The sequence below is a fragment of the Coffea arabica genome, chromosome 9c, assembly GCF_036785885.1.
Source record: "Coffea arabica cultivar ET-39 chromosome 9c, Coffea Arabica ET-39 HiFi, whole genome shotgun sequence".
Lineage (NCBI taxonomy): Eukaryota > Viridiplantae > Streptophyta > Magnoliopsida > Gentianales > Rubiaceae > Coffea > Coffea arabica.
In genome coordinates, this window is record NC_092326.1 from 2,650,374 (window position 1) to 2,711,321 (window position 60,948).

General features: G+C 32.4%; 1 protein-coding gene and 1 pseudogene across 1 annotated transcript; both read right to left on the reverse strand.

The window, feature by feature from the left end:
- Positions 1–44,756: 44,756 nt before the first annotated feature.
- LOC113707847 (oxoglutarate-dependent flavonoid 7-O-demethylase 1-like) lies at positions 44,757–50,691 on the reverse strand. The gene is made up of 4 exons (XM_072064194.1): positions 50,439–50,691; positions 49,661–49,912; positions 46,110–46,434; positions 44,757–45,144 (listed from the first exon to the last, which is right to left on the reverse strand). Exons 1-4 carry the CDS (start codon positions 50,672–50,674, stop codon positions 44,887–44,889), a joined length of 1,071 nt encoding a protein of 356 aa, XP_071920295.1. The 5' UTR covers positions 50,675–50,691; the 3' UTR covers positions 44,757–44,886.
- A 3,159-nt stretch (positions 50,692–53,850) lies between these two features.
- LOC113707848 (oxoglutarate-dependent flavonoid 7-O-demethylase 1-like) lies at positions 53,851–59,725 on the reverse strand (annotated as a pseudogene).
- Positions 59,726–60,948: the final 1,223 nt, after the last annotated feature.

Here is a 60,948-nt window from a genome sequence, read left to right on the forward strand (position 1 = left end):
TTAACAATAAAAATTTTTTTTACTGAAAGTCTCAAATATCCATGACATACATATGAGGGATATTTTACCATATTTTTATCTAACTATAAGCTCAAATTTCGTTACCGAAAATAAAAGACACGAAAACCTACACAAATGTCAAATTTAGTAAATCAAATAATGAGAGAGTTACAATCTCTAAAAATTATTTTTTATTTTGATAATTACAATCTCTAAAAATTCTTGAATCAAAGAAATTAATCCCCTAATTCTTCTCTTCGAAAGCACTCCTAATTAAAGCATAATAAAATCAAGTTTTTTTTTAACTTTTTAATGTAGTAGTTATATTTACTAAAAATTTAGTAAACCATTCTATGTGTGTGTGTGTATCAATAAATTCGGAAAATAACCTAATATTCTATGTCATTGTAATTAGTACAAACAGTTTCAGGAAAAAGAGAAAATATGAAAAGAAATAAATAAAAGATTGAATATAGATGAAACTTTGAAAACAAATAGTTCTAGTTGATAATAATTCTTCCTTTAAGTTCATAATATTGTGTTCAATGATAGGATGCATAAATGCTGTTAAATTTGTGAATATTTTTCCTCGATATTTGCCAAATATTATATTATTGAATGGATTCTATTCATATTTAATAGTTGGTATTGATTGTAGGAATTTGGCAAGAAATGAGTAAAAAGTGGTTAAATGAAGATTTTTGGCCTGTTCCATGTGGTCTGAAGAGGTCGAGAGTTGGCGCAGGTGGCAGTTTCCTAGTTCAAATTAAACTCTTGAGAAGCGGGTTTCCTTTCCAAGATAATTGGTTTTCATTATGTATTTGAAGGGAGTGGTGGAGGTGGCTTACTTAGAGACTCCGCTGGGCAGTTATTGGTTGCATTCTCGGCGTACCTGGGGGAGGCTGCTAGTCTTCATGCTGAAGTGTTGGCCATGCTCAAGGGTGTTCAAGTGTGTTTAGGTAAGGGGCTTCTTCCCAGGATAGTGCAATCGGATTCGAAGTTGTTAGTTGACATACTCCAGCGGCGATGCCTTTGTCCTTGGTCTGTTAGGAGAGAGGTGGAGCAAATCTGGCACCTGGTGGAGGGGTTCAATTTGAGCATTGTTACAGAGAGGCGAATAAGGTAGCTGATATTTTATCCAATGTAGGGGTCTCTCATCCACAAGAGCAGCTTCGAGTTTACTCTGCTGAGCGGACTCTTCCCTCGGTGGCCCAGGGCGAGTGTCGTTTAAATAGACTAGGGGTGCCTTCGATTAGGCGTGTTAGGGTAGGTCGTGCGTAGGCTGTCGGCCGTTATTCCATGTAATTGTCTTTCTGGTTGAATAAATGGTATTATCTTAAAAAAAAAAAAAAAGGACAATGCTTTAGTAACAATAGTTTTAGTAATGAAACAGTTTTTACCTAATATAACAGGTTGTTGCACTTTTAGCGACCATTTGATTACTTGTTAAACCTATCCACCTAAATAGGATAATACCTAAAAATATGGAAGTAAGTTTTCCATCTAAAATAGTAAGTTAACCTTAATATATTAGTAATTTTTATACCTCAAAAGGTAAATTCGAATAAATATTAGACTTACTTTTTAAATAAATAAATTACTACTTTATATCCCGAACTTACTTTTTAGAGAGTAAGTTTAGTTCAAGTAACAGTAAGTTTTTATACATAAATAGTAATTCTTACTAATAACATGATAAATTTGATTAATGATCAAAACTTACTGATTTTTGGAATACATGTACAATTTTACATTAAAAACTTATCTCAAACTGGTATTAGGAAGTTTATTTGAAATAATGATAAGATGTTTTATTAATAATTAAAACTTAGTACCTAGTTAGTAAGTACTTGTAATATACCTGTATAATAAATGATTATAGGTATAATTTAAAATTTTTTTGTATTTATATATTTTAAAATACTATGAAAAGTAATTTCACTTTTCAGATAACCTTGTAAAATATGTAATAAAATTTTGTCATATTATAAGTTTTTAATCATTTTCAATTTTTGAAAAGTTTGAAAGTTTGGATACAATAACAACAAATCTTCCTAGTTATATATAGAATATCACTTGTTTATATATCACAATTTTTATAATTTAACACCTATGAATATAATAAGATGATAAATTTTTAAAAAATTTACATCTAGGACACAAGAATTAATAAGAGTTAAAGTCCAAACAAAATAAAAAAGAGTATAACAATAAAAATGACAGAATTAGTATAACGGTTAATATGAGAAAATCAGTATGATCTGGAATTTTTTTCTTGGGAGATTGTTCATAAAAATAAGATCCAACAATTAAATGAAAATCACTTGCACATATAATCTATTGTGTAATTTAAATTAAATTCAGTTCAAGTATAAAACGGTCCTAAAATAATTAGCGCACTATGATTCAATGTTATTTTAACAATAAAAAATTATTTTACTGAAAGTCTCAAATATCCATGACATACATATGAGGGATATTTTACCATATTTTTATCTAACTATAAGCTCAAATTTCGTTACCGAAAATAAAAGACACGAAAACCTACACAAATGTCAAATTTAGTAAATCAAATAATGAGAGAGTTACAATCTCTAAAAATTATTTTTTATTTTGATAATTACAATCTCTAAAAATTCTTGAATCAAAGAAATTAATCCCCTAATTCTTCTCTTCGAAAGCACTCCTAATTAAAGCATAATAAAATCAAGTTTTTTTTTAACTTTTTAATGTAGTAGTTATATTTACTAAAAATTTAGTAAACCATTCTATGTGTGTGTGTGTATCAATAAATTCGGAAAACAACCTAATATTCTATGTCATTGTAATTAGTACAAACAGTTTCAGGAAAAAGAGAAAATATGAAAAGAAATAAATAAAAGATTGAATATAGATGAAACTTTGAAAACAAATAGTTCTAGTTGATAATAATTCTTCCTTTAAGTTCATAATATTGTGTTCAATGATAGGATGCATAAATGCTGTTAAATTTGTGAATATTTTTCCTCGATATTTGCCAAATATTATATTATTGAATGGATTCTATTCATATTTAATAGTTGGTATTGATTGTAGGAATTTGGCAAGAAATGAGTAAAAAGTGGTTAAATGAAGATTTTTGGCCTGTTCCATGTGGTCTGAAGAGATGGAGAGTTGCGCACGTGGCAGTTTCCTAGTTCAAATTAAACTCTTGAGAAGCGGGTTTCCTTTCCAAGATAATTGGTTTTCATTATGTATTTGAAGGACAATGCTTTAGTAACGATAGTTATAGTAATGAAACAGTTTTTACCTAATATAACAGGTTGTTGCACTTTTAACGACCATTTGATTATTTGTTAAACCTATCCACCTAAATAGGATAATACCTAAAAATATGGAAGTAAGTTTTCCATCTAAAATAGTAAGTTAACCTTAATAGATTAGTAATTTTTATACCTCAAAAGGTAAATTGGAATAAATATTAAACTTACTTTTTAAATAAATAAATTACTACTTTATATCCCGAACTTACTTTTTAGAGAGTAAGTTTAGTTCAAGTAACAGTAAGTTTTTGTACATAAATAGTAATTCTTACTAATAACATGATAAATTTGATTAATGATCAAAACTTACTGATTTTTGGAATACATGTACAATTTTACATTATAAACTTATCTCAAACTGGTATTAGGAAGTTTATTTGAAATAATGATAAGATGTTTTATTAATAATTAAAACTTAGTACCTAGTTAGTAAGTACTTGTAATATACCTGTATAATAAATGATTATAGGTATAATTTAAAATTTTTTTGTATTTATATATTTTAAAATACTATGAAAAGTAATTTCACTTTTCAGATAACCTTGTAAAATATGTAATAAAATTTTGTCATATTATAAGTTTTTAATCATTTTCAATTTTTGAAAAGTTTGAAAGTTTGGATACAATAACAACAAATCTTCCTAGTTATATATAGAATATCACTTGTTTATATATCACAATTTTTATAATTTAACACCTATGAATATAATAAGATGATAAATTTTTAAAAAATTTACATCTAGGACACAAGAATTAATAAGAGTTAAAGTCCAAACAAAATAAAAAAGAGTATAACAATAAAAATGACAGAATTAGTATAACGGTTAATATGAGAAAATCAGTATGATCTGGAATTTTTTTCTTGGGAGATTGTTCATAAAAATAAGATCCAACAATTAAATGAAAATCACTTGCACATATAATCTATTGTGTAATTTAAATTAAATTCAGTTCAAGTATAAAACGGTCCTAAAATAATTAGCGCACTATGATTCAATGTTATTTTAACAATAAAAATTTTTTTTACTGAAAGTCTCAAATATCCATGACATACATATGAGGGATATTTTACCATATTTTTATCTAACTATAAGCTCAAATTTCGTTACCGAAAATAAAAGATACGAAAACCTACACAAATGTCAAATTTAGTAAATCAAATAATGAGAGAGTTACAATCTCTAAAAATTATTTTTTATTTTGATAATTACAATCTCTAAAAATTCTTGAATCAAAGAAATTAATCCCCTAATTCTTCTCTTCGAAAGCACTCCTAATTAAAGCATAATAAAATCAAGTTTTTTTTAACTTTTTAATGTAGTAGTTATATTTACTAAAAATTTAGTAAACCATTCCTGCAATGCATTGCTTCTCCTAAAAATACTAATATTTTGTAAATAAATTGAAATAATTTTGTAAAAGATTTTATGCATTTTCATTAATATAATCAAGAGAATTTTGCACCTTTAAAATATAAATAGAAAGAAAGGAAAACGATATGAGTATAAAGGTGACCAAATCAATGTATATCACATCATGTGTTTAGATATGATTTGTTAAATAATTAGTAATTTAGTCCTGGTCAATATATGATGCATATTGATTTCTTATAAATAAAAATATAATTTAGCAATTATGCATTAACAGAATCCGTAGTTTGAATGCAATCAATTGAGCACCTATTTCTTTTTTTTAAGTAGCTATTATTTATTTTATTACTTAGGTTATATATTTACATGTAAAATAACAACAATAGCGTGCCAATCCTCAGACCAACAGAACTTCAATTATTGTTAACTAAATTAATTTTACATTGGTAAAAATTAGTCCAGAAAATGAAATGTTAATGGCAACAATTGGTAACAAATAGCAATCTTTTAATTTCGGGAAAATAAAAAATAAGTTCCCAAAATATTTCACTTTTATTTTAAAAAAAATCTCAACTTGTTAATTAAATTCAAAATGATTTTGTTATAAAAAATATTCTTCCTCAAATTAACATCAATGATTAGACATGAGATACAAATATGGAAGAAAAGAGATAAAATTATGGTAAAATATCTCTCATACATATGTAATGGATATTGTAGACTTTTGGCAAAAAAAATTTTTGTTGTTAACATAATATGTATTGTAGTGTGCTAATTATTTTAGGATCATTTTGTACATGAAGTAAATTTAAATTAAATTAAACAATAGATTATATATGCATGTGATTTTTGTTTAGTGGTTGGATCTTATGTTCGTGAACAATCTCCAGAGAAAAAAAAATTTCAGATTATACTAATTTTGTTATACTAATTCTGTTATTTTTATTGTTGTATTAATTGTTACACTATTTCTCTCATTTTGTTAGATCTATATTAATACAAGTTTAATTCTTATTATTTCTTGTGTCCCAGACAATAAATATATTAAAACTTTATCATCTTATTATATTAATAGGTTTTAAATTATAGAAATTACATAGCTAAGTGATATTCCATATATAACTAGGAAGATGTGTTGTTATTATTATCCAAACTTTTAAACTTTTGAAAAATTATTCAAAATTATAATACAACAAAATTTTATTATTTTATAAGGTTATGTGAAAGGTCAAAATATTTTTCACAATATTTTAAAATATATAAATACAAAAAAATTTTAAATTATACATATAATCATATATTATACAAGTATATTACGAGTACTTACAAACTAAGGTGCTAAGTTTTAATCATTAATAAATATTTTATTATTATTTCAAATAAACTTCCTAGTATTGGTTTGGTATAAGTTTTTTTTAAGCAAAATGTGACAGCCCCACCTCCCCCTAAGGCGAACCAAAGGGTTCGGCGGACCGTCTGCTCAACTCTCGCCAGGACTCACTACAGTCCTCAAATAAATATGAAAAAACATAAGACCACAAGAATAAGTGTAACAATAATTCCAAACTTAAAACATATACTTATATACATTTCCATCTCCAAAGTAGTACAAACCCAAATGCACAAAGGTTCTCAATTCTTCATACATCTAACCCTTGCCAAGCGTTAGGGCGAGAACCATTATAAAAATTCAAAAAAACTAGACTATGCTAGTCTGTACAGATCTCTCGTCATTGCTCGCATCCCCTGTTAAGGAAAACAAAACTAACGGAATGAGCTAAAAGCTCAGTGAGGTTCCAGACACATAATTAACTTAAACAAGGGCATTAATCATGTAATAACAAGTAATCCAGGAAACATTTACAATATGAAGCAATGATAACAGATTCATTAAAATGATACATGCTCACATGGAGCCTTTCGTTCTTTCATTCACCTTTCATTTCCTTATTCCTCCAATCATTTTAAAATGCATTTTGTAAGTGAAAACCCCTCCATTGACATTGTCACCCGTTCATTCATTTCATTTTTCCCTCTTCTGGACATTGGCCAGACTCCACCCGACAATATGGTAATACTTGAGTATATCAAACTTTCACCCAAGGCCACCAAATCGCCCGATTGAATCAGCTTCTGGCTCGAGTTGACCGGCAACAAAGGGCAAGTGCCCAGTTCAGCCAAAAGGCTTACATTCATGCACAACTAACATTTAATCACTGAAACATTGAAAATTTCACATTTCATTTAGATCGAGTGCGATAAAGTACACACTCGCCTAGAAAAATTCATTTGTAACAAACATTTATCATTTAATCAAATATCCATAACAAATCATATAGTTCATGGAAACATAACAAACAAAGAACACTCACCTATTTACGCAAAATAACGTCCAAAGTATCCTTTCGGATAACACCCTCAATCACCAAGGAACCCTAATAATAACCAAGAGAAAATATTACAGTTAAACCATCCAAAGTTTAGGTGAACTAAAGAAAATTCGAATAACTACTAGTACAAAGTATAAGTATAGTTTTGAAAGTGAAAAGAGTACATTTAAACCAAAGGCCATGAGTAAAATATTTGTAAAACTTATGCTCGCTCGTAAAACTTTGAAATCTCCATTTGAGTCGAAAAAACGAAGAAAACGTATTTCTATTAGTCGTAAATTTCATTTTTTCAAGAGTACAAGTTTCGGCCAGATTCTAACTTATATACCTTCTAATAAAGAAGATTTGAATACCTTAGATGATTCAAGTTAGTTTCATTCTCAACCCTTACTCAAGTCGCGAGTACATCTACCTAACTCTCGACTGCAAATTTTGGCAGCACGTCCTTTGTATTTATTTATTTTTCAGCCATTTATGGCTTCATTATTTTCCTCAATCAGCCCCCAAAATCACACACAAATAATCTCATTACAATAGCCGTTCAATAGGCTAAAAGCTAAGTACAAGTCTTGCAGGTAACTTGTTAAAAGAGTAAAATTTTGAGGAAAGGAGAGATACATTAGTGAGAGAAGTTCAATAGGGATACATTTGAAGTCAAAGAAGTGAAAAAATCAAGGTAAGAGGTTGGAAGTAGGCCGTCCAAGGTTTTAAAGTCAAGAAACCCGTTTCTCTGCTTCAGGAATCTACCTAGATGAATAGTAATAGTAAACTTTAAAAATTCGCAACTCGAGTTCCACAAGTCAAAACATTATGAAAGCTATACCGTTGTAAAATAGATTTTTAGTACTACCACATCCCAGAAGACACTTTTCAGAGATTCAAATCACAAATAGGCCAAATATTCGATCCAAATCAAAAATTCATTTTCCCGAAGAAACAGGACATTCAAGCAGGGCAGGCTATTTTGAGGAGTCACGGACAGCAGTACACATGGAGGAAAAATATGAAATTTTTACAGAACAAAGGCCCATGTTTCAAATGCCACTGACGGCACCTCAATCGGATTTTTCTACACCAAGATATAAGCATTTTACTGAGACTGGTAAGTAAAATCTGAAAATCTGGAAACTCTTTTTTTTACTTTTGAAAAACTCCTTTTTCTCTTTTAAAACCACAAGCCTTTTATTAAAACCACCCATACACTTAAATATTAACATGCCACAAGCTAAATACATACAGTAGCAATACAGAGGCAAAACAAAAGAAAACACAACATGCCGTTCCACACTCGGTTAAAATATTTTCCGTCCAATCTCTCACTTCTATTACTATCTGAACTAGACGTCCGTAGATCCCTTGCACTTACTCTCACCAAATGCTAGCCCATTCCTATTCCTCGAAATGAAGATCGCAAGTCCTTGGTATTACCCTCAACTCCCGCGTATTCGGGTACAAGAATCCGAGATAATTCACCACTCGAGCTGACCAGTCCCAAGAGTAAATTATCTACCATTGAGATTCCTACCTGACGTACATAACTATTGTCCTCAAGTACCATGAGAAAGATTTAAGACCTATAACACTTTATGGTTCATAGCTTATACTCAAAAGAGTACTTAATCCTTCATACTTATTCATAAAATCAGGACCATAACACTTCGACTAGGGTTGATTGTACTCGAATTGTAAACACTTTGAAGTATTTTGGTGTGCAAAAGCTTTGGATCAGGATTTGAGCATCAATGTATATATTAAGTGAAAGTGGATGTGTTATTTATTTTCTATGGATGTACATCATTTTTCTTGAACTATGAGTGAGTGAGTCTTGGCGAAAACTGGACAGGCGACTCGCCGAACCCTGGGGTACGCCCTAGGGGGAGGTGGAGCCGTCACATAAAATAGTACATTTGTGCCATAAATTAGTAAGTTTTGGTCATTAATCAAATTTACTAGGTTATAAGTAAGAAATACTATTTATGTATGAAAACTTACTATTACTTGAACTAAACTTACTCTTTCAAAAGTATATTTGGGATATAAAATAGTATTTATTTTTTTTAAAAGTAAGTTTCATATTTATTCCAATTTACCTTTTGAGACACAAAAGTTACTAATTATTACGATTAACTTACTATTTTAGATAAGAAAATTACTTCCTTATTTTTAGGCATTATCCTATTTAGGTGGATAGGTCAAACAGGTAATCAAATGGTCGCTAAAATTATAATAACCTATTATATCTGGTAAAAAATATTTAGTTGCCATCATTATAGTTACTACAGCATTTTCCGTATTTGAAAACTAGAAGCCTATCTTTTGTTAAATTAGAGGAATATTTCTTTTGGAGAAGAAATAGAGGAGATTAGAAGTATTAGTAGTAGTAGTAATAGTAGGAAGCGTGGATGATGTAAGTAGGAGGGATTCCTGGCTTTCGGGATTTGAAAACTTTGTTCCAGGTCCCGAGAGACTCGAGTCTTAGAACGAAGCAAAAACGATTGGGGCTTTCTTCTTCGTCTTGTCTTTCTTTCGCTTTTTCTATTTTCGGATGCTCGTCCGCTTTCTATCAACAAAATTACGTTGTTTGTTCCCGATAATGCGCAACTAAATTTTCTTTTCCAGTCAAGTAATAATCAAAGATTTGGTTCATCTACGGCTGTGAAATCTAATTGTTACTATTAATTTCTTTTATTCGTTAATATTCGTATGTTTCCTGATTTAATTTCTCATGGTTGTTTTGTTATTTGAATATTATGAGCGCCCAATATTCAATTCAACTTAACAAATTATTGTCAACAAATTATTGTCAATTAATACAGTTAAATCCATAATTGTTTAATTATATTCAATTCAACTTAACAAATTATTGTCAATTAATACAGTTAAATCCATAATTGTCTAATTATTTTAAATTAGTGGCGACTAGCGTGATTGGTTTCATGTTAGGGAAATTATGATCTAGTTTAAAGAAACCCTGGTAGTGTGATTATTGATTAGAATAGAACTTTTCTAGTTTCTAATGCAATTAAGAAATTAAATTCTATGGGCATACCTAGAGTTGTTTCTTGGCTAGAGAAGTAGTTAATGGGTATACCTTAACTATCGAGATGGTAAGAAAAAGTTGGTTGTCATCACGTGTTTGGTAACTAGAACCTATTTATTAACAAATAGATGAAATAATTATTGCATCGATGAGTAGTTGTATGAACCACTTCCGAAATTATTTCCTTAGTTATAGTTTGTTTATTCTTGATGTAAATTTAATTTGCCTTAGTTTAATTATTTTTATTTACATTGATTATTTATTTTAATTTTAATTTCTCAAAACCCCGCACTTAGTTTTTACTTGGTAAGAGACAAATTTTCTCCCTAATTCCTGTGGAGACGACCCTACTTACCATTATATTCATTTATATATTTTCGTGAGTAAGAATTTATTGTTGCACAGACTCGACCCCTATCATCAATATCATGAATGTTGATTTTATTATTTGAAAATAAAAATTAGATTATATTTATGTTATTTTTGAACTCTATATATTTTCAAAATATTTTTACTTTGGTCCTTCAATGTATGTTCAAAAAAGTATTCACGGATACCCATTGAATATCCAAACTCGTGAAAGTTCAAGTTTGAGTTTACTATGTCCAACCCATAAGGGCGTGAGTATGGGTTTGGGTCTAATAGATTTGAATCTAGATCAAAGGATCTAAATCAAACTTTACCCATTGAAATACTTATACTATACAATATAAATTAAACCTTGTCAAATCCCTCGTGCCTACAAATTATGTTGACTTGGTGAACCCCTGGATAATTACCTCCATCTTTGGCACATGAAGAAAGCAATTATCGTTCCAAACTTCAAAATTGACTTACGAGTAAGAGTCTATTAGCCATTATCTTCGAAAATGGTTCATCACCTTCACTTCATGATGTTTATCCAAAATTTAGATTATCCTTAAATTTTTATTGAAATTATACTGGCCTTGCTATGTTACCTATGTAGAAGGAAGCATAACAATTACTTTGATCCAAAACTAGTATATATATATATATATGTATATGTATAACATTTAATTTTATAATAATATTTTATAGAAATTTTTTTGGAGATAGAAGTTAACATTTACTTCAAACCTTACGTGAGGGAAAACTAAAATTTCTAGGTTTTAAAGAGTTGGTGGCTAGGAATGGCAACTAGATGGATTTGGAATTAGAGAACCCTCTCCCATCTCCCCTCCTGTGCTTTAAAAATTTGCCCCTGCCCTAAGCTATCCCCACTTCTTCTATCCTTGCCCACACCCCACTACCCAATCAGGGTGCCCTAATAGGTGGTTCAAAATAAACTTCTATTTTTCATAATTTTGCATATAGAATATGAACAAATAACTATATAAATCAATCTTTTGAACTTTTAACTAATATTCGACACGAAATTAAGTCTAAAATCTACTTTAATCTTTTAAAAATACTTCTCCGTATTTATTAGCATAACCAAAGTAATAGCTGCTACTATTATTATTTTTACAAACATGCAATACACAAATAAAAAAGTTCAGTAAACTAATAATATCAAAATCATCACATAGTTTTCCTTTTGATTTTTGAATGGATAGAAAAGCCCAAAATCTAACTTTAATACCATATCAACACATAGTTTTCCTTTTGATTTTTCTACGCTACAACAAAAAAGGCATTTAAGGACATTTGAAAGTGTTAGTGTAGATAATATAAGCTGACACTTTACCTTTCTCACAACTTAGGTAGGTGTCATCCCTTTTGATGTGCGGATAGTTCTATGGCATTTAAAAATGTTAGGAAAACTCATTTAATAAGGTAGTATAATTGCCAAAAAAAAAGGCACTTTTCTTGCCTATCCCTAATGTCAGGATAGCTCCAAAACTAAGGATGGCAGCGGGGCGGGGGTCCTGCCCCTGCCCTGTCCCCCGTTCCCCGCTCCCTCGGCCCCATCCCCTCCCCGCCCAACCCCGCTTCCCCCGCAGGGCTAATAAAAATTTGTTATATAATTTTATTATAATTAAATTTTAACAAATAATCAAGTACTCAAAGATCAACATATCACCAAATTAGTATTCATTGTAATTTCACAATTGAAACTTATAAAAACAATCAAACAAAAGTTATTTGAATACAATCCAATATGATGAAGTAAATATAACTAAAGTAGTCAAGTTTTCACTTTTGGCACAAATACAATCACTAATTCATTATTGTGCTTGTGCTTTTTTTTTTAGAAAAAAATGTTATTGTATTAAGTGTAATTAGGGATTTAGTATAAATATATTAGTAAATTTAGTATAACCAATTAATAATTTGTATTAGTACACATATATAATTATTAGTATAATTGATAATATCAATTATATTACATGTACTAATATATATTATATAATACATATAACTAATAATATCATTATCATAAGTTTGTAACTAATTAAATTATCTATTATATATATAATTATATATCCCCCCCCCCCCCCCGGTTTCTAAGCGGGGGAAAAAAATTCCCCCCGCTCCACCCGCCCCCCTTGCCATCCTTATCCAAAACGTTAGAAGTTTAATTTTCTGTGAAGGCACTTTAAGATGCCTTGTCATATAACTTTTAAAGACATTTAGATATGCCATAAAAAAGGCTTTAGATGACACCCTAATGTCTCAATAGACATAGTTTTGGTCTTTGCACATTCAACTATGCTGACACTTTAACCTGTTAACAGATTATTATTTTTTCAAAGGATGAAACAACCTACTAGTACTCCCTGTTATCCAATCTGCAATCAGCTATATATGAATAAAAAATTATGAAACTATGAAATGATCTAATATTTTAAAAGCAAATCCAATTGCTCCAATACCATTTCTTAGAATAAAAGTCATTAATCAATACTAGCATAGCAAATTAATCAGAAAAATTGTTCAAAATTCTATAACAATAGCAAACAATGCTGCCACTAGCATAAAATTAAAACGAAAGATTTTTCAGGTTGCAAAAGTTGAAAGAACTTGTGCAAGCTTCAAAGCTTCCAACCAAATTGGAGGGTTTATTCATCACCAAGAGGGTGATAGACATCACCATCAATCTTCAGTTGCTATCACCTGTGCACAAAGATAATTGGTATAAGAAATAGACCCAACAAAAAATAGTCTAGTTTTAGCAATAGGCAGAAATGTAGCAATAGATGTTGCGCAGCTTGAGGATATTACAACCAGCAGAACCAAATAAGCAACACTTTGTCGAAATGAAACCGTGAAACTTGCAATCCTCAAGAGTGAAATACCAAATTAGTACAAATACAGGTAATTCATTGTCACGCCCCGAGCCCGCACGTGCCCGTCACATGACATTCGCCGCACTCCCAAGTCCCACTCAGGAATACAAGGCTACATTAACTAATTAGACTTGGCAATACTAAATAATTTAAACAAATAAAGTACGGTTCGAATTACATATAAAAGGAAGTCTACGAATATTCAAGGCGTCGTACACTTATTCTCTAATTGAAACAGCGGAAACAAAAGTAAATAGGATAACACTAGAAGTAGCTAGCCTGCCAACTTCTATGCACCTAAACTAATAAAAGTCATCCTCAGGGTCTTCTATGTAAACCAATTCGTACTCTTCCGAATCTGCAAAAATGGTAAGAAGTGGGTTGAGCGACATATCGCTCAGTAGGTAATATTTACCCCTCTGTTGGACCATGCACTCTTAATTTTATAGGTACACAAATATATAAGTACAACTCAAATCGTTTGCATATCATTCACATCCGTAATTTTGAAAGTAACGTTATTTATAAAACAATCAGTAGTAAAGGATGACAAGCAATTTAAAAGCGTCTTATTGATAGATGTACATAAGAGATCGTAAAGTCATAATTCATTTCGTCTCAAGTCACAAATCTCTTCATATCCACTCATAAATCAATTCATTTCAGTTCATAAGTCTCATTTCAAATCAGTTCATAAATTCATTTCATATCGGCTCATAAATCATTCTTCCAGATCAGCTCATAACAAGTACATGTAATGACCGGCTACTGAGTACTCAGCCTAGAGATTAAACCCCTACTAGGTGGGCGACCAATAAGTTTCATGACTACCAATTGGTCTCATTCATATTTGGGTCAATCGGTCGGACTCTATACCAGGCTACCATGACCTTGTCAATCGGCCGGACTCTATACCAGGCTACCATGACCTTACCAATCGACCGGACTCTATACCAGGCTACCATGGCGATTAGACAGGATTATAGCCCCTACCGTCTATTCCATTACCGCTCTGAGCTTTACTGGTCAAAATTCATTTCGTATTTCATATACATAATTCCTTGCTTTCATAAAAGATTCAACTCATTTTGTATATAAGAACATATCAAAACGTTTCAAATAAGTCACATGGTCCATCTTTGTATAGTAAAATACAGCTTTCATAAATACCCAAGTAAAACATTTAATCAAACACATTTCGAGTCAACATAGCCAAATAGGATTGAAAACGAGAGTTTCATTTGCACATTTGAAATCTCAGAAGAGTAAGTACCACCTACCTCTGTTTGGCTGCTCAAGTGGAACTACCTTAGGTCCTTGTATTGCACCTATCAAGTACATAGGTTCCCTAATTAGTTGCAACTTCATAGAAACGCATAAATATACAACCTCTAAGTAAGTACAAGATTCATATCTAGACCATTTTATGGACCTTAATAGCATTCCCCTCAAATCGGACAATTTCTATTTTTGAAAAGTTTCCTAATTTGGAAATTTTCTATTTTTAGAAAGTTTCTTAATTTGGAAAGTGTACATTTTGCAAGGCTTCCTAATTTAGAAAGTTTCTTAATTGAGAAGGTTCTCCTTTTTGTAAAGTTCCTAATTTAAAAGAAGTTAATTATTTATTTATTATTATTATTATTAGTCACGGTATCGTCCACCTTATTATTTACTATCATTATTGTTATCCTTATTGTACTACCACTAGCTTTATTATTACTATTATTATCGTCCTTGTTGTCTCTACCTTATTTTATTACCACTTATATCGATTTATATAGCTATTATTACCTTTCACTTTATTCCTACCTTTGTGCGTGTGTAAGTGTTATTATTATTTATGTATATATGCACATATATATATATATTGATTTATTATTATAATTATTGTCTTAATTTACTACACTTGTATTTATATTTATATTTTCGTTTACACCCTTTATTTGTTTCATCCATATTATTATTACCATTATTATGATTATATTTTTAAGCGCTCTGTTTAACAATCTAGAGCCTATCTTACGTTGTATAACTTAATCTAAATAGGCTAGGTTAAAATGTTTTAGATTTCTATTTAAGTACTTTAGACTTAATTAATAAAGTAATATTTCACATGACTAACCCTCAATTCTAACAATTATATTACATTGGATCCTGAATTTTAATATTCACAATATATTATAAAAAAATGGACTAGTTATATTTAAAATCTATTTATTAACTATTTACTAAATTTTTATACTATAGTTTGGTCCAAATTTAAATTGCTCCCTTTCTACTTATTTATTTTTGTTTATTGTTATCATTATTTTCCATTTTATTTTATTTGTTATTATTATTTTTTTTATTTCTGGTGGGGCCCATGGTTGGCCGGCCAACCATGGCTGACCATGGTCGCCAGAGACCCTGATGACTCTGGCGACCCAATTCCTCACGGCCAACCCTCCTTGCTCCATTGTCGCCAGCAAGTGCTGGCAACATTATCTATTGTTTTTTTTTTTTTGTAATATTCTTAGCCTTGGGTTGGCTAGAGGCCAACCCTTGGAATTCTTTTCCCCGCGGCAGTGCTTGGCCAAGGCTACCGCTGCTCATTTTTTTTTTCTTTTCTTCTCTTCAACAGATTTAATCACCCTATGCTCCAAAGATTAACATCTAACACCCTACTTCCGTTAATCCATATATGAATCCTATAAAAACATATAGATCTGCATGCATATAGCAATAATATATGTCCATAAAATTTCTAGAACAATTAATACAACTACCAAAACCTAAAAGAAAAAGAAGTTTTCTTGCGTGAACTCGAAACTTACTGGTTCAGGTGCCTAATCGTCGGATCGATTGAGGGTGTCGCCTGCTTCTTCTTCTCTCCTCTCCGACGGCTCTTGCTCTAGGGAGTCAGACGAAAGAAATGTATGGTTGGGGTTACTTTTCTGTCTAGAGTTTCAATGAAATCCTAAACCTAGCACTACCTACTAGTAGGTGGGTTGGGCCAAATTTTTTTTTTTTTTTTTAATAGAATCCCTTAGCCCATCCTACCGTTACTTTATTTTATTATTTCTTTTTACATAAAACTTTATCTTTTTAATTAATTGGAAAAATTACAATAATGCCATAAAAAAATAGGAGCCAAAAATCGCGGGTTTCACATTCTACCCCCCCTTACAAAAAGTTTCGTCCCCGAAACTTATGTACCTTGATCGAACAGATATGGATACTTATTCCGCATGTCATCTTCTAACTCCCACGTTGCCTCTCATGGTGTATGGTTCGTCCATTGCACATTGACGTAGGGTATGGTCCTTCTCCTTAGGACTTGGTACATTCGATCTACGATTCTTAGAGGAACTTCCTCCACTGATAGGTTCTCCTTCACCTCAATGGGTTGGTCCTCCAAAATATGACTCGGGTCTGATACGTACTTTCTCAGTTGGGAGACATGGAACACATTATGTATCCTTGACAAAGCAAGTGGGAGGGCCAGTCAATACGCCAGAAGTCCAACTCTGTCCAGTACCTCGTAAGGTCCCAAATATCTCGGACTTAACTTACTACTTTTTCCAAATCTCATCACTTCCTTGGTGGGGGATACTTTCAAATATACATTTTTTTTTCCTGGTTGCAATTCTAAAGGCCTCCTTTTGGACTCTGCCCAACTCTTGTTTCGATCCTCAGCAACCTTTAATCTTTTCCGAATAATCTTAATTTTCTCCAAGGTTCGTTTCACCAAATCAGGGCCAGTGATTAACTTCTCACCTACTTCATCCCAATATAAGAAAAATCTACACTTTCATCCATACAACACTTCAAATGGTACCATACCTATTCTGCTATGATAGCTATTGTTGTATGAGAACTCCATTAGTTTCACTAATCTATCCCAATTATCCGAGAAGTCTAGAGCACAAGTTCTGAGCATGTCCTCCAATATCTGTATGGTCCTTTACAACTGCCTATACGTTTAGGGGTGGAATACGGTACTTAGTTTCAAATCAGTCCCCATAACCTCTTGTTAGGTTGACCAAATCTAGACGTGAATTTAGGATCCCAATCCGACACTACTTTCACAATTCATTTTTAGACTAGATATCACATTCGCTCCCCCTTTTAAAGGTTTCGTCCTCGAAACCTAAAAGACATAAACATCAAAATAAGTTAGCAAAATTTTCAATGTTCTTGCAATACATCTTGGGAATTATTCCTATAATGTCTAAATCGGATTCCCTTATTTAATTCCATCAAGTTTCTGCTGCGCACTCTTATTTTTCTCAATACCTTCCATCTTCATATTTATATAACTCAGATGAACATAATATCTCTCACAAAACTGGCGTTCTAAATATCGGTTTATAATGCTCTATAACTATCAACCTATAGAAAAGATACCAGAGACTCTAAGAGTACCATTTCTTCTTTTGTCACGCATTTTATCACAACTTACTTATCCACTATCACAAAATAATCCTTATCTCGATATATGGGTTCCTGCCCACTGTATTTGTAATTGGTGATGGAAATCCCTTATTTCTCTCAAATTTCATATCTATTTCATTTCAAATTCCAAAGAGATCAATAATACCTCAAATAGTATCACTCCTCTTTTCAGATCTTATAACCTAAAAATGTCATGAGAATCTTATTTCCTTTGGTCATTTTTTTTAAACCTAACTCGATTCAATTTCTGAAAACATTAATAGCTCAAATATTGTTTCACAAACTTCTTGATCACACAAAAACTTAGAAAACTCTATACAAAAATTATTGTCAAATTCTCATATTTGAATATAATAACTTTATCATAACTTTGGTAAAATATTTATCTATGTATAACAGTTCAAACTCATACAGGTTTAGAAACTGAAAATATTTTGAAATACATAAGTCAACTAACTATACTTCTTACAGCATTAGAATTTAGAGTACAAAGAGAATTTATCAAGAATTATTGTTAGATTTTTCTATACGATAAGGAAAAAAAATATTTTTTTTTTGTAAAATACTTTTATCTAAAGCTCTTTTGAGATTGGGTGAGTAAAAAAAATATATTTTGCACAAGATTGTAGGTTATAATTATTCAATATAGTTATTCTTTTTTTTATATAGATATATACATATATATTTAGAAACTATATTTACCAAACAACTGTAAGGTAAAGGTACATATTTAAAAATTCTGAAAAAACTATTTGTGCATATAAAATTTTGGTTTCACCATTTATTCATTTTTAGGGAAAAAGTATGTAAAATTATATATTGTAAGAAATTTATAAAATATGTAGTGCTTGATTATAATGTATTAATACCAAAACTAATAATATCAGCTAGTTTAGTAAATGTCTTGAGCATTAGATCTAATTATCGTAAACCTGAAAATAAGTCAACAAAATTCCAAGATCCAATGTGTATTGCTTGCGTTCGATGATATCATATTGTTGATCATTCATACTTTCGTTGTGCACTCTAATTTCATCAATATTTTCAGTTCGTAGACTTCAACTAGACATAAGATTACCCATAGAATTTTACATCCTATGATAAATTTGAAATGTACTATAGAGATCAAAACTTACAAAAAAACACCCTAACTACCCTTTTATAATTGTTATTTTTTTTTTGTAAGTGTCAATCATACCTGGCAGGTGGGCTTGATTACCTTTTCAACTTAACACATGCATATAGTCACCACTTACTTACCGAAAGTAATTATCATCTCAATACTTGAGGTCATTCCAATAAATTTGTAATCTAAAATTCTAATACCATTAAAGGTTATAGAGTCACTTATTTTCTTTTAACCCCTTATCCATTTCATTCCAATTCTCAAAATCACAAATATCTTCAGTATCTTTACATCTACTTCCAACTATCATAATTTGAGCTTTGATACTACTGAAAAGTCACAGCAATCTCTTATTTCTTTGATCTATTTTTCCATCTCCTTTCAATTTCCAACAGACAATACTTCAAATACACATATTATTTCTTACACGTCCGACATCTTAAACTTAGAGTGTACTACCGAAATTACATCCAATAAAAAGACATCATAAACACCAATTGTACCATTTCAACTATTTACACATGCAAATTTTCAAGCCTATTTATTTAGTCACAATTAATCATTTCCTAGGGTATATTTCCTCTAAAGAGTAAATCGTACATCAACCTTTGTTATCACTAAATATTATGAAAATCCCTTATTTCACAATCTTCTATCCAACCTCATTCCCATTTCCTAAAATCACTAATATTACAAATATAAATCAACATACATCCGGATCGCATAACCTAAACTTTGATAACAAAAAAATTCAGATGAATCTCTTATTTCCTTTAATCCTCTTTTTCTTTTCATCTCATTTCAATTCTCAAAACCCCTAATGCCTCAAAAACCATTTCACATACTTCCGGACCATATAACCTAGGCTCTGATACCACTAAAAATGTCACGCCCCGAGCCCGCACGTGCCCGTCACATGACATTCGCCGTACTCCCAAGTCCCACTCAGGAATACAAGGCTACATTAACTAATTAGACTTGGCAATACTAAATAATTTAAACAAATAAAGTACGGTTCGAATTACATATAAAAGGAAGTCTACGAATATTCAAGGCGTCATACACTTATTCTCTAATTGAAACAGCGGAAACAAAAGTAAATAGGATAACACTAGAAGTAGCTAGCCTGCCAACTTCTATGCACCTAAACTAATAAAAGTCATCCTCAGGGTCTTCTATGTAAACCAATTCGTACTCTTCCGAATCTGCAAAAATGGTAAGAAGTGGGTTGAGCGACACATCGCTCAGTAGGTAATATTTACCCCTCTGTTGGACCGTGCACTCTTAATTTTATAGGTACACAAATATATAAGTACAACTCAAATCGTTTGCATATCATTCACATCCGTAATTTTGAAAGTAACGTTATTTATAAAACAATCAGTAGTAAAGGATGACAAGCAATTTAAAAGCATCTTATTGATAGATGTACATAAGAGATCGTAAAGTCATAATTCATTTCGTCTCAAGTCACAAATCTCTTCATATCCACTCATAAATCAATTCATTTCAGTTCATAAGTCTCATTTCAAATCAGTTCATAAATTCATTTCATATCGGCTCATAAATCATTCTTCCAGATCAGCTCATAACAAGTACATGTAATGACCGGCCACTGAGTACTCAGCCTAGAGATTAAACCCCTACTAGGTGGGCGACCAATAAGTTTCATGACTACCAATTGGTCTCATTCATATTTGGGTCAATCGGTCGGACTCTATACCAGGCTACCATGACCTTGTCAATCGGCCGGACTCTATACCAGGCTACCATGACCTTACCAATCGACCGGACTCTATACCAGGCTACCATGGCGATTAGACAGGATTATAGCCCCTACCGTCTATTCCATTACCGCTCTGAGCTTTACTGGTCAAAATTCATTTCGTATTTCATATACATAATTCCTTGCTTTCATAAAAGATTCAACTCATTTTGTATATAAGAACATATCAAAACGTTTCAAATAAGTCACATGGTCCATCTTTGTATAGTAAAATACAGCTTTCATAAATACCCAAGTAAAACATTTAATCAAACACATTTCGAGTCAACATAGCCAAATAGGATTGAAAACGAGAGTTTCATTTGCACATTTGAAATCTCAGAAGAGTAAGTACCACCTACCTCTGTTTGGCTGCTCAAGTGGAACTACCTTAGGTCCTTGTATTGCACCTATCAAGTACATAGGTTCCCTAATTAGTTGCAACTTCATAGAAATGCATAAATATACAACCTCTAAGTAAGTACAAGATTCATATCTAGACCATTTTATGGACCTTAATAGCATTCCCCTCAAATCGGACAATTTCTATTTTTGAAAAGTTTCCTAATTTGGAAATTTTCTATTTTTAGAAAGTTTCTTAATTTGGAAAGTGTACATTTTGCAAGGCTTCCTAATTTAGAAAGTTTCTTAATTGAGAAGGTTCTCCTTTTTGTAAAGTTCCTAATTTAAAAGAAGTTAATTATTTATTTATTATTATTATTATTAGTCACGGTATCGTCCACCTTATTATTTACTATCATTATTGTTATCCTTATTGTACTACCACTAGCTTTATTATTACTATTATTATCGTCCTTGTTGTCTCTACCTTATTTTATTACCACTTATATCGATTTATATAGCTATTATTACCTTTCACTTTATTCCTACCTTTGTGCGTGTGTAAGTGTTATTATTATTTATGTATATATGCACATATATATATATATTGATTTATTATTATAATTATTGTCTTAATTTACTACACTTGTATTTATATTTATATTTTCGTTTACACCCTTTATTTGTTTCATCCATATTATTATTACCATTATTATGATTATATTTTTAAGCGCTCTGTTTAACAATCTAGAGCCTATCTTACGTTGTATAACTTAATCTAAATAGGCTAGGTTAAAATGTTTTAGATTTCTATTTAAGTACTTTAGACTTAATTAATAAAGTAATATTTCACATGACTAACCCTCAATTCTAACAATTATATTACATTGGATCCTGAATTTTAATATTCACAATATATTATAAAAAAATGGACTAGTTATATTTAAAATCTATTTATTAACTATTTACTAAATTTTTATACTATAGTTTGGTCCAAATTTAAATTGCTCCCTTTCTACTTATTTATTTTTGTTTATTGTTATCATTATTTTCCATTTTATTTTATTTGTTATTATTATTTTTTTTATTTCTGGTGGGGCCCATGGTTGGCCGGCCAACCATGGCTGACCATGGTCGCCAGAGACCCTGATGACTCTGGCGACCCAATTCCTCACGGCCAACCCTCCTTGCTCCATTGTCGCCAGCAAGTGCTGGCAACATTATCTATTGTTTTTTTTTTTTTGTAATATTCTTAGCCTTGGGTTGGCTAGAGGCCAACCCTTGGAATTCTTTTCCCTACGGCAGTGCTTGGCCAAGGCTACCGCTGCTCATTTTTTTTTTCTTTTCTTCTCTTCAACAGATTTAATCACCCTATGCTCCAAAGATTAACATCTAACACCCTACTTCCGTTAATCCATATATGAATCCTATAAAAACATATAGATCTGCATGCATATAGCAATAATATATGTCCATAAAATTTCTAGAACAATTAATACAACTACCAAAACCTAAAAGAAAAAGAAGTTTTCTTGCGTGAACTCGAAACTTACTGGTTCAGGTGCCTAATCGTCGGATCGATTGAGGGTGTCGCCTGCTTCTTCTTCTCTCCTCTCCGACGGCTCTTGCTCTAGGGAGTCAGACGAAAGAAATGTATGGTTGGGGTTACTTTTCTGTCTAGAGTTTCAATGAAATCCTAAACCTAGCACTACCTACTAGTAGGTGGGTTGGGCCAAAGTTTTTTTTTTTTTTTAATAGAATCCCTTAGCCCATCCTACCGTTACTTTATTTTATTATTTCTTTTTACATAAAACTTTATCTTTTTAATTAATTGGAAAAATTACAATAATGCCATAAAAAAATAGGAGCCAAAAATCGCGGGTTTCACATTCTACCCCCCCTTACAAAAAGTTTCGTCCCCGAAACTTATGTACCTTGATCGAACAGATATGGATACTTATTCCGCATGTCATCTTCTAACTCCCACGTTGCCTCTCATGGTGTATGGTTCGTCCATTGCACATTGACGTAGGGTATGGTCCTTCTCCTTAGGACTTGGTACATTCGATCTACGATTCTTAGAGGAACTTCCTCCACTGATAGGTTCTCCTTCACCTCAATGGGTTGGTCCTCCAAAATATGACTCGGGTCTGATACGTACTTTCTCAGTTGGGAGACATGGAACACATTATGTATCCTTGACAAAGCAAGTGGGAGGGCCAGTCAATACGCCAGAAGTCCAACTCTGTCCAGTACCTCGTAAGGTCCCAAATATCTCGGACTTAACTTACTACTTTTTCCAAATCTCATCACTTCCTTGGTGGGGGATACTTTCAAATATACATTTTTTTTTCCTGGTTGCAATTCTAAAGGCCTCCTTTTGGACTCTGCCCAACTCTTGTTTCGATCCTCAGCAACCTTTAATCTTTTCCGAATAATCTTAATTTTCTCCAAGGTTCGTTTCACCAAATCAGGGCCAGTGATTAACTTCTCACCTACTTCATCCCAATATAAGAAAAATCTACACTTTCATCCATACAACACTTCAAATGGTACCATACCTATTCTGCTATGATAGCTATTGTTGTATGAGAACTCCATTAGTTTCACTAATCTATCCCAATTATCCGAGAAGTCTAGAGCACAAGTTCTGAGCATGTCCTCCAATATCTGTATGGTCCTTTACAACTGCCTATACGTTTAGGGGTGGAATACGGTACTTAGTTTCAAATCAGTCCCCATAACCTCTTGTTAGGTTGACCAAATCTAGACGTGAATTTAGGATCCCAATCCGACACTACTTTCACAATTCATTTTTAGACTAGATATCACATTCGCTCCCCCTTTTAAAGGTTTCGTCCTCGAAACCTAAAAGACATAAACATCAAAATAAGTTAGCAAAATTTTCAATGTTCTTGCAATACATCTTGGGAATTATTCCTATAATGTCTAAATCGGATTCCCTTATTTAATTCCATCAAGTTTCTGCTGCGCACTCTTATTTTTCTCAATACCTTCCATCTTCATATTTATATAACTCAGATGAACATAATATCTCTCACAAAACTGGCGTTCTAAATATCGGTTTATAATGCTCTATAACTATCAACCTATAGAAAAGATACCAGAGACTCTAAGAGTACCATTTCTTCTTTTGTCACGCATTTTATCACAACTTACTTATCCACTATCACAAAATAATCCTTATCTCGATATATGGGTTCCTGCCCACTGTATTTGTAATTGGTGATGGAAATCCCTTATTTCTCTCAAATTTCATATCTATTTCATTTCAAATTCCAAAGAGATCAATAATACCTCAAATAGTATCACTCCTCTTTTCAGATCTTATAACCTAAAAATGTCATGAGAATCTTATTTCCTTTGGTCATTTTTTTTAAACCTAACTCGATTCAATTTCTGAAAACATTAATAGCTCAAATATTGTTTCACAAACTTCTTGATCACACAAAAACTTAGAAAACTCTATACAAAAATTATTGTCAAATTCTCATATTTGAATATAATAACTTTATCATAACTTTGGTAAAATATTTATCTATGTATAACAGTTCAAACTCATACAGGTTTAGAAACTGAAAATATTTTGAAATACATAAGTCAACTAACTATACTTCTTACAGCATTAGAATTTAGAGTACAAAGAGAATTTATCAAGAATTATTGTTAGATTTTTCTATACGATAAGGAAAAAAAATATTTTTTTTTGTAAAATACTTTTATCTAAAGCTCTTTTGAGATTGGGTGAGTAAAAAAAATATATTTTGCACAAGATTGTAGGTTATAATTATTCAATATAGTTATTCTTTTTTTTATATAGATATATACATATATATTTAGAAACTATATTTACCAAACAACTGTAAGGTAAAGGTACATATTTAAAAATTCTGAAAAAACTATTTGTGCATATAAAATTTTGGTTTCACCATTTATTCATTTTTAGGGAAAAAGTATGTAAAATTATATATTGTAAGAAATTTATAAAATATGTAGTGCTTGATTATAATGTATTAATACCAAAACTAATAATATCAGCTAGTTTAGTAAATGTCTTGAGCATTAGATCTAATTATCGTAAACCTGAAAATAAGTCAACAAAATTCCAAGATCCAATGTGTATTGCTTGCGTTCGATGATATCATATTGTTGATCATTCATACTTTCGTTGTGCACTCTAATTTCATCAATATTTTCAGTTCGTAGACTTCAACTAGACATAAGATTACCCATAGAATTTTACATCCTATGATAAATTTGAAATGTACTATAGAGATCAAAACTTACAAAAAAACACCCTAACTACCCTTTTATAATTGTTATTTTTTTTTTGTAAGTGTCAATCATACCTGGCAGGTGGGCTTGATTACCTTTTCAACTTAACACATGCATATAGTCACCACTTACTTACCGAAAGTAATTATCATCTCAATACTTGAGGTCATTCCAATAAATTTGTAATCTAAAATTCTAATACCATTAAAGGTTATAGAGTCACTTATTTTCTTTTAACCCCTTATCCATTTCATTCCAATTCTCAAAATCACAAATATCTTCAGTATCTTTACATCTACTTCCAACTATCATAATTTGAGCTTTGATACTACTGAAAAGTCACAGCAATCTCTTATTTCTTTGATCTATTTTTCCATCTCCTTTCAATTTCCAACAGACAATACTTCAAATACACATATTATTTCTTACACGTCCGACATCTTAAACTTAGAGTGTACTACCGAAATTACATCCAATAAAAAGACATCATAAACACCAATTGTACCATTTCAACTATTTACACATGCAAATTTTCAAGCCTATTTATTTAGTCACAATTAATCATTTCCTAGGGTATATTTCCTCTAAAGAGTAAATCGTACATCAACCTTTGTTATCACTAAATATTATGAAAATCCCTTATTTCACAATCTTCTATCCAACCTCATTCCCATTTCCTAAAATCACTAATATTACAAATATAAATCAACATACATCCGGATCGCATAACATAAACTTTGATAACAAAAAAAATCAGATGAATCTCTTATTTCCTTTAATCCTCTTTTTCTTTTCATCTCATTTCAATTCTCAAAACCCCTAATGCCTCAAAAACCATTTCACATACTTCCGGACCATATAACCTAGGCTCTGATACCACTAAAAATGTCACGCCCCGAGCCCGCACGTGCCCGTCACATGACATTCGCCGTACTCCCAAGTCCCACTCAGGAATACAAGGCTACATTAACTAATTAGACTTGGCAATACTAAATAATTTAAACAAATAAAGTACGGTTCGAATTACATATAAAAGGAAGTCTACGAATATTCAAGGCGTCATACACTTATTCTCTAATTGAAACAGCGGAAACAAAAGTAAATAGGATAACACTAGAAGTAGCTAGCCTGCCAACTTCTATGCACCTAAACTAATAAAAGTCATCCTCAGGGTCTTCTATGTAAACCAATTCGTACTCTTCCGAATCTGCAAAAATGGTAAGAAGTGGGTTGAGCGACACATCGCTCAGTAGGTAATATTTACCCCTCTGTTGGACCGTGCACTCTTAATTTTATAGGTACACAAATATATAAGTACAACTCAAATCGTTTGCATATCATTCACATCCGTAATTTTGAAAGTAACGTTATTTATAAAACAATCAGTAGTAAAGGATGACAAGCAATTTAAAAGCATCTTATTGATAGATGTACATAAGAGATCGTAAAGTCATAATTCATTTCGTCTCAAGTCACAAATCTCTTCATATCCACTCATAAATCAATTCATTTCAGTTCATAAGTCTCATTTCAAATCAGTTCATAAATTCATTTCATATCGGCTCATAAATCATTCTTCCAGATCAGCTCATAACAAGTACATGTAATGACCGGCCACTGAGTACTCAGCCTAGAGATTAAACCCCTACTAGGTGGGCGACCAATAAGTTTCATGACTACCAATTGGTCTCATTCATATTTGGGTCAATCGGTCGGACTCTATACCAGGCTACCATGACCTTGTCAATCGGCCGGACTCTATACCAGGCTACCATGACCTTACCAATCGACCGGACTCTATACCAGGCTACCATGGCGATTAGACAGGATTATAGCCCCTACCGTCTATTCCATTACCGCTCTGAGCTTTACTGGTCAAAATTCATTTCGTATTTCATATACATAATTCCTTGCTTTCATAAAAGATTCAACTCATTTTGTATATAAGAACATATCAAAACGTTTCAAATAAGTCACATGGTCCATCTTTGTATAGTAAAATACAGCTTTCATAAATACCCAAGTAAAACATTTAATCAAACACATTTCGAGTCAACATAGCCAAATAGGATTGAAAACGAGAGTTTCATTTGCACATTTGAAATCTCAGAAGAGTAAGTACCACCTACCTCTGTTTGGCTGCTCAAGTGGAACTACCTTAGGTCCTTGTATTGCACCTATCAAGTACATAGGTTCCCTAATTAGTTGCAACTTCATAGAAATGCATAAATATACAACCTCTAAGTAAGTACAAGATTCATATCTAGACCATTTTATGGACCTTAATAGCATTCCCCTCAAATCGGACAATTTCTATTTTTGAAAAGTTTCCTAATTTGGAAATTTTCTATTTTTAGAAAGTTTCTTAATTTGGAAAGTGTACATTTTGCAAGGCTTCCTAATTTAGAAAGTTTCTTAATTGAGAAGGTTCTCCTTTTTGTAAAGTTCCTAATTTAAAAGAAGTTAATTATTTATTTATTATTATTATTATTAGTCACGGTATCGTCCACCTTATTATTTACTATCATTATTGTTATCCTTATTGTACTACCACTAGCTTTATTATTACTATTATTATCGTCCTTGTTGTCTCTACCTTATTTTATTACCACTTATATCGATTTATATAGCTATTATTACCTTTCACTTTATTCCTACCTTTGTGCGTGTGTAAGTGTTATTATTATTTATGTATATATGCACATATATATATATATTGATTTATTATTATAATTATTGTCTTAATTTACTACACTTGTATTTATATTTATATTTTCGTTTACACCCTTTATTTGTTTCATCCATATTATTATTACCATTATTATGATTATATTTTTAAGCGCTCTGTTTAACAATCTAGAGCCTATCTTACGTTGTATAACTTAATCTAAATAGGCTAGGTTAAAATGTTTTAGATTTCTATTTAAGTACTTTAGACTTAATTAATAAAGTAATATTTCACATGACTAACCCTCAATTCTAACAATTATATTACATTGGATCCTGAATTTTAATATTCACAATATATTATAAAAAAATGGACTAGTTATATTTAAAATCTATTTATTAACTATTTACTAAATTTTTATACTATAGTTTGGTCCAAATTTAAATTGCTCCCTTTCTACTTATTTATTTTTGTTTATTGTTATCATTATTTTCCATTTTATTTTATTTGTTATTATTATTTTTTTTATTTCTGGTGGGGCCCATGGTTGGCCGGCCAACCATGGCTGACCATGGTCGCCAGAGACCCTGATGACTCTGGCGACCCAATTCCTCACGGCCAACCCTCCTTGCTCCATTGTCGCCAGCAAGTGCTGGCAACATTATCTATTGTTTTTTTTTTTTTGTAATATTCTTAGCCTTGGGTTGGCTAGAGGCCAACCCTTGGAATTCTTTTCCCTACGGCAGTGCTTGGCCAAGGCTACCGCTGCTCATTTTTTTTTTCTTTTCTTCTCTTCAACAGATTTAATCACCCTATGCTCCAAAGATTAACATCTAACACCCTACTTCCGTTAATCCATATATGAATCCTATAAAAACATATAGATCTGCATGCATATAGCAATAATATATGTCCATAAAATTTCTAGAACAATTAATACAACTACCAAAACCTAAAAGAAAAAGAAGTTTTCTTGCGTGAACTCGAAACTTACTGGTTCAGGTGCCTAATCGTCGGATCGATTGAGGGTGTCGCCTGCTTCTTCTTCTCTCCTCTCCGACGGCTCTTGCTCTAGGGAGTCAGACGAAAGAAATGTATGGTTGGGGTTACTTTTCTGTCTAGAGTTTCAATGAAATCCTAAACCTAGCACTACCTACTAGTAGGTGGGTTGGGCCAAAGTTTTTTTTTTTTTTTAATAGAATCCCTTAGCCCATCCTACCGTTACTTTATTTTATTATTTCTTTTTACATAAAACTTTATCTTTTTAATTAATTGGAAAAATTACAATAATGCCATAAAAAAATAGGAGCCAAAAATCGCGGGTTTCACATTCTACCCCCCCTTACAAAAAGTTTCGTCCCCGAAACTTATGTACCTTGATCGAACAGATATGGATACTTATTCCGCATGTCATCTTCTAACTCCCACGTTGCCTCTCATGGTGTATGGTTCGTCCATTGCACATTGACGTAGGGTATGGTCCTTCTCCTTAGGACTTGGTACATTCGATCTACGATTCTTAGAGGAACTTCCTCCACTGATAGGTTCTCCTTCACCTCAATGGGTTGGTCCTCCAAAATATGACTCGGGTCTGATACGTACTTTCTCAGTTGGGAGACATGGAACACATTATGTATCCTTGACAAAGCAAGTGGGAGGGCCAGTCAATACGCCAGAAGTCCAACTCTGTCCAGTACCTCGTAAGGTCCCAAATATCTCGGACTTAACTTACTACTTTTTCCAAATCTCATCACTTCCTTGGTGGGGGATACTTTCAAATATACATTTTTTTTTCCTGGTTGCAATTCTAAAGGCCTCCTTTTGGACTCTGCCCAACTCTTGTTTCGATCCTCAGCAACCTTTAATCTTTTCCGAATAATCTTAATTTTCTCCAAGGTTCGTTTCACCAAATCAGGGCCAGTGATTAACTTCTCACCTACTTCATCCCAATATAAGAAAAATCTACACTTTCATCCATACAACACTTCAAATGGTACCATACCTATTCTGCTATGATAGCTATTGTTGTATGAGAACTCCATTAGTTTCACTAATCTATCCCAATTATCCGAGAAGTCTAGAGCACAAGTTCTGAGCATGTCCTCCAATATCTGTATGGTCCTTTACAACTGCCTATACGTTTAGGGGTGGAATACGGTACTTAGTTTCAAATCAGTCCCCATAACCTCTTGTTAGGTTGACCAAATCTAGACGTGAATTTAGGATCCCAATCCGACACTACTTTCACAATTCATTTTTAGACTAGATATCACATTCGCTCCCCCTTTTAAAGGTTTCGTCCTCGAAACCTAAAAGACATAAACATCAAAATAAGTTAGCAAAATTTTCAATGTTCTTGCAATACATCTTGGGAATTATTCCTATAATGTCTAAATCGGATTCCCTTATTTAATTCCATCAAGTTTCTGCTGCGCACTCTTATTTTTCTCAATACCTTCCATCTTCATATTTATATAACTCAGATGAACATAATATCTCTCACAAAACTGGCGTTCTAAATATCGGTTTATAATGCTCTATAACTATCAACCTATAGAAAAGATACCAGAGACTCTAAGAGTACCATTTCTTCTTTTGTCACGCATTTTATCACAACTTACTTATCCACTATCACAAAATAATCCTTATCTCGATATATGGGTTCCTGCCCACTGTATTTGTAATTGGTGATGGAAATCCCTTATTTCTCTCAAATTTCATATCTATTTCATTTCAAATTCCAAAGAGATCAATAATACCTCAAATAGTATCACTCCTCTTTTCAGATCTTATAACCTAAAAATGTCATGAGAATCTTATTTCCTTTGGTCATTTTTTTTAAACCTAACTCGATTCAATTTCTGAAAACATTAATAGCTCAAATATTGTTTCACAAACTTCTTGATCACACAAAAACTTAGAAAACTCTATACAAAAATTATTGTCAAATTCTCATATTTGAATATAATAACTTTATCATAACTTTGGTAAAATATTTATCTATGTATAACAGTTCAAACTCATACAGGTTTAGAAACTGAAAATATTTTGAAATACATAAGTCAACTAACTATACTTCTTACAGCATTAGAATTTAGAGTACAAAGAGAATTTATCAAGAATTATTGTTAGATTTTTCTATACGATAAGGAAAAAAAATATTTTTTTTTGTAAAATACTTTTATCTAAAGCTCTTTTGAGATTGGGTGAGTAAAAAAAATATATTTTGCACAAGATTGTAGGTTATAATTATTCAATATAGTTATTCTTTTTTTTATATAGATATATACATATATATTTAGAAACTATATTTACCAAACAACTGTAAGGTAAAGGTACATATTTAAAAATTCTGAAAAAACTATTTGTGCATATAAAATTTTGGTTTCACCATTTATTCATTTTTAGGGAAAAAGTATGTAAAATTATATATTGTAAGAAATTTATAAAATATGTAGTGCTTGATTATAATGTATTAATACCAAAACTAATAATATCAGCTAGTTTAGTAAATGTCTTGAGCATTAGATCTAATTATCGTAAACCTGAAAATAAGTCAACAAAATTCCAAGATCCAATGTGTATTGCTTGCGTTCGATGATATCATATTGTTGATCATTCATACTTTCGTTGTGCACTCTAATTTCATCAATATTTTCAGTTCGTAGACTTCAACTAGACATAAGATTACCCATAGAATTTTACATCCTATGATAAATTTGAAATGTACTATAGAGATCAAAACTTACAAAAAAACACCCTAACTACCCTTTTATAATTGTTATTTTTTTTTTGTAAGTGTCAATCATACCTGGCAGGTGGGCTTGATTACCTTTTCAACTTAACACATGCATATAGTCACCACTTACTTACCGAAAGTAATTATCATCTCAATACTTGAGGTCATTCCAATAAATTTGTAATCTAAAATTCTAATACCATTAAAGGTTATAGAGTCACTTATTTTCTTTTAACCCCTTATCCATTTCATTCCAATTCTCAAAATCACAAATATCTTCAGTATCTTTACATCTACTTCCAACTATCATAATTTGAGCTTTGATACTACTGAAAAGTCACAGCAATCTCTTATTTCTTTGATCTATTTTTCCATCTCCTTTCAATTTCCAACAGACAATACTTCAAATACACATATTATTTCTTACACGTCCGACATCTTAAACTTAGAGTGTACTACCGAAATTACATCCAATAAAAAGACATCATAAACACCAATTGTACCATTTCAACTATTTACACATGCAAATTTTCAAGCCTATTTATTTAGTCACAATTAATCATTTCCTAGGGTATATTTCCTCTAAAGAGTAAATCGTACATCAACCTTTGTTATCACTAAATATTATGAAAATCCCTTATTTCACAATCTTCTATCCAACCTCATTCCCATTTCCTAAAATCACTAATATTACAAATATAAATCAACATACATCCGGATCGCATAACATAAACTTTGATAACAAAAAAAATCAGATGAATCTCTTATTTCCTTTAATCCTCTTTTTCTTTTCATCTCATTTCAATTCTCAAAACCCCTAATGCCTCAAAAACCATTTCACATACTTCCGGACCATATAACCTAGGCTCTGATACCACTAAAAATGTCACGCCCCGAGCCCGCACGTGCCCGTCACATGACATTCGCCGTACTCCCAAGTCCCACTCAGGAATACAAGGCTACATTAACTAATTAGACTTGGCAATACTAAATAATTTAAACAAATAAAGTACGGTTCGAATTACATATAAAAGGAAGTCTACGAATATTCAAGGCGTCATACACTTATTCTCTAATTGAAACAGCGGAAACAAAAGTAAATAGGATAACACTAGAAGTAGCTAGCCTGCCAACTTCTATGCACCTAAACTAATAAAAGTCATCCTCAGGGTCTTCTATGTAAACCAATTCGTACTCTTCCGAATCTGCAAAAATGGTAAGAAGTGGGTTGAGCGACACATCGCTCAGTAGGTAATATTTACCCCTCTGTTGGACCGTGCACTCTTAATTTTATAGGTACACAAATATATAAGTACAACTCAAATCGTTTGCATATCATTCACATCCGTAATTTTGAAAGTAACATTATTTATAAAACAATCAGTAGTAAAGGATGACAAGCAATTTAAAAGCATCTTATTGATAGATGTACATAAGAGATCGTAAAGTCATAATTCATTTCGTCTCAAGTCACAAATCTCTTCATATCCACTCATAAATCAATTCATTTCAGTTCATAAGTCTCATTTCAAATCAGTTCATAAATTCATTTCATATCGGCTCATAAATCATTCTTCCAGATCAGCTCATAACAAGTACATGTAATGACCGGCCACTGAGTACTCAGCCTAGAGATTAAACCCCTACTAGGTGGGCGACCAATAAGTTTCATGACTACCAATTGGTCTCATTCATATTTGGGTCAATCGGTCGGACTCTATACCAGGCTACCATGACCTTGTCAATCGGCCGGACTCTATACCAGGCTACCATGACCTTACCAATCGACCGGACTCTATACCAGGCTACCATGGCGATTAGACAGGATTATAGCCCCTACCGTCTATTCCATTACCGCTCTGAGCTTTACTGGTCAAAATTCATTTCGTATTTCATATACATAATTCCTTGCTTTCATAAAAGATTCAACTCATTTTGTATATAAGAACATATCAAAACGTTTCAAATAAGTCACATGGTCCATCTTTGTATAGTAAAATACAGCTTTCATAAATACCCAAGTAAAACATTTAATCAAACACATTTCGAGTCAACATAGCCAAATAGGATTGAAAACGAGAGTTTCATTTGCACATTTGAAATCTCAGAAGAGTAAGTATCACCTACCTCTGTTTGGCTGCTCAAGTGGAACTACCTTAGGTCCTTGTATTGCACCTATCAAGTACATAGGTTCCCTAATTAGTTGCAACTTCATAGAAATGCATAAATATACAATCTCTAAGTAAGTACAAGATTCATATCTAGACCATTTTATGGACCTTAATAGCATTCCCCTCAAATCGGACAATTTCTATTTTTGAAAAGTTTCCTAATTTGGAAATTTTCTATTTTTAGAAAGTTTCTTAATTTGGAAAGTGTACATTTTGCAAGGCTTCCTAATTTAGAAAGTTTCTTAATTGAGAAGGTTCTCCTTTTTGTAAAGTTCCTAATTTAAAAGATGTTAATTATTTATTTTTTATTATTATTATTATTATTATTATTATTATTATTCACGGTATCGTCCACCTTATTATTTACTATCATTATTGTTATCCTTATTGTACTACCACTAGCTTTATTATTACTATTATTATCGTCCTTGTTGTCTCTACCTTATTTTATTACCACTTATATCGATTTATATAGCTATTATTACCTTTCACTTTATTCCTACCTTTGTGCGTGTGTAAGTGTTATTATTATTTATGTATATATGCACATATATATATATATATTGATTTATTATTATAATTATTGTCTTAATTTACTACACTTGTATTTATATTTATATTTTCGTTTACACCCTTTATTTGTTTCATCCATATTATTATTACCATTATTATGATTATATTTTTAAGCGCTCTGTTTAACAATCTAGAGCCTATCTTACGTTGTATAACTTAATCTAAATAGGCTAGGTTAAAATGTTTTAGATTTCTATTTAAGTACTTTAGACTTGATTAATAAAGTAATATTTCACATGACTAACCCTCAATTCTAACAATTATATTACATTGGGTCCTGAATTTTAATATTCACAATATATTATAAAAAAATGGACTAGTTATATTTAAAATCTATTTATTAACTATTTACTAAATTTTTATACTATAGTTTGGTCCAAATTTAAATTGCTCCCTTTCTACTTATTTATTTTTGTTTATTGTTATCATTATTTTCCATTTTATTTTATTTGTTATTATTTTTTTTTAATTTCTGGTGCGGCCCATGGTTGGCCGGCCAACCATGGCTGACCATGGTCGCCAGAGACCCTGATGACTCTGGCGACCCAATTCCTCAATTGGGCCAACCCTCCTTGCTCCATTGTCGCCAGCAAGTGCTGGCAACATTATCTAATGTTTTTTTTTTTTTTTTTGTAATATTCTTAGCCTTGGGTTGGCTAGAGGCCAACCCTTGGAATTCTTTTCCCTGCGGCAGTGCTTGGCCAAGGCTACCGCTGCTCATTTTTTTTTTCTTTTCTTCTCTTCAACAGATTTAATCACCCTATGCTCCAAAGATTAACATCTAACACCCTACTTCTGTTAATCCATATATGAATCCTATAAAAACATATAGATCTACATGCATATAGCAATAATATATGTCCATAAAATTTCTAGAACAATTAGTACAACTACCAAAACCTAAAAGAAAAAGAAGTTTTCTTGCGTGAACTCGAAACGTACTGGTTCAGGTGCCTAATCGTCGGATCGATTGAGGGTGTCGCCTGCTTCTTCTTCTCTCCTCTCCTCTCCGATGGCTCTTGCTCTAGGGAGTCAGACGAAAGAAATGTAAGGTTGGGGTTACTTTTCTGTCTAGAGTTTCAATGAAATCCTAAACCTAGCACTACCTACTAGTAGGTGGGTTGGGCCAAAGTTTTTTTTTTTTTAATAGAACCCCTTAGCCCATCCTACCGTTACTTTATTTTATTATTTCTTTTTACATAAAACTTTATCTTTTTAATTAATTGGAAAAATTACAATAATGCCATAATAAAATAGGAGCCAAAAATCGCGGGTTTCACATTCATCCCTCCTAACAATCCACAAATTAATATATACTATTATTCATTAATAATCAGCCCGAAAGAATCACATGTACCACAACAAATTGCTTACAAAAATCTCATTTAACTTGATCTTTACATAAAGTTGAGAAAACTCATAACAATGGAGTGACATAAAGCAATAAAATACCAAAAAAACCTATGAGTATAATATTTAGATATAGTACCAAATTACGAGGCCAAGCAATTGGTGCTCCAAGTGCATCTTGAATTGTTTGTTGCAAATCATGGGGTCTAATCAATTGCTCATTTGGATTCACAGCAACTTATACATGTATCTCATACCAATATGATCCAAGAGCTTATCCCTCGACTTCATCCAACGGATTCATACTACTTAAATATCCCTTTACCATAATTTTTGTTTGATCAAACAAACTTTTGAGTGAAACCATATTTCCTACCTATTAAAAGAGCCAATAAATAGAAGAATCAAAGTCATGCTGAAATTTTGACCATGTCCACTTGAAAAACTGAAGAGTAAACAAGGAAAAATTCTAAAGAAATATTGTAAGACTGAAAACAAGGCATCCATTTTTTTCAATAATTCAGCTGCCGAAATTAAATTTCTATAATTTTTATTTATTTTTCATCTTTTCCTCTTTGTTAGCCTAATTAGATTCACCACCTAAAAATTTAGTAGTTTTAGACACCTACTCAAAAAGGTCGCACTGGAGGACGGTTTGAAATATTGTTAGACGATGACGAAGGATGTCTCGGTCTATCTGGTGTACTGTGACCTCCTTGATGCACTAAAACCAATCTCTTCAAATTGGCAATTTCCTTATCTTGTCACTGAAGTCTTTCCTCCATTCTTGATAATGTTGATTGTTGCTCAACAGCTATACGGTGGCATGTGCTGCGACTAGGGATGTCTCCCCATAAATCCGTCGGATTGACACCTTCACCAAACAAGTGAATATGACCATGTTTGTCTTGCCCAACTACCAAGGCAAATATATCATTTCGACCAACTAGATCTTGTGAATCTGGTGGAAGTTGATTTTTCAACTCATTCATTTTATGCTAAAGAAGAAAGAAAAACACTTATTACTACAATTATAATGAGAACAATAACGCAATTCAAACATTTGTGTTAATTTTCATGGATCCTTACCAAATTCTCAGCAACTATGTCATTTGATGGAATTCCATCAGCATGGGTATAGAATCTATTGAAATTTCTACTCTAGTAGGAGGACATCCCAACTCTTTGGCCTGTAAGGAAATTTATATTTCAATTACAGATTTAGCATCTAGCATTGAACAGAATATTCGGCTATTTAAACATTAAGGATATATTGATGTGCTTTATTCGATGTTTAAGCATCAAAAGTTGTTGGCTTGCCTTTACCCAAAGAATGGCCTGGTTCTGAGAATATATCTAATCCAATTTCATTTTCTGGTTTACTTCTTCATTTCTGCTTGGACAATTGAATTTCGTCTCAACATAGTCTGCTATATATAAGGAGCAAAAATTCAAACATTCTTCTGCTAAGTAGCCTTGAGCAACAAAACCTTCAGGCCTACTTTTATTTTGACCACAAGAATTCAATGTTCCCAAATACCTAAATCATCATAGTTTCAAGTTTAATGAATAGTTTCCAATATCAAAGAAATCGAAAAGTTACAAAAAAAATTTAAAGCATAATGAAACTTTCAAATATTACCTTTCAATGGGGTACATCCAACAATAATGCACCGGTCCACCTAACTTCACTACAATTGCTAAATAAATAGTCAACACTACAACAAAAATGGCATTTTCTGACACGCCTATAAGGACACTTGCTGGTTTTTGTCATTATAGCACTTCTATCATGACACTTGTTATCAATTCAATAATATCTACTTTAATTTTTTTTATTTTATCTGATATAAAAATAATAATGTGTCTTTAGATTCCCTATCATGACACTTGAGAAAATGTGAGATACACCAAAAAAATTAAAACATAAAATGATGTCGTTTGATTTTGGTGGAAGATTCCTTTGCCAAAACACTTAGTGAAATCTCAAAACTTTCATTTTGCCGGCCAGCAAAATTTTGGTTCTTCTCATCTCTCTCACAAACTCTCTCTCTCGGTAAACTATCTCTCAAAACTCCCCCATTTTGGTTCTTCCGTCTTCCGCCTTTGCCGCCGCCCTACTCCCCCATTTTCAGTTGCTAACTCTGCCACTTCTCTGCCCTCCTCGTCAACCATTACACCTGCACCTATAAGCCTTCGCTCTCTTTGCTAGGACAAAAAGAATAAGAAAACAGATACTCGTGCTCTTTCCGTTTTCTTCTTTCCTTTGAAACCCATCCCCATGCTTCTCCTTATTGACTAGATATTCAGGTTGAGCGTGCCGAGGAGTAGAGTAGGTGAAGGTTGTCACCATCGTCTCACTGGAGTCCAGCCACTACAGCGGAAATCACCACAGTAAAGTTTCCCACACTCTTATATCTTTTTTCCCCCTTAATTGTATTGTTTTCTTCTTTGTCTGCAACCATGTCAATTATGCTTTACTTTCATCTTGTTAATCAATTTTAAGTGGCTGGAATTGATCATAGGTTTGAGTAGAGTTTTAGATTTAAAATTCAAGCTCAGGCCGTATAAGAAATTGATGAAAAAGAAATTTTAAAACTTTTCATGCTCCCTACTTGTTTGTCGGAAGGTTCGAATGAAGAAAGAAGGAAATTTGCAAGGAAGCAAACATGGAGATGAGAGTGATTGGAGAGTGATAAGAGTGAATAATTACTGCTATGATATGACTATTGTGAATGTCATTCTATCTTTTATTAATTCACTCCAATTTGTGCTGAAAGAGAAATTTTGTGTGTTTATACATGAGGTAGCAGGTCCATTGAATACAACTTGGGACTCCAGAACTTTGAAAGAAGACATGAAAGATATGTGGATTCATCCCCATATTAATAAGGAATGGATGAAGTCAGGAGAGAAAAAGGGAAAAGTTTGATTTTCTCATGACACAAAGAACAGGCCTTATCTTTCCCGTGTGGAACTAAGGGTGAGATATTGTTTATACAATACGTATTTAATGACTGACTATTGAATGTTGATCTTTTTCTTTAATTTGGAGTGATGATGCCCGTGTTTGTGTCTATGGAGTATTGTGCCATTGTATGCCACTTTGACCTGGATAGAATTGCTGCCATCTAGGTTGAACAGCAGCAAAGTGATGCCTTTCTGTAAGAAGCATACCCTGTTGTTAGTTAACCAGTTAATGAATTATCGTGAAAAGATTGAATGCTAGAGCGAGCTTACGGATTTCTTTGCACAATGAGCATAGGCACGAATCTTCTTTGTGCTTGTGAAGTTCGTTGCTAAAATGTTTCTTCCCATCAACTGGTGCCAAAGAAGAGCATTGAGGAAGGCAGAATAGAATTTAGGGATGAGAATCTTTTAGTTTGTGCACAAGAGAATCTTTCTAAGTTTGTACTTGTTAGGAATTTGCTATGTTAGTACTTGTTACTGACTTTTAGTTCAATAAATTATATTTGAGCATTGACTTTTGCTTTTAAATTACTATATGCATTCTATTCTTTGGGATAATTTTACAAGTCCTTTGGGTTTCTGATTGACGGAATGTATAGCAGGGAGCACTACCTGCAGATTGCTTCTATATCAAAAAAGAAAAAGAAAAAATACCCTAGCAGTTAAAAGTGTCAGCACAACTCAGTTAAAAAAACTCCTACTTATTACTGACTATAGCTATCTTGACACTTTTGATTATCAAGAAAAGGGATTTTTGTTGGCAGATGGGATGCTATAACAGCATAGTTTTCCTGACACATTTGAATGCTACGAGTCTATCCCCACATTGGAAGGGACAACACTCGTCCGAGGTGTGAGGAAAGGTAAAGTGTCAAATTAGATTATCTATACTAACACCTTTAAATGCCGTTAAAGGTCATTTTTGTTGTAGTGCAAATGCACTATGATGTCGAAGAATGTCGGTGAAAAATATTTCTCCAATTGATAGTGTTTAACTACAATATCCTTTTCCAAACAGACCACTTCTTGTAGGCAGATCATTTTAGAATAAAGCTGCCTAAAGTATCTACTCAACCAAATCAAAGGATAGTGCACAGATTTTGGTAGTCTTTCTCAAAACTATGGGCAATAATTGCTGCATTAGGATATGACTGTCATGACTTTTAAGGCCTGAAATTTTAGGTGGTTTTGCTCGCACACATCTTGAAATGTTAGTTGCATAACCATTTGGCACCTTTACCTTTTTAAGAACCTTACAAAATACAGTTTTCTGATTTTTATCCATTATAAAGGAAGATGGAGGCAAGTAAACCTTTCCAGCTTCTATGTCAATAGGATGCAAATCTTTCCTCATCCCCATTTCTTTCAAATCACAGCATGAATTATAATGGTCCTTTGCCTTATCCTCAATATCCAACAATGTTCCCCAAATTTTTTCACAAACATTCTTCTCAATTTGCATGAAGTCAAGATTATGTCGTAAACATTATCTTTCCAGTATGGCAAGTCAAAGAAAATACTCCTCTTCTTCCAATTAAAAGGTAGCTTAGGATTACTTTTTACGAATTTGCCAAATTTAATTTTCAAATCTCCCAACTCACTCAAAATCATATCCCCAGTTTGCGAAGGTGGTCACATTCCATATTCTTTGGTACCATCAAAGTATTGAGCTTGCTTTCTAAACTCATGCTTACTATCTAAGAATCTGTGATGCCCCATGTAGCAATATTTGAAACTACGAATCAATCATCGTAACTGGGTCAATTTGTGACAAATAGGACAAGCATATTTGCCTTTAATGCTCTACCCAGATAGCATTGCATATCCTGAAAAATCACTAATAGTCCATAACAAGGCTGCATGCAATTGAAATTTTCTTTTTTTTGCATCATAAGTTTGAATGCTGGTATCCCACAATTCTATCAATTCTTTAATTAGAGACTGCAGATAAACATCAATATTATTTCTAGGAGAGAATAGTCCAGGTATTAACAAAAACAGCATGAAGTACGGTTGCTTCATACACATCCATGGAGGTAAGTTATATAGTATTAAAATTACAAGTCAAGTACTGTGTGAAGTATTCATATTTTTTAATGGATTAAACCCGTTAGACGCTAATCCCAATCTAACATTTCGACAATCTTTGGCAAATTTTGGATGTAGATGATCAAAAGTTTGCCAAGCTAAAGAATCAGCTGGATGTCTCATATAACCATCTTTTGTACGATTTTATTCATGCTATCTCATACGAGATTCAATTTTAGAAGACATAAAGAGTCTTTGCAACCTAACTTTTATGGGAAAATGCCACAACACCTTATGAGAATTTTTCTTTTTTCACCAATTGGATCATTTTTTGAGACAACCCACCTAAGCTCTTTACATGTTTCACATGAAATTCTTTTTCAGCACTACCCCAATAAAGAGTACAATCATTAGGGCAAGTATCAATCTTTTCATAATCCAACTCCAATTTGTTTATCAATTTCTTAGCCTCGTAGTAAGGAGAAGGCAAATTAGTCAAGGCCTTACGAAATGCTCCTCTGAACAGATCAAGAAGCATATTAAAAATCTTGTTACTCAACTTACCAAGACATTTTAGGTGAAGAAAACGAATAATAAAAGCCAACTTTGAGAAAGTTTGGCAACCATTGTACAATTCCTGTCGAGAATCATCAATCAATTTGTAAAATTTTTCAGCCTCTAAAATAGGAATGTCCCCTTCTCCATTCACTTCATTTGTTCCATGTGGTATTCCAAATGCATCATGCACTAAGTCTTCCATGTCATCAGTCTGATTTGGAACCCTGAGTGAAGTATTGTCAGAATTAGATGTGGGTACATTGTAGTTTGAAAGTTCTCCACATGCTATCCAATTATTATAACTCTTGATAAATTCTACCACCTTCAAATGGTCGTATGCTTGCATTTTAGTCAAACAAACACCTATTCCACAATTTTTGCAAGGACACAAAGTCATTCCATCACATCTTGATTTAGAAAATTGAAATTCTAGAAACATTTTAAGTTTTGCCCCGTACTTTTCACTTTTTCTTGAGAAATCCATCCAACTCTTATCCATACTTGTACTGTACACAAATGTGCTCCAACAAACTTCAAATAGCATGACAATGAGAATTACATATTACTACTTGGAACATTTAAAAATCGCCATAGAAGTTATGTTAAAACACTTAATCAAAATCAAGCATAATACACATGAAAGTAAACATTAAATAATGAATGAAAGAATAGACAAAACCAAGACTGTTCACTCATGGTTTCTAACAATGTCAGTGCCTTGTGAAACTAATGTAATTCACTTTACATTTGTCGAAAAGCTATAAAATTTCTTCCATCCTAAACTACACTCAAGGTATTAACTTTCTCTACAATATATCATTCTCTATTTTTGCTGACAAACAGCCAAAAAAATAGCGCGTAATTCAACATATCTGTTCGCAGATATGCAGAGGTTGATCTTTAGTCCAATTTGCAAATTTACTGTACTAATAGAAAAATAATCAAAGCATGAATTTTATTCATATGAAAGATCATCGAATATAGTTTCATATACAATAAATGGCATCCATTTTGGACATTTCTACACTAATTTATGACTAGAATTATAAAGGGGTGCATAGCTGATTGTTAGGTAGCAGATTAGTTTATCTCTAGCAAGTGCCAAGCGAAATGGATGTTACAAACCTTGCATTCATGAAAATACAATAAAATTTGTATAATCCTAAACTAATTCAGGGTACTGCTTTTTCTAAAATGCATCACTTGGTGATTTTAACCCATCTTAAATTTGCATGTAATTTAGGACATCTACGGTTCTCAAATATACAGAGTTTAATTTTCTGCAAAATTTACATATTTACTGGAATAAATAGAAAATGAATCAACCCATGATTCTTATACATGAATCAGCTTTCATGTGCAACAAACGCCATCCAATTTGGACATTTCTACACTAATTTATGATCAAAATAATAAAGGTGTGCATAGCTGACTATTGGCTAGTAGATTACTTTAGCTCTTGCTAGTGCCTAGTGAAATTGATGTTACTTGATATACGCTTGTCGAAAAACTATAAAATTTGTACCATCCTAAACTACACTCAGGGTACTATTTTTTCTAAATGCATTATTTGGTGATTTTAACTATGAGACAGTTTAAATTCACTTGTAAGTCAAGACATCTATAGATTCGTGTTCTGCTTCTCCTTTACCCTTCAAAGAATACAGTATTGTTCTCAAGATGGACCTTCAGACCATCCTGGCCAACACCCGGCATGTTTACCCTCAACAAACAACCACCCTTCACTGGACTATGCATTACAGGCATCAGAGGCCCTCCTATTTGAAACTGGTGGGGAACCAACCTCTGTGTTGGTTTTTGTTTCAAAATAGAGTCCAATAATGGATAGGTACTGCATACCTAAAAATGGATAAGTGGAACTCAACTATCGAAGTGTTAAATAGATTAACCATACCTATTCTTAATTTAGGGCCAATTTTGAAGTTTAATTGTCTTAATTCAACATAATAGAGCAATTAAAATTCCAAAAATGGATTGTTGATACAATTCATAAATGGCTTCAAAGATAGGTAAAATATCTTGTATAATCACACAAAAAAAAATCACGATTGGTAGGAGTATTCAGTGAAAAAACCTTCAATGAATGAACAATTACATAGTTTAATAACCAATTACATACCTTCAATGAGCGAACAAAGAGAGAGATGGCAGCTGCAATGCCATTCAACAGAAAAAAAAACTCAAAAGAAAGGCTCGATTGAGAGATGTAAACAGTTAGAGAGGGGTTTTGATGAGAGAGAAGTGCAAGCTCTAATGAGAGAGAGAGAGAGAGGTTTTGGTGAGAAGAAGGAGTTCTGATCGATGAGATAGTGGAGACAGATGTTCCATAATTTCCAGAATGAGAAAAGTTTTAGGCGCCTAAAAATTACGCCAAAAAAGCAATGACATCATTTTTTTATTTTTTTCTTTTTTCAGATCCTTTGAGATACCTCACATAGACTCAACTGTCATAATAGGAATTCTAAAGGGACACATTATTTTTAAATTAAATACAATAAAAAAAAGTTGGACTATACATTGTTGGGTTGATATCAAGTGTCATGATAGAAGTGTTATAAGGACATATATAAGCAAGTGTCTCTGTAGGTATGCTAAGAAAGGTCATTTTGTTGTAGTGTATGTTGCCAAGCAAGATTGATATTCATTTGATAATTGTTGGAGTTAATGAAACTAACTGGACAAACTGTTGCAAAAGGGTGTAGTTTTCAAATTCATGTTGCTGCAAAACTAAGGTGGCGACTAAATTGATAGAAGTGGACATGGCATTGACTATGCAATTCTTCTATGGATTAAGGTTTCTTATCCCATGCACTGGGAAGTTGGCGTTTTAAGGGGACCAAAAAAGGAATAGTGAGAGGCCCGCTTAGCATTGGGGCCACAAGCTTAATACTTCGGCCTTTTAAAACATTCCCATTCGGTTTCATCTGGCTAAATTTCCACAATGTATATGGGGTCAGATTTGAAGGAGTGAAGCTGTGTCGGTGACTAGAATATGAAATAAATGAAAAAAAAATTTACGGAATAGCAATAGATTCAAAGATTTATAATTGTGCCTAAAATACGTACCATAGGAAAAATGTAAAATAGCAAAGAGTTTTTTTTTTTTTGGTTTTTTTTATTCCCCTTATCAAGATCTGGCATAAAGAATGACTTCTAATACGTCGTCGTTGATAGCACACATAATAACTCATCATTCTCTTACATATTTAAAAAAATAGATTAATTTTCTATACATTAATAATGTATACAGTATTAGGCTTGAATGCATACTATTTGTGCAAATTTGGAATTTTAAATTTAAATTAATAGTAATTGTCATGCATCAGAATCTAATAGCATAAATGGTATTAGTGCACATAATATTAATCCTTAAACAATTATATAATTTGTGATGAATGAAAGTTGGGGGAGGAGGGGGAGGGGATGGAGATGGGACATCATATCAACAGTGTACATAAGTTTCAAGGAGAAAATCATAAAGGGACTAAAAGCCTAAAAGTCTTCAATTTGGGTCCTCATTGCGTCAACGAATGATTTCCCATCTAATTCATGGGAAAAAAACACTTTTAAATAGTCAATCATACTAATTCTTCTGAAAATTGCTGGATTTTCAGGGGTGATAAGACTTGGCGTTGGACCCATGTCACCATCCAGTTTTGGGGAAAAGAATGTTGCAATGGAAAGCCTTTCGTTGTGCAAATTCACAGTTGCCCGATGCTCAACGCTCTTGTAAATCTCATTTGTCACAATCTGCATCTCAGTTAAAAAATGTCACATTTTCCCAACTGTGTACTATGTAGCATACATTCTTATAAAAGGCTCAATAATAGGATATGGTTAACAGGGTAATCTTGTGAGTCCACCTATAACTACTGTTATGCCCCAAAAACATTGGAGATAGAATTCAGAAACTACACCCTGATAGATCCAAGACATGATTTGTGAGTAACTCCTGTAATTAACATTGAAATCAAGACTAAATGTAAATTCCTTTCTGAAAATCAAAACAAACTTGCCGGGGAAAAGAGCAAGTACTTTTTTCAAGAAGATAAAAAGACGGTAGTTTGAATTTCACCATTCATACATCACAGGTAAGCAATAATTTGGAGGGTGCGGTGTAAGGGCGTGTACAATACTAATTTTGAAGTTATTATACCCAAGTTTTACATTCTTGGGAAATATTACTCGAATAATGAAGTAATTAATCAATTAAATTGGTTACTAATATGAATAAAGCTATTTTTTCAATATAAAGACCTTTTCATCCATATATTTTATGCTTTTTTTTTTTTACTTTACAAAGATACGTGTTCCAATAAAGTAGTCAATATTCTATCAATAAACAACATTTGTTTAACTCTGACAAAGTAGCCGAAGTTAGAAGTTTAGGCACAAATTTGTCAAAAGATAAATTTTGGGATGAAAGCTACACTTTGACCTGGCCTAATTTTCTAGGCGGTGCATGTTGATAATTCGTCTTACATCAACCTAGTGTAGACATTCTAATCATAATAGGAAAGATTATCTCTTGAATCCTATTAAAATATGGGAAGGACAATCCAATTGCCATGTATGTTCAAAATTGTGGAAACCAATTTGAAAATATCTCATAAAAAACTAGATAGATGTTGTAATTATATAAACAGAAAAGCAATTCGAAGAGATTGTTTATAGTCACACTACATCTTTGGAGAAAGTATCTTGAGCATGATTACCTCAAAAATGTCTCCAACATTGACTATGAATGCATTAGGAAGTGGTACAACAGGAACCCATGCTCCAGCCTTTTTGATTTGGAGGCCTTCCACTTCATTGACTTGACGTAATATGGTAAGCCCAGTAGCATCAGAGTGGGGGCGAATGCCCCTCACTAGCTCAGGTTGGGGACATGGAGGATAATAGTTCATCCTCATTGATTGCATCCCTTCTTGAAAAAGCATTGTCATATCTTCAAGCTTCATTCCTAATGCTTTTGTCATTTGCTCAAGGACCTTGATGGCAAGGATTTTCAATTCCCTTGAGTACTGATCTAGAGTTTCTCTACAATGTTAAAAAAATGTAAATAAAAAGTAAAGAATATCCAATATATAATACCAATGCACGATGCTTTAGATGTTAACTAATTTTTTATGCATGCAAGGATGGATGTTTTATCATCATCTCACGGTGACATAGCTTATTAATTTTCCTCATAAAGACAATTAAGAAGGTAAGATTTAAGAAAGGGATAATTTCACAAACCTTTCCTAAGATTTTTAACAATTTCATTGAGCTCCCTTAAGGTTTCAAAAATTACACCTACCTCCCCTAATTTGACACTTTTGGTAATCAAACCTTAGACTTGGTCAAAATTTTTAATGAATATCCTAAAATACCCTCAACTTATAACGTTTGAATTACTTTCCAAAACAATCATAATATATTTAACACAAATATACAGATAGAGTGTGAAGTTTTTAACACCATATTTATTATTTGATAAGCAAAGATGACAATAGTTCTGTCATTATGATAAACTACTTTTAATGGTGATTTACCAGGGTATGTATTTTTTAATTTGAAAAAGAAAATACCGTCACAATTCTTTCAAAGTTTGTAGAATTTTGGATTGGTGGAACTATCATAGCTTGGTAGCAATTTTGGGCTTTTTTTTGAGCTAATGTTGCTTTTGGTACCAAAAAAAAATCAGCAAGTAAAAATTAGATCAAATTCAAAGTCATAAAAAATGTCACTAGTAAAACATTTATGCTGTCAATGTTTATATTTTATGGTTTTATTGGCAAAAATATAAAAAGGGGGAATAAGAATAGAAAAAGAAAAAAAAAATAATTATTAATACCATTCTTTGTAAAAGTATATCTAACAAGAGAGTTTTATTAAAATGTTAAAACTAATATTGTCATTTTATGTGGGCAAAGGAGGTAAATGTTATTTTTATAACCTTGAGGGAGCTCAATGAAATTATGAGAAACATGAGGAGAGGTTTCTGAAATTGTCCCTTTAAGAAAAGCAAGAGAGGATATATTTTCCTGTATGAGAGAGAGAGAGAGAGAGAGAGAGAGAGAGAGAGAGATGATATAATTTATTTTTTGTCAATCGTCATGATCTACTCTATTCATACTCTAACCTATTCTAGAGAGAGACCCAACTGAATCTATTGGGGAATCGACGGGAATTGAATCACCATCGGATCAAACTATTTCTACTCTAATCTATTTTAGGGGAAGGCTCAACTGAATCCATTGAAAAACCGACGGGAATCGAATCACCATTGAATCAAACATACGCACTCATATAGATTTGAGAAAACCACATATAATAGCAAAGTGATTGGGGGTAAGATTTGAATATTTAACCTCCCACTCCACCAAGACTTTAAATCATTGGGTGGCCAATAGCCATAAGATTAAAAGAAGAGAAAAGTTGGAAAACCATTAAGAATGACTCCAAGGTAAAAAAATAAGAAGAAGAGGCCTATCATGTGGAGACTTTAAGAGAGATAATGATCAAAATATTCAATCCTTAGGACACTTTGTGGCTGACAAGCTGTCCTTTTTTTTTTTCCTTTGAAGGAGTGGCTGATAAGCTGTCTTGATCATTACACATGGAATTTTATTGAAGAGATAACATTCGATGTTTCATGTCGTACGTCGGCCCCTAAGACAGTACGACTTCCAAATAAATGCATCTACATAATAAAAAATATATATATTACATACATCCGGATATTCTCTGCTACAATTTTTCATGTAACAGCATTTGGCCTTATTATTGCCTCCTCGTTTTCAATTATATGTAAAAGTTTTTTTCTGTAAACCAATTATATGTTTAGTTCTGGCGGGCTACCTACCATTGTGTTTGGATTGCATTTTCTAGGATTTTTTTGTAGAAAAATTACTATAGCGATTTGATGTATGTGAGGAGAAAAGGTAATAGGAAAATGTGATCATGAAAAACGACGCAATTTTCTGGCGAAAAATGGCTGTCCAAACAAGGCAGTATAAACAAATTGTGACCTAGAATAAAGAATAATTGAGTGGTTATCGTCTTTTTTACCCCTCAACAACTGAATGAGACATATATTATTATTTTTTCCCACAAAACAAAATTCACAAACAGTGATTAAGATGCTGCATAACCATTATCTACATCTTTCTTTATTTACTGTTCTTTAAGATTTAAGACAAAGTACTTAATTACCTCATCAAGTCCTTTATTACTTTGCTTATTAGAAGGGAATTATATAGTTCAAGTCCTTTATTTCAGTGATGAAGATTTATTGTGTACTTCCGTCTGCCAATTAATCCCTGATTTCCATAAAATAAAATCAATGCAGTATTTGTGATCTATCGATTTCCCCTCTCCTAATTTTCCCAAATCTCTAATTACAACCCTTAATTCATAAACTTCCATGGAATGCTGGTATTACAAAGATAATCGACATTGCCACTGTAGAAATAAAGGAGCAGAGAAGATAAGGAATAAATTAGCAAGCCGTAGTATATAAAGAACCAAATTAACCACCACTGCTATAATAAAGGACCAAAATGTTCATGTTTCCATCAATTAAAATACATGAAAGAATCAAACCGCCACACTTAAATAATATCTCTTATTGTAAATCCAGTTTATAAATCATAAAAATCATCATTATATCTCTTTACAATTTCAATTCTAGACTTTCAGTTTCTTTATATATATCAAGATGTTGACAATTTATGTAAAAGAAAATAGAAAGATTACAGGTACGGTGATTTGCAAAGTTACAGACTGCTACTAACCACTTATTTTCTTAACCTATTACTAGTCTATGATGATCTTATCCTTAGCTTTTAAGTATTTTCACCCACAAAATTTTAGACAAGTGTAAAGAATTTTAGACGCTTATGACTTTCAAAAGTTATACTGTGTGTGATGCTACTATAGTCCTCATGTGTTTGACAACACAATTCATCAGTCAGTGTAGGAAAGATTTACTCTTAAACTTAATGTATTTAGATCTTCATATATTCAGATACATTTGATAACAAAAAATTGAACATCTGAATTAATTAAGTGCTATTAAATTTTTTAGGCAAAACTTGCTATAAAAAATAAGTGATAAACTATTCACTTATCACTGAATATGATATACACTCAAATATATTTGATTTAATACTTAACAATTCAATAACTTAATAGATTCAGACTTTAGATTTCAATTTTCAAATTTATCAAAGGCGCCCTAAATACAATGATATGAATGTGTGTGCAAATTTTCTTTTACCTGAATGGAAGAGGAAGGTTGGGAAGTAAATGAGGTTTTCTCAAGTGAGTTGGCAGAGTGACCATGAAAAACATGTCACCCCAGTCAAGTTTTTGTTCCTCCGATACAACAAAGGCCTGTCCATATCCTTCTACATCGCCCGGTTCTTGGGCAAATCTCTTCTTCTCTTCAATCGTCAAATTGAAAAACTTTTGCATCTCTAGTTTCAGTTTGTCCACTAATGAAGAGCTCACTCCATGATTAATCAGTTGGTGACAAATTGTACAGTCACTAATTATTTGGTGCTGACTATTATAACACTTCTCCATTTTAACAGCAGGCATGTATATCCAATTAAATTTGATGATTGTCCTTGTATAACAATTCAAAGAAGATCCCAGGAAAAGCAGGAAAGAAAAGGAGATCACTCCTATTACATTCTAGTCATGCATTATGTACTACCACTAGAGAAAACCAAATGAGTTCATATATTAGGTAGGCATGCTTGCTTTTGACAAAAACTTTCTGGATAATTACAAGAAAAGGAACATTTCAATATGAAAAAAAAAAACTTGTGGCAAGATATATCATTTACCTACAGTCCTGAAAAGTCATAGTTATTAACATAATATATATTTCAGAATTATTTTATTCCCTTGAAAGTAAGTTAAAGTTGTGGTAAAAACCAAATTGAAATGACTAGTGGATTTTGAGCAAATACTATTACAATCAGACTCCATTATTAGGTCAACAACAATACCTAATATATGCATATACAAATACAAAATGACAAACCTGGAAGAAGCCCCATTCTTTGCAGGCAAAATGCAACTTTTCAAGCTCTGCATTCACTGATTCATCAGAAGGCAACCTTTGCATGTCAATTACTGGGACTTCCTCTATGGAGACCCCATGAAGTTTGGTTGGATCAGGTCGTTTGTATCGGGGTGGAACTGATGCAAATTTCCCCTTAGCCAACTCCTGAACATAGGTTACTTTTAGAGAGCTTCCCAAATTTATCATACCAGATTCCATGTTTGTGGTTTGTGTAAATCTCTACCAATATATATAGGTGATGGTACATCCACAGTTTTCGATATTTATTTTCACTAATTCCTAGTCATTACTTTAAGTTAATCTTATGCGTGTCGATTTAGATAAAATTATGGTCAAGTCTATGTGGTTGATAGCGAAAAAGTTGTTGAAGGTTTTAAATATAAAATCAGTTCATTTATTGTCTTGGAAAAAAATCAAAATACTTCTAGGCACATAATCTTCAAGGGTTCTCTCGAGAATTAGCAAATACGTGTTGACCTAGAAGGTCACTCCAAAATCTTCAAGGATTCAAGTGCTAATTTGTCAACATGAATCAAGGTACGCTTCTGCAATTTTTCTGTCAATTTTTTTCTTAATAATAGCTATATAGATTTTGGTTTTAATAGGTGACAGTTTTCACCAAAAGTAAACAACCACTCTAACAAGTGGTATCAGAGCTCATATGGTTGATTATTAGGAAATAATTTGGATTCAGTAATTTTTATCTTTAAGAATAATTATGTATGATATTTGTGAAGAATCAGCAAATGAGATATTTGTTGAAACCATGATTGTTGACTTTTTCGTTCACAATTTATTGCTTTGTGGTTCGGCTTTTGGGTTTACGGCATCATGATTGTTTGCATATGTTATTATCCAGTTTTCATGATAGGCAATTCATGAATTGCACGATTCATTGTTTGGTTAACATTGAATTCAGTGGTCCCACTTTGATTCCGTGCTAGGTTTGGATAATATAAGAAGTTGTATACGGAACTAGTTCTAGGCTTGACAATGATGGCTCACCTAAAGAGCTGCTATTATAATTAATTTCATCCATATTCCTCCTAAATGCAGTGTTTCAAAGGTAACCCATGGAACCATGTAGTACAAATTAAACCTTCTCAAATCTCTTGGGCCTGCAAATTACGTTGATTTGGTAGACCCATTGATAATTACCTCCTCCTTGGTCACATTAAAAAAAAAAACAAGTTTTATCGCTTCGAAATATTAAAATTGATTTATGATTAAGGGTCTATCAGCTATTGTCTTCGAAAATGGTTCATCACCTGCACTTCATGATGTTATCCAAATTTTAGATTATCCCCAAATATTTATTGAAATTATACTGGCCTTGCTACGTAGACGGAAGCATAACAATTACTTTGATTAAAAAAAAACTATATATATATATATATATTTTTTTTTAATATTAAATTTTATAAATTTTTTTGGAGGCAAAAATTAACATTTATGCTTTCAAACCTTTAATGAGGGAAAACTAAAATTTCTAGGCTTTAGAGAGTCAGTGACTAGAGGAATGACAATGAGGTGGATATGAGGCTAGGAAACCCTTACCCCTCTCCCTCCTTGTGCTTTAAAAACTTGTCCTGGCTTTAGTGCTATCCCCCCACTTCTCTTATCCCCGTGCCCATCCATCTACCCAACCGGGGTGCCCTGATGGGCGGTTCAAAATAAAATTTTATTTTTTATTTTGATCTTATTTTTTCATATATAATATTAACAAATAACTTTATAAATCAATCTTTTGGACTTTTAACTAATATTCAACATGACATTATGTTTAAAATCTACTTTACTCTTTTAAAAACATTTCTCCGTATTTGTTAGCAAATCTAAACTAACAGCTGTTACTATTATTGTTACAAAATTATAAATAATATAATATGTACATAGATATTGGCAAATATAGCTGCATATTAATTAATTTATTTAATTTATAGGCAAGGATGGTGCGGGGATGGTAGCCACATGGTAGGGGAAAAAAATCTCCACCACTAGGGCTGCAAACGAGCCGAGTCGAGTCGAGTTTTGGCCTAATCAAGCCGAATCTTGACTTCATTTTGTCGAACTCGAACTCGATGAGCTGACAATTTCGAAACTTGAGCTCGAAAAAATAAAAATAATTATTTTATTTTTTAAAAATAAATAAAATAATATTTTTTTCTTAATAAATAATAAAATATTAAGGATATTTATGTAATTTTACTATTAAATAAAAAAAATAAAAAAATATATATATATTTGAGCTCGTGAGTCCGGCTCAATATTTTGAGCTCGAGTTCGAGCTCGACTTTGACTCGACCAGCTCGAGCTCGATATTGATCGAGCTCAAGTCGAACTTGAATCGAATCGCTCGTGAGCGGTTCGATTCGTTTGCACCCCTACCCACCATCCCTTTCCTGCCCCCACAGCTCTCTTCACTCCATTTCTCTCCCCAAAGGACGGGCATCCATTCCTATCATGACCTCTCCCCACCTCTTAATTCTCATGCCATTGGATGGGCCAATTTAAGGCTTTGTGGGGTGGGAGGTCAAGGTTTCAAACCTTGTCTCCCACCAATTGCCACAATAAGTGGCTCTTCTAAAAAATCCAGACGGGTGCGTAGTGCATCCATTTGGTCCGGTGGTGGTTCAACCCCCACTTGTTTCCCATAGGCCTAGTTGGACTTCCCCTTAGATAGATTAAGATAGAATATAATATAGATAAAATAACGATGAATGACAAAAAAAAAATTAGACGGAAAGTGAATAAAGTTCGCATCTATCTGCCGTATGGTTTAAGTCGTTATGGAAAGGAGGTGACCTTTTAAATTAAATAAAAAAATAGTTGGAGTATACATTATTGGATTGATACTAAGTGTTATGATAAAAGTGTTATAAGGATATATTTAAGCAAGTGTCTCTATAGGTATGCCAAGAAAGGTCATTTTGTGTAGTGTATGTTGCCAAGTAAGATTGATATTGATTTCATAATTGTTGGAGTTAATGAAACTAGCTGGACAAACTGTTGCAAAAGAGTGTAGTTTTCAAATTCATGTTGCTGCAAAACTAAGGTGGCGACTAAATTGATAGAAGTGGACATGGAATTGACTATGTAATTCTTCTATGGATTAAGGTTTCTTATCCCATGCACTGGGACGTTGACGTTTTAAGGGGACCAAAAAAGGAATAGTGAGAGGTCCGCTTAGCATTGGGGCCATAAGCTTAATACTTTGGCCTTTTAAAAGATTCCCATTCGGAATTTTAAATAATGTATACAGTATTAGGCTTGAATGCATACTATTTGTGCAAATTTGGAATGTTAAATTTAAATTAATATTAATTGTCATGCATCAGAATCTAATAGCATAAATAGTATTAGTGCACATAATATTAATCCTTAAACAATTATACAATTTGTGATGAATGAAAGTTGGGGGAGGAGGGGAAGGGGATGGAGATGGGACATCATAACAACAGTGTACATAAGTTTCAAGGAGAAAATCATAAAGGGACTAAAAGCCTAAAAGTCTTCAGTTTGGGTCCTCATTGCGTCAACGAATGATTTCCCATCTAATCCATGGGAAAAAACGCTTTTAAATAGTCAATCATACTAATTCTTCTGAAAATTGCTGGATTTTCAGGGGTGATAAGACTTGGCGCTGGACCCATATCACCATCCAGTTTTGGGGCGAGAAACGTTGCAATGGAAAGCCTTTCGATGTGCAAATTCACAGTTGCCCGATGCTCAACACTCTTGTAAATCCCATTTGTCACAATCTGCATCTCAGTTAAAAAATGTCACATTTTCCCAACTGTCAACTGTGTACTATGTAGCATACATTCTTATAAAAGTCCAATTAGGCTCAATAATAGGATATGGTTAATAGGGTAATCTTGTGAGTCCACCTATAACTACTGTTATGCCCCAAAAACATTGGAGATAGAATTCAGAAGCTATACCCTGATAGATCCAAGACATGATTTGTGAGTAACTCCTGTAATTAGCATTGAAATCAAGACTAAAAGTAAATCCTTTCAGAAAATCAAAACAAACTTGCCGGGGAAAAGAGTAAGTACTTTTTTCAAGAAGATAAAAAGACGGTAGTTTGAATTTCACCACTCGTACATCACAGGTAAGCAATAATTTGGACAGTGCGGTGTAAGGGCGTGTACAGTACTAATTTTGAAGTTATTATACCCAAGTTTTACATTCTTGGGAAATATTACTCGAATAATGAAGTAATTAATCAATTAAATTGGTTACTAATATGAATAAAACTACTTTTTCAATATAAAGACCTTTTCATCCATATATTTTATTCTTTTTTTTTACTTTACAAAGATACGTGTTCCAATAAAGTAGTCAATATTCTATCAATAAACAACATTTGTTTAACTCTGACAAAGTAGCCGAAGTTAGAAGTTTAGGCACAAATTTGTCAAAAGATAAATTTTGGGATGAAAGCTACACTTTGACCTGGCCTAATTTTCTAGGCGGTGCATGTTGATAATTAGTCTTACATCAACCTAGTGTAGCCATTCTAATCATAATAGGAAAGATCATCTCTTGAATCCTATTAAAATATGGCAAGGACAATCTAATTGCCATGTATGTTCAAAATTGTAGAAACCAATTTGAAAATATCTCATAAAAACCTGGATAGATGTTGTAATTATATAAACAGAAAAGCAATTCGAAGAGATTGTTTATAGTCACATTACATCTTTGGAGAAAGGATCTTGAGCATGATTACCTCTAAAATGTCTCCAACATTGACTATGAATGCATTAGGAAGTGGTACAACAGGAACCCATGCTCCAGCCTTTTTGATTTGGAGGCCTTCCACTTCATTGACTTGACGTAATATGGTAAGCCCAGTAGCATCGGAGTGGAGGCGAATGCCCCTCACTAGCTCAGGTTGGGGACATGGAGGATAATAGTTCATCCTCATTGATTGTATCCCTTCTTGAAAAAGCATTGTCATATCTTCAAGCTTCATTCCTAATGCTTTTGTCATTTGCTCAAGGACCTTGATGGCAAGGATTTTCAATTCCCTTGAGTACTGATCTAGAGTTTCTCTACAATGTTAAAAAAAATGTAAATAAAAAGTAAAGAATATCCAATATATAATACCAATGCACAATGCTTTAGATGTTAACTAATTTTTTATGCATGCAAGGATGGATGTTTTATCATCATCTCACGGTGACATGGCTTATTAATTTTCCTCATAATGACAATTAAGAAGGTAAGATTGAAGAAAGGGATAATTTCATAAACCTTTCCTAAGATTTTTAACAATTTCATTGAGCTCCCTTAAGGTTTCAAAAATTACACCTACCTCCCCTAATTTGACACTTTTGGTAATCAAACCTTAGACTTGGTCAAAATTTTTAATGAATATCCTAAAATACCCTCAACTTATAATGTTTCAATTACTTTCCAGAACAATCATAATATATTTAACACAAATATACAGATAGAGTGTGAAGTTTTTAACACCATATTTATTATTTGATAAGCAAAGATGACAATAGTTCTATCATTATGATAAACTACTTTTAATGGTGATTTACCAGGGTATGTATTTTTTAATTTGAAAAAGAAAATACCGTCATAATTCTTTTAAAGTTTGTAGAATTTTGGATTGGTGGAACTATCATAGCTTGGTAGCAATTTTGGGCTTTTTTTTTTAGTTAATGTTGCTTTTGGTACCAAAAAAAATCAGCAAGTAAAAATTAGATCACATTCAAAGTCATAAAAAATGTCACTAGTAAAACATTTATGCTGTCAATGTTTATATTTTATGGTTTTATTGGCAAAAATATAAAAAGGGGAATAAGAATAGAAAAAGAAAAGAAAAATAATTATTAATACCATTCTTTGTAAAAGTATATCAACAAGAGAGTTTTATTAACATGTTAAAACTAATATTGTCATTTTATGTGGGCAAAGGAGGTAAATGTTATTTTTATAACCTCGAGGGAGCTCAATGAAATTATGAGAAACCTGAGGAGAGGTTTCTGAAATTGTCCCTTTAAGAAAAGCAAGAGAGGATATATTTTCCTGTATGAGAGAGAGAGAGATGATATAATTTATTTTTTGTCAATCGTCATGATCTACTCTATTCATACTCTAACCTATTCTAGAGGAAGACCCAACTGAATCTATTGGGGAACCGACAGGGATTGAATCACCACCGGATCAAACTATTTCTACTCTAATCTATTTTAGGGGAAGGCTCAACTGAATCCATTGAAAAACCGACGGGAATTGAATCACCATTGAATCAAACATACGCACTCATATGGATTTGAGAAAACCACATATAGTAGCAAAGTGATGGGGGGTAAGATTTGAACATCAACCTCCCACTCCACCAAGACTTTAAATCATTGGGTGGCCAATAGCCATATGATTAAAAGAAGAGAAATGTTGGAAAACCATTAAGAATGACTCCAAGGTAAAAAAAATAAGAAGAAAAGGCCTATCATGTGGAGACTTTAAGAGAGATAATGGTCAAAATATTCAATCCTTAGGACACTTTGTGGCTGATAAGCTGTCCTTTTTTTTTTTTCTTTGAAGGTGTGGCTGATAAGCTATCTTGATCGTTACACATGGAATTTTATTGAAGGGATAACATTCGATGTTTCATGTCGTACGTCGGCCCCTAAGACAGTACGACTTCCAAATAAATGCATCTACATAATAAAAAATATATATATTACGTACACCCGGATGTTCTCTGCTACAATTTTTCATGTAACAGCATTTGGCTTTATTATTGCCTCCTCGGTTTCAATTATATGTAAAAGTTTTTTTTTTCTGTAAACCAATTATATGTTTAGTTCTGGTGGGCTACCTGCCATTGTGTTTGGATTGCATTTTTTAGGATTTTTTTTAGAAAAATCACTATAGCGATTTGATGTATGTGAGGAAAAAATGTAATAGGAAAATGTGATCACGGAAAACGATGCAATTTTCCGACAGAAAATGGCTGTCCAAACAAGGCAGTATAAACAAATTGTGACCTACAACAAAGAATAATTGAGTGGTTATCGTCTTTTTTACCCCTCAACAATTGAATGAGACATATATTATTTTTTTTCGGCAAAACAAAATTCTCAAACAGTGATTAAGATGTTGCATAACCATTAACTACATATTTCTTTATTTACTGTTCTTTAAGATTTAAGACAAAGTACTTAATTACCTCATCAAGTCCTTTATTACTTTGCTTATTAGAAGGGAATTATATAGTTCAAGTCCTTTATTTCAGTGATGACGATTTATTGCGTACTTCCATCTACCAATTAATCCCTGATTTCCATAAAATAAAATCAATGCAGTATTTGTAATCTATCGATTTCCCCTCTCCTAATTTTCCCAAATCTCTAATTACAACCCTTAATTCATAAACTTCCATGGAATGCTGGTATTACAAAGATAATCGACATTGCCACTGTAGAAATAAAGGAGCAGAGAAGATAAGGAATAAATTAGCAAGCCGTAGTATATAAAGAACCAAATTAACCACCACTGCTATAATAAAGGACCAAAATGTTCATGTTTCCATCAATTAAAATACATGAAAGAATCAAACCGCCACACTTAAATAATGTCTCTTATTGTAAATCCAGTTTATAAATCATAAAAATCATCATTATATCTCTTTACAATTTCAATTCTAGACTTTCAGTTTCTTTATATATATCAAGATGTTGACAATTTATGTAAAAGAAAATAGAAAGATTACAGGTACGGTGATTTGCAAAGTTACAGACTGCTACTAACCACGTATTTTCTTAACCTATTACTAGTCTATGATGATCTTATCCTTAGCTTTTAAGTATTTTCACCCACAAAATTTTAGACAAGTGTAAAGAATTTTAGACGCTTATGACTTTCAAAAGTTATACTGTGTGTGATGTTACTATAGTCCTCATGTGTTTGACAACACAATTCATCAGTCTGTGTAGGAAAGATTTACTCTTAAACCTAATGTATTTAGATCTTAATATATTCAGATACCTTTGATAACCAAAAATTGAACATCTGAATTAATTAAGTGCCATTAAATATTTTAGGCAAAACTTGCTATAAAAAGTAAGTGATAAACTATTCACTTATCACTGAATATGATATACATTCAAATGTATTTGATTTAATATTTAACAATTCAATAACTTAATGAATTCAGACTTTAGATTTCAAATTTCAATTTTATCAAATGCACCCTAAATACAATGATATGAATGTGTGTGCAAATTTTCTTGTACCTGAATGGAAGAGGAAGGTTGGGAAGTAAATGAGGTTTTCTGAAGTGAGTTGGCAGAGTGACCATGAAAAACATGTCACCCCAGTCAAGTTTTTGTTCCTCCGATCCAACAAAGGCCTGTCCATATCCTTCTACATCGCCCGGTTCTTGGGCAAATCTCTTCTCCTCTTCAATCGTCAATTCGAAAAACTTTTGCATCTCTAGTTTCAGTTTGTCCACTAATGAAGAGCTCGCTCCATGTTTAATCAGCTGGTGACAAATTGTACAGTCACTAATTATTTGGTGCTGACTATAATAACACTTCTCCATTTTAACAGCAGGCATGCATATCCAATTAAATTTGATGATTGTCCTTGTATAACAATTCAAAGAAGATCCCAGGAAAAGCAGGAAAGAAAATGAGATCACTCCTATTACATTCTAGTCATGCATTATGTACTACTACTAGAGAAAACCAAATAAGTTCTTATATTAGGTAGGCATGCTTGCTTTTGACATAAAATTTCAATATGAAAAAAATAACTTGTAGCAAGATATATCATTTACCTACAGTCCTGAAAAGTCATAGTTATTAACATAATAAATATTTCAGAATTATTTTATTCCCTTGAAAGTAAGTTAAAGTTGTGGTAAAAACCAAATTGAAATGACTAGTGGATTTTGAGCAAATACTATTACAATCAGACTCCATTATTAGGTCAACAACAATACCTAATATATGCATATACAAATACAAAATGACAAACCTGGAAGAAGCCCCATTCTTTGCAGGCAAAATGCAACTTTTCAAGCTCTGGATTCACCGATTCATCAGAAAGCAACCTTTGCATGTCAATTACTGGGACTTCCTCTGTGGAGACCCCATGAAGTTTGGTTGGATCAGGTCGTATGTATCGGGGTGGAACTGATGCAAATTTCTCCTTAGCCAACTCCTGAACATAGGGTACTTTTAGAGAGCTTCCCAAGTTTATCATACCAGATTCCATGTTTGTGGTTTGTGTAAATCTCTACCATATATATATATATATATATATATATATATATATATATATATATATATATATATATGCGTAGCTCCAAGTTGCAATTGATATCAATTCGTGATCAAGGCACGCTTTATATGTGTCATATGTGTAAATAGTATAACTGATATTCAGTTGTTAAAGTTATTTTACTAAAATTTGGTTTTACATTTTGAAATTTTTAGAGATAATGTAAAAGATGACACAAAATTTTAGCACCACAGATTCAAATCACACTTTATATACTTAGATATTCGAAAGATGTTTCCTTAGTGACATGTTATAGTTCTTGGACAAACATGCTTACTTTTGTTAAGGTTAATAAAAGACTAAAGGAATTTTGGAAATTTTCCTTAATTTTATGTTCATAACGTTTAATTGTATATTCTAATTTTTGGTAAATTAACCAACCTCAAACCTGATCATATGCTACTTTGGTAAGATTAATTAAAAAAATGAAATTTAGATTTCACAATTATTGGCACTCTTTCCTATTTTTGATATGTCACATTTGGAATATTCTGCTTTTAGAAACTAAACTTAACTAATAAAACAATATTTTTAGATTTGACCCAAACAAAAAGCATTAATGATATTTGATCAATGAAATAAATTAAAATCTGAGAAAAACAAATGGGGAGCTGAAGGCTCATTGAGAGATTTAGGTTGAAAAATGTACGTTAGTAAATTTTCTGATTTGTTTTATGACAAGGTAAGTATTTTTGTCATGGCTTGTTGACCTTGGTTGATCAGTCCTTGGTTTTGATGATTAACAAACCAAAATGTAGATTTGGACTAATGTTTTTATGTGAGAAATTTGTTAGAACAGGTCATTGATCCAAAAGAGAATCGAAAAGATTTGAATCAAAGAGAAGTTAAGAAATATGAAGGTTCGGACGTAGAGGATCGGACGCTCGATAGAGGATCAGTCGTCCGACTGACGACGATACTCTTCGGACACTTGGATCGGACGCTTATTCATTGCTTCGGCCGTCCGACACAAAAAGAATGAACGTTGAACATTCTGATTTCTATCGGACGCAGAACAAATGGTTCGGACGTCCGATAGGTGGTTCGGACGCAGAGCAAATGGTTCGGACGTCCGACAGGCCAACGGCTAGTTTTGACAGCATTTAATATTTGACCGTTGGAGAGCCTTTTGGAGCCATTTCTCACCTTCTATAAAT

Coding starts and splice junctions, on each gene's coding strand:
- LOC113707847 (XM_072064194.1), bottom strand. CDS start 50,674: ATGGAATCTGGTATGATAAATTTGGGAAGCTCTCTAAAAGTAACCTAT. Junction 49,913..50,438: donor TGCAAAGAATGGGGCTTCTT/CCAGGTTTGTCA, acceptor TACAATTTGTCA/CCAACTGATTAATCATGGAG. Junction 46,435..49,660: donor AACCTTCCTCTTCCATTCAG/GTAAAAGAAAAT, acceptor TTAACATTGTAG/AGAAACTCTAGATCAGTACT.